Source organism: Oryzias latipes, chromosome 11 (assembly GCF_002234675.1).
Source record: "Oryzias latipes chromosome 11, ASM223467v1".
Classification (NCBI taxonomy): domain Eukaryota; kingdom Metazoa; phylum Chordata; class Actinopteri; order Beloniformes; family Adrianichthyidae; genus Oryzias; species Oryzias latipes.
Genome location: NC_019869.2, coordinates 27,402,254 through 27,474,342, shown reverse-complemented (window position 1 = coordinate 27,474,342; position 72,089 = coordinate 27,402,254). Strand labels below are relative to the sequence as shown.

Sequence of the window (72,089 nt, the reverse complement as noted above, 5' to 3'; positions counted from 1 at the left end):
GTGGCCTATAGTGACCAGAGACTATACCAAATATTTTAAAGCTTATCCTGACTGTAATAAGGTCCCCATTAGGCTGTGCCTCCACATCTCCCTGGATTTCCTTCATAGATTGCCGCCACCGTCATGGTCACACCATGATTGTCCTTCATCTGTGGTTCTTTAAGATGGCTCTCCTGAGACCCCTTAGTAAATTGCCATTAGTTAAAGAGACTGCAGAGTTGTTGGCTCAAAATGTTATGTTTTCCGGCTCCATAGCGTTCCTAATACATTATCTCAGGTCGGGGACCTCAGTTTACTGCCAATACTGGTCTGAATTCTGTAAACTGCTGGGGTTGAGGTGGACATCTGGGCTCCATTGCCACTCTAATGAACACGGAGAATGACTTAATCAGGACCTTGATTAAGTCATTCTGACCTTTTGTTGCATTAATGAGTCCTCCTCGTCCTCCAAGTTATATTTGACAGATTATTTCTAAAACACCTTTTCTTCTGCGGAAGAAGAAGGGGTGGTGTCAGTTCCCTCAACTGTGCATTGATGTGTGAGTCTGCAATGGGCTTGCCAGGTTCCTCTTTGCATGGTGGCCTCTTTGCCTTGCTTCCTCTGAGCGGTCCGATCCGGTCCAGTATTATGAGCGTTTCCATACTAAAATAAACCCATTAACCCTTGTTCTATCTTAGATGACCCCCCCTTACATTGACATGTTCTCCCTACCATGACAAAGGTGGATAAAGGTGGAAAGATTTCATGTAATCCATGGACACCAGTGAAGATCACAAATCATTGAAGAAAAAAGGTTCAGAGCACTGTCTAGTGGGTCTAGATGACCCAACTCCCAATGTTAAAGTGCCTACGATAGCACAAGGGTTAAACAGTACCGAACTGTACATCTTGAAGCTCCCATCGGCTGTAGGTTTATTGATGAATGGAACGGAACAGTTGAGGCAGTGCCGCTGTAGCCACCCATTGATTGGCAAAAAGTGATGACAACATTAGCATGCGCAAATATAGTGCTCATTTAAGCTAACATTTCCAACATTTGCAAATATTCTTAGTTGCCTGCAATCTTCTTTCAAACAACATTGAGGCATGGTTTGTCACTCCTGTGTCGAGTAGTTTGTCCCGTTCTCTTTCCTCATCCAAAACTTCAACAATCAGTCCTTATCCCCACTCCTTCCTCACTTACTCCTTTGGAATTTCATGTTTTATATCATAAATATAATGTTTTGTACTTCCAAATGTAAACTTTTATTGTCCATGGGAAAAATGGACGCCAGTGTTCTCTGCGGTAACCCACATTATCGCATGGGCATGTCACCTTAAATATAAAATAATGTTTTATTTTGAAAGTACAACGAAGTGTTTATTTTGAAACCTGGATCTGTTTGCGGTTCCCCAGATTTTTCATGTTTGAGTTTGCTAATAAAAGATGTAGATTTCCTGTCGTAAGCCCCCCTCTGTATTTTTGGGACCCACATCCACTGGATCCAGACATTGTTCATATAACCTGGGTTTGACAGCAGGGTATCGTCTTTTTTACCTGGGGGGTATTCCAACAAGTAGGTTATGCTGGTTACCATGGTAAGTTTGAGGCTAAGGAAGCAGATAACCTCAGCTTTCTGTTCCAAAAACAGAGTAATGTTTCAGGGTAGGTCAAGTTGCCATGGCAACTCATGCTCTGAACATAACCTGGTCTGGAGCAGGTTTAGTTGAAGGTTAGTTTGTTTTCAGAGAGGTGAAGCAGCATGGCGTGTCCATTTGAAGATGATTTAGTGGATGAAGAAGCTCAGATAATACTTTTTCCACCGTGAGAGGGTGATAAGACCACATATGGATGTTGGAAAAACAAACTTTTTACTTTGATCTAACTTAATTATTTGCTTCAGTTAAGATAAATCATTTTTTTGAGTTCAGTCAGCAGCATTTTCTGTTTTAGCCAAACATTTCTCGCCTGTCTAAAAATCTTTTTAAATGCTGAACAGGGTTCTTTCTTTTGGCTTTCCTATTCCTGTTACTCACTGCAATAATGGCGTCTAGCGCTAGTGTGACTCTGTGGGAGAAAAAGTAAAATGTTCTAAAGAAAAAACGTTTTTTTGTGTAATGAGGTTCTGTAAGGCTGCATTTACACTGCAGGTCTTGATGCCCAAATCCGATTTTCTAACTATATCCGATGTTTTTGACGACCCACTTACATCATCTTTTAAAAGCGACCTGTATCCGGTTTTTGCATTTACACTATACTATACTATACTGCTGAGACTATCAAACGTAGACGTTTTAAGAGCAGCATTTCCACCTTCCGCGGACCTGAGCACTGACCGCACAGATTAAAAAAATTATGTGCGAACAGGCCCTTAATAATAATCATAAAAGTAATAAAAGCACATTTAGAAGATGCGTGTTGGTCCAAACAGCAAACGTTTAGCATGGCGAAAAAGAAACAAGCAAAGCTTGTAAAAGCTGCTATTAGGCAGCAGTGGCTCATGATCTCTCCAACGGTCAGCGGTTTGATCCCCGCTCCCCCTAGTCACCCTCCCTACCTCCAGTTTGGCTCCACTGGTGTGTGAATGTGTATGAATGTCCCGGTGATGGTCAGAGGGGCTGTAGGCGCGAACTGGCAGCCACGCCTCTGGCGTATGAATGAGGAATGAATGAATAATGGACACATTGGAAGTGCTTTGAGCATCTGGAAAAGCAGATAAATCCAATCCATTATTATTATTTTTAGAACCCACCCTAAAACCACCCAAATTATGCTTACCTGCCCGAAGCCATTTTTACCTGCATATCTAGAACCAAAACCGCCCAATCTGGCAACACTGTTTGCTGGTAGGGCTAACAACGCAGTGACTGACGTCATCGCCCCGCCTCCCTCCTGGAAATGCTGACTGAAATTGAATCATGCTTCACTTTTTGCAGGGGGATGTGAAAACGAAAATCCAATCCCCTTTTTGTCACAGAATGAGTGGTGTTGAAGTAGAAAATGAAAAAGTAATTTGAAGGATAGATTTTTGATTTTATCTTTAAGTCATTTGATGCAGTTACATTGTGAAAATGAAAAAGCATTTCTGTTAATTATTTTAATCGTCAAATTATACATTTCTAAAGGAATTTTTCTACGCATTTACTAAAGAACTTTTTTTAAATGAAATGTCAAATATCATTTTCTTTATCATTTAATTAAGTGACAGAATAAGCAGTGTTGAAGAAGAAAATGAAAAAGCTGTTTGGCGGATTGATTTTTCATTTTATTTATGAGTCACGAATGCAGCTTCATTGTGAAAATGAAGTATTGACTTTTATTTTTATTTATGCTACAGAAACGCTTCCATACTTCCACCACCTACAGCATTATGGCTAAAACCGCACGCAAGAAGAAGGAACTGAGAACGCGTTTCCTTCCTTTTTTTGGGCAGAGCATCTTTAATGAATGATTGATGTGAAGGGAATCAGATCAGAAAGATGTAATTACGCTCTAACAAGCACATAGCAGTAGGAAAAATATACTAGAAAAATGCCATAAATGTATAAGGAGACCATATTTTATCTACAATTAGACTACTGAATGCTCAAAAAGAAGGTATTAAGATCATCTCTTCATCTCTGTGTGCATCCATACTCTGCTCCTCTGCTGCTCTATGGGTAGTTTGTCTTTTTTCAAGTATTTTCCATTCAAGCTTCCCTATACATCAGGAATGAACACTGCAGAGTTTCTCATCAAAATGTCAAAACAATAAGCTACTTCTTTGAGTGACATATATTTTGTGCAGAAATGTGCAGCAGCAGCACAAGGAGAAAAGTTCCTTTCTGAGCTTTGAGCACAGATGAGTGGAAGACAGTTAGTCCATGTTTGGTATCTGAGCACCTTTCACGGGACAAATGGAATGTCAATCAAGCGTCGGTACACAGATGTCTGTTCCCCGGTGGGGATGGAGATGCTTTCTGGTGGTGCAGCTCTGTTGTTCCAGCATTACTCTGGGTGCTCTGGGATTATTTTGTCCTTTTACCTCTTTGCATCCCCGAGCCCCATTACATACCCCTGACTATAAACGATTTCTCATCTTTTTTTGGCTCTCCATGTTTTCTTGCCAAGGCTTCATTTTTTTCTCCTCGTTCTCGTTTCCTTAACTCCTTCGTGTCTGACTTTCCCATTATATAAAAAAACCTGTTATTATTTATTCCACCAAAGTTGATGCTAAATTAAGAGGAGTCCTGAAAAAATTTGTTCTTCTGAATTAGCGAATACGGCATGAAAGGGTTAAACTGCAAGACTCTCTCTCTTCCTTTGTCTGAAACCATTCAGTTTCTAATTCAGTTCCCTCCCTTTACTTTCCTTGAAAGGTAATGTAGAAAAAAAGTGAAGACGGGAAACAAATGAATCCTTATCAAAATGTTCTTTTCCATTAAAAAGAATCTGTATGTAGTTGATTCTTTTCTACCAAGTTTTACTTTGGGAATGTATCTTTGAAAATGACTCCAACTCAATGAATGAATCAATTCCCTTTATTGTCACTGCAACAATTACAAGTAAAAGCATTTACTCAGTTTAGGAGAATGTCAAAATGCATGAGGGGCAAAAAAGCATCCATCTGCACTCTGCTCCAAATTAGTAAATTAAAAATCAAAAGAAAATATTAAATTCAGAAAGTTCATTTGAATAACTTTGAGATCAAACCGTATGAAACAGGTTGCAGCATAAGTGTGAGCCGTGGTCCCTGTGACCCTTGCAAGTTTCACGCCTCACTCGTAAGGTCATCATGAGTGAGGCGTGAAATTTGCAAGGGCCTGGGCATCAACGGAGTCTCACGTCCGGCTACCACCCTCAGTCCGATAGACAAGTGGAGCGCATGAATCAGGAGATCACTCGGTTCCGCCGAACCTACATCAAGAGGACTGGAGTCGGTTCCTGGTTTGGGCTAAATGTGCAGCTACTGGTTTCATATTTCAGAAACTGACAAAGACAAATGTGGTCTGATTTTATTGGTAGCCTGCACTGAAACTGGACAGTGAATCGAGCGATTTGAGATCTTTTTAAGACCAAGTAAACAAGAAAAAAATACATAGTCAGCCAAACCAGTTTCTGTTGGCTGAAGTACAGAGATTAAGATGTTGCTAACAGATACAAATTCCAAAGAAATGGGTCTTGTGTCTTTTGAATAGTAGAGAAAACACTGCACCAATACTTGCCTCTAAAAGCAAGACTAAGTAAACCAAAATAGTTAAGAGCTTGTTCCTCTGTAAGTGTTTAATTCTCTCAGGTTACAGGAGCCAGATTGGTCCAGAGGCTTGTCACCATGCAAAGCTGGTCCTGGTGCTGCTCCACTCAAATGTAAAGTGGGTCTAAACAAAACCCAAGACCAGGAACAGTTTGTCCTTGGATGGAACTTTACCATCAATAATGACGATGACATCAGACCTTAAGCTATGTAATAAGTGGGAGCCATCGCCATAGCCATCCACTGAAATTCCTTAAAGCTTCAATAACAGGTTCCAATCCAGAAAAACCACAGACAGAGTTTGAAACTTGAAACTTGCTAAATACCTTGTGTCTTGTCTTTATAAGAGTGTGTAGTTTAGTTTGCTTTTTTTCGCATGTTATTATTGTTGTTCTGCAGCGGAGTGTGAGTGTGTGAATGTGTGTGTGTATGGGTGAATGGGACTGAGACTGTTAAGTGCTTTGGACCTTCGAGTAAGGTAGAAAAGCGCTATAGAAGTATACGCCATTTACCATTAAGGTGAATAATTAATTTGTGTTGCTCTTTAAAAATTCATTTTTTCCTATTACTTTTAATTAGTCTTTTTTTTAAAACATCCTGGTGCTTTATTCAACAATTACATGTTCACAGAACTAAACAACAAACTTCAACTTTTCTGAAAAGTTGGCAAATAGCAGCACGAGCTCAATCCGTTTAGCAGAAAGCTAGCGATTATAACTTCGATCTGTGCAATGAAGTTTATTTAAAAAAAAACTTTTATTCCACCTCACAGTGGAGGAATGGCTGCCCATTACAATAAAAATAAAAAATAAAAAATGGGTAGAGCTAAAAAAGCTAGATTAACCCTTGTGCTATCTAGATGACCCCCCCCCCCCTTCCATTGACGTGTTCTCCCTACCATGACAAAGGTGGATAAAGGTGGAAAGATTTCATGTAATCCATGGACACCAGTTAAGATCACAAATCATTGAAGAAAAAAGGTTCAGAGCACTGTCTAGTGGGTCTAGATGACCCCACTCCCAGTGTTAAAGTGCCTAGGATAGCACAAGGGTTACATAGGAAGGTGCTGGGGGAGGATGCTGCGCCAAGCTAACAGCTAACAGATCCAGAGAATGGAAATGGTAAATGATAAAATAGAAAACATGTCAAACACGTTAAAGTTGATAATGATCTACACATTTCTCATTAAAAGGACATTGTTAGTAGAAAGAAATATTCTTTTAAAGTATTAATATGTAGATAAATGTGCCGAGTGACGTGTACTTTTAATGGTTTCTTTTATAGGGCAGTGCAGCAAAGGCAGGAAATAAATATTGATCAAAACCCTGAAATTCACATTTGGAAAGGGACAAGCACTGCTGACTGGCGTAGTGGTAGCTGAAAGCAAGGAAAATGTTCATGTCCACTCGGCATGTGTGGGCGAAACTTGACTATTATTATTTATTGTGTGAACATTTCAAATGCTCATCCTTAGTATAGCTTACTCACAGATGCCTATCATGTGTTCGGGATGGCATGAAAGTTTTTAACTCATTCAATATCTCGGGTTGCATGTGAGAGAAGTTTCTCCGCTCCTAAATCTGCGTAGTACACTCCACCAGGAGCACTTGGAGGCGTTTATGCTTCTGTCAGTTGAAGAAGAAATACGGATGTTGCTTGATAATGACGCAGTGATAGACCATGTTGCAGAAAATAGTGCACTACTTCAGCAGTTATTGATGGTGTAGTTGTGGTGTATTGGATTTGTAATGTTAAATAATTTTATTCCCCTGGAGCTATTTAGGTTCACATTTATGTTTTTGTTTTTTACGTGTTTGTTTCTGTTTACATATTTTTGTTTAAAAAATTGCATTTTATCAAAAACATTGCTATGTGTAAATACTTTGCATTTACAGGCTGTTTTATTTTCCACATCAAGCATGGGCCGGTCTAGGGAGGGACACTCCCGGTCCCAGCACGCCCCAGGTCACAGCTCACAGGTGACTTTGTTGTCAGTAAATCCTCCAACTACGCATGCCCAAGAAGGATCATGCAGTGCTTGAAGCACCGCCTCAGGCAGTCTATAGGATTTATAAAACTTTAGTTACATAAGTAACTTTCAGTTTGTACTTAGTTAATCTTTTCTTGGTGTCCAGCACCAGAACCTTCAGATTAGGCCGAATCTGAATTCTTGCCCTACTCCTCCAGCTTCTCCCTACCCCTACAAGCAGAGAGTTATAGAAAAATAGTGTCTTCAAACCCCGATGTTACTTCCACTCAATGACATCATGAGTTCTGGTGAGGTAGATGCCGGGTAGATGCCAGCGCTTAGACAATACATAACATCAGTTTTATAACTTTAAAGAGTCATGTAAAAACAAAAAGTCAGTATTTAGATTTAAATGTAAATTTCTGTTCTTCAGAGAACACCCACGTGAAGAAATGTGTTTCTCCTCCATGCCACAGTGCAACACAGATCACCCTAGCGGCGGAGGGATACTCAGCCCTAAGTCAAGTGTTTTGTAAGGCTATACCTTACAAAAGGACTCCACTAAAGCTCCAAATGTTCCTACATGTCAGGAGTCTGAGCTCTGTCTCCCCTTTGGTCACCAGCAGGAGCTGTCCCCGGATTATTAACGCATTAGCGTTTTGGGTCTTCGAAGAAGATAGAAAAGCGCTATATAAGTATACGCCATTTACCATTTACGCCATTTGCACTACATCTCCCAGCCGCCCCACAGTCCCTGGATGCAGACTCTCATCGTCAGTCACATGCAGACTTGCGCAGTGCACCGAGCCTCGCTCAGTGGGAATGATTGTTTGTGCCACTCTGCCTGCACACCCAGCATTATCTCCTGCTCTTCTCGTGTTTCAGATCCTGCTCCTTATCTGACTGAGTCTGCCTGCCGCCTCCGACCCACACCTGAACTACGACTATTCAAACCTGCTCCCTGACATTGTAATTCCCGTGTCCGACCTCTGACCTGCACAACCCTGCTTTAGCTCGGTTGACTTTTAGCTTTGCTTGACACCTGTCATCCTGTCTGTGCTAATGCTGCACATGGAACCAGCCGTCTGCCCGTTTGTGACACTACAACTGGAGCAATAGGGAGGAGCTGAAGGGATAGGGGAAGACTTTGGATTCCGCATTAGTTTCCATTTTCTTTTATTTAGTATAAAAATGAGATCACGATTATGTCTTACATGACATTAGATGTGAAAGTGACAGAATCCAAGTGAATTTCTTTTTAAAAATACTTCTGTTGATTTTCAGCTAAAACTTTGGGGTTCATCCTTTCAAGCTCATACTAAGAAAAAACACATTGTCTGCCTTCATCACAGTTCTGTGTCATCTCCTGCAATGATAATCCTAAATCTCTGCCCATCATCCTCCCAAAATAAAACTGTAACCTGTGTATTTACTAAACTGCAGTTTCCATTCTCTTACTCCTTCATGAAAGACTCACACTGGCTCCCAGTGGACTAGTGTTCTAACAGATTTTGGAACAATAACCTCAGTCTGGCCATCTCCAAGTTTCCTCCTCTTCTGTGTTCTCTCAGGTCCCCTTCTACCCTTTTTACATCTCTGCCCCATCAGACAGATAGCTATAAGTCATGTCAGGAGCTGGAGACCAGGCTTGGTAACTAAAACGTTTTATAAGCAAACGCAAACATGGCAAAGCCAAGGGCGCCACAAAAGAATGACAAACCAGATGACCCGACCACGAAGAACTGAAAACTAGACACAGAGGACAATTCACAGAAATAAAACAGCTTTGGATGATTAACATGAACCTGGAGTCACTGTGACAGGAGACAAAACACAGCGGTACTAATATCATTACTGAAAAACCTAAATCCACTGCAGAATCCACACAAGTCACTCACTCTGCTCCCAAACTTTGGTTTTCTCTTTCCCCTAACGCTCTAAGGCTTTTTCTCTTCAAGTCCTTCATTCCTTTTCTAAACATGCTTCTTCCTAGACCATGTCATGGAGATGCTGGAGCCCATTCAGGAAGGCAGAGTTCACCCTAGACACTTCTCCAGGCCATCACAGGACAACCAAGAGGCAAACAACCTCCCATACTCACATCCACACCGAATGGAAACATTTAAAGTCACCAATGAACATATGAAGCATGTTTTTGGACTGGGGAAGGAAACTCTTCACAGAGAGGACCCAGCTTGGATTCGAACCAGAGCCTTTTTACTGTCAACCCTCTCTTAAAGTCAGATCCTAATAATCACTTGTTCAAGTCTGATTTTACTTCCAATTGCCCCAATATATTATATTAGATTGTTATAAATTTATATCTCCTTGAGGGTCTGGAAAGGTGTTTTTTTCTTCCAATAAAATATCTTGCAGTTATTATTCTGTTGATTAACCTTTAAATTGAAAATTTGCTTTTTTATCCAGTTACACCCTGCAGAAATATAAAAGCAACACTTTTGTTTTTACTCCCACTATCTCCCACTATCTATCTATCTATCTATCTATCTATCTATCTATCTATCTATCTATCTATCTATCTAGATATCTATCTATCTATCTATCTATCTATCTATCTATCTATCTATCTATCTATCTATCTATCTATCTTCTTGCAGAGAACAGAACGCAGAGGTGTTGGAGGAGAAGTCTTTCCGCTTGGTCGGGACAGCTTAAGACTTTATTATTGAGAACATGACAAGTCATTCAGCTGCTGAAGGTGCTTACTCAAGGGAACACACGGAGTGCTTATTGTTTGATTAATTTCCTTGGAGCGGCCCGAAATCTCCCACTCATGAATGCGCGCGTGACAGCGAGATTTCTCCGAGGTGACACGTTATCTAAACTACAGGGCACAACGATTATGTTAATATCAGGTTGTAGTCATCAATCATCTCGCGTCAATGTGGTGTCAACGTCGTTGTCCCCCCCTCCCTCCACCCCTAACCACTCAGGGCTATGCGTAGGCGTGCGCGTGCGCATCCATGCAGCTGCTGGAGAAAGGTCCGCGTGTTTTTTTGCGCCTGGAGACTTAACGGGTAGAAGGAGCTGAGAAGAACATGGGAAGAAATTAATTAAGAGGCTTTCCTTGCCCTGATGTGAACACAGGAATGCGCGCGCACTGACGTCATAGATAGAGACGCACTTTAAAACCAAGATGTGAATCTCAGAGACGTTAGGATCACACACCTCCCACCACACAAGGCTGGTCGTGAAGAAGCTGATGCGATTTTCTGGATTAACGGAGAAAAAGCGACTTTTTTAGAGACATGAAATGCGCGCGTAAAAGTCCGCGCGCCCGCGGATAGAGCGAGTTTTAGAATTTCTTTTTAAAGGAAAACATTAGCGAAGTTCAGCGTCAGAAACGTGATTTGTTTTGATGCTGTTGGACATCACCTCTTGCCTCGTTGATCGTGTTGAACCATGGCTTACTCTCAGCTGGGATACCCCTACTCCGCTGCACCTCAAGTAGGGCGCACTGCTTCCGATCCTCCTGGCGAAGCATCTACAGTTTTTTAGGAACTCATTACAGTCCACTCAAATCACGAACATGTTTGTTTTTCTTCTCAGTTTCTGATGACCCCCGGCTCTCTGGCTGGAGCTCATCCATCCCAGCCGGCGCTGCGCTCTCAGGGCAGCCAGCTGGCTCCAGGGGCAGGTGTCTACGGCAGCCCTTACCAAAAGAGCCAGAATTACTACAACACCTGCTCCGGAGACGCCTCCACTGTGTATGCTAGAGTGAGTAATGCTGGAAGTAGGCGAGACGAATAAACATTTACATCAAGAGTTTAAAAAAACTTTCATTCTTCCTTTTTCCAGGGACCAATAGACCCCAAAGAAGCTGCACCTGTGGGCACAACCCAGACCCCTACTTACTATCCTTATGAATATATGTTTGGGCATCATCCTTGTGAAAGATATGGGTAAGTCCAAGTGCGGATTTGTCCCACTGAGATGGTGAACATTTTTGGTGTCAGTCATCATGTTCCACAGCTGATATCTTTTTGGGTTTGTTATTTTTCCAGCATTTGTTGACAGAAGTGTCTCCAACTAAACCTGACTCACCAATAGGGGTGTAATGATTCATTCTAACAACGATTTGATTCAGATCATAATATGTGGTTGTTGATCCAGTTCATATTTCTATTTGAACGATGTGATTAACTGAGCTAAAATAGATCCAGATCATCTTCAGCCAAAAGTGCAACCAGTCTGAATCAGAGAGAAATACCTTGAACTGAAGAGTGCAGGGGAAGTTTTCCATATTGCAAGATAATGAAGCGCAAATTAAATATGTTTATAGATAGTACATGTTTGCACACATTGGACTGGAATGATGGACTGATCATTTTTTACTGACATCACATGTGTATTGTCCGCTGTGATGCACTTTGTAGTTTTTGCGTTATAGTAAAATAATCCTACCAGTTCTCAATCCAAAATATGCTTTCCAAGATCAATAGCATCGAGTTATTTAATATTGAAATGACAAGTCTATCAGTTGATTCAATGAACAACTTTCCTCAGACAGCTTGATCTGGTTGGATCATAGCAATAGAAATCAATTCATCGAATAATTGATTCCTTTTTAGACCCCTACTCACCATGGCTTTAAACATTACAGGACAAAGTATCCAAACTTTTTTATTCTAACTCTCACGATCCTGCACAGGCATTCCTGTTTAGACAGTTCTTCTCGCCGTAAGAATGCCACTCGTGAGACCACCAGCACGCTGAAAGCTTGGTTGCAGGAGCACCAGAAAAACCCCTACCCAACCAAGGGGGAGAAGATCATGCTCGCCATCATCACCAGGATGACTCTGACGCAGGTGGATTTCTGTCTGTGGATCATCAGTTAAGCGAATGTGTGGTGCTTTTGTTGAAGGTCTTTTTCAACCCCCCTCCCCCCAGGTGTCCACATGGTTTGCAAACGCGCGCAGGAGGTTAAAAAAGGAAAACAAGGTGACTTGGTCGCCACGGGCATGTAAGAGCTCCGACGACCGAGGTTATGAAGACGACAGTGATGAAGCTGAGAGGCCATTGAAACGTGACGAAGATCTTCCTGGTGAGCAAGAAAAAGTGTCTGTCTGGACATCTGTAGCGCTTCCTTCTCTTCAGCCTGTAGAGACTGTTGTGTGAATCGTTTGCAGACCAGCCGTGCGCAGACCTGCAGAGCGATCTGGAGGACTTCGACCTGCTGGAGTCAGATGCTTCTGATGGAGACGCCAAGCTGCAGTTTCAGCCTGATGTTGACAAAAGGAACCCAAACACTAACCTCCCACACAAGCAACTCGTGCCCCTCAAAGAGAGACTGTCAGACTGCCCCGAGTTCTCCACAGTCAAACACAGAAGCAGCTCCTTCTATGTGAATGAAGAGCTGGAGAGCACAACCAGCAAGCCCAAAATCTGGTCCATAGCTCACACTGCCGGGTCTCTGGAGAGCAGCTCTCAGCCAGAATACTCGTCTTGTATGCTGCTGTCAAGTGGCTCCTCCTCGCCGGGTTTCCCATCGAATATGGCGCTCAGCAAGGCGGAAAGACAGCAGGAGTCAGCGGTTGCCACGCTGAGAGAGTGGGTGGATGGAGTTTTTCATGGGCCGCCCTTCCAGCAGCTGAAAGCTACAGACAGGTGGAAGGGCTTGAGTGACTCCATGACGGACAGAGGGACAGCAACACACACCTTCCAACTCTCTTAGTCCATCTCATCATGCAGCTCCTCATCAGTTGGACCTTTCAGCTGCAGGACCAGAAGGAAGAGTCCGTGTTTTTTAGTTCTACCAAATGAAAGTTAGCTGAAAGCCCCGGGTCTCCAGCCCTGCAGGCTTTTCAAAGCAGCTCATGCAGTTTGGGGGAAACTGGAATTTGACTGGGACTTTGGCACAGCTCTCTGCATTTGATGCTGATATCACTCACAACTTTTCTAACAGTGTCTTCTGGATTTATAGGATGTTTTAGAATGAAAACCTGTCACTAAACACTCCTGCAGTTGGAGTCTAAACACAAAACCACACTGTTGTACATTTGCACTACCGCCTGCACATGCACCGTGTCACAACAATAAAGAGTGTGTTCTGCAGCACGGCTGAGATGTTTGCTCCTCCAGAGGCAGAGATGGAACCTCTTTAGATGAGCAGGGCGACCCAGCAGCTGTGTGTGTGTGTGTGTTTGGGACAGGGGGGCTTTGTGTGTGTGTGTCTGAAAGGAGGAAAGTGGGTGGTATTCAGCCGTGACTAATGGAAACACACAGAGGAGGGTGCTGCTAAATTGTTAAATCGATGCCACTTCCACCCCGGCTCCGGATATAGCTGCAATCAGCGACGCGTCGCTTTTCATTAGGCCACTGTTGACTTTGTCGAGCTCGGACAAGAAATACTTTACAGCGAGCCGAATGCCTCGTCCAGGCTTTCCAGAAAACTGTTCCACCTTAACTACTCAGGCTTTTATTATTCAAACAGCTAACTAGAAAAAAAGTTTTACCAGAAAGCGGGGCTGATGTAAACGAGTTAAAAAAAGAAAATTAAACAATTTCCATCAACATCAGTTTACCAACAGTTTATCAAAGAAAACACAAATGCAGTAAACATTTTTACCAAGCATTTTAAAATATCCCCAAACCCTTTTTTTTCCCTCTTTTGACCTGCATTCTTCCTGTTTTTTGGTTAAGGAAGAGTGATAAAGTATTTATCAGAACAGAGGAGGGATCTGCCCAGGCTTTGTGTGGAATTAACAGTTTCAGATTAAATAATTCAGGATGAATTCATCTGAGAATTTCATTGTTTCTGCTCCATAAATAAGTAACATCTGAGATGATAAATAATGACACCTGACCTCCTCTTCCTGACGGTTTTTTTCTCTTGCTAGCTGGTTGACAGGATCTCATTGTGTGTGGGGGGTGGGGTGGGGTGGGGGCTGCTGTCGTTCGAATCCTGTTCACATTTTTCATTAACTCTGTCAAACATGAATGTTCTGGAATTTGTCCTCCTTCTTAATCATTAAAAGGCTAATTACCCACCAGCGCTGGAGCGGGGGACGGGAAAGGTGGACCACCTTGTGGGCGGGGTTTAGACCGTTGTTCAGAGGTTCTTGTCCTCTGCTGTCTGTCTGGCGTCTCTAAATGATGAAGACCTCAACCAGCAGACAGCTGGATCAGTCAGCTTTGGTCTGGGTTTGTGATGGAACGACAGATTTTTGCCTAAAGTCAACTGTTTAAAGTATTTGAGAAGATCATCACATCAGGAAAAAAGGAAAGCTTCAAATGTTTCACCCACAGAAAATGTATTTATCTTTCCTTTTTCTCTTTACTGCGTTAAAGGAAGAGGACAATAAACAACCCTCATGATCATTTTGTTGGACTTTCTGCTGATGAGATGAAGAACTTTTTCAGTGCTAAACACCTGTCAGAAAAAGAAATCATTTTTCATTCCTGTAAATGTTTTTAAAGGATTTGTGTTTTCTGCTTCGGCAGGGACAAACATGAGCTCAACAGCATTACTGGGAGTAAAAAATGAAAAGAGTGAATCCAGATGTTCCCCTGTGGTGGATGGAAAAGCTTGTTCCACAAAAGCAACTTCTGACCTGAGGGAATGTGGGAGAATCCAAGAAACTCGCCTTCCATCAATCCATGTAGTCTCTTAACCCTTGTGTTATCCTAGGCACTTTACCATTGGGAGTTGGGTCATCTAGACCCACTAGACAGTGCTCTGAACCTTTTTTCTTCAATGATTTGTGATCTTCACTGGTGTCCATGGATTACATGAAATCTTTCCACCTTTATCCACCTTTGTCATGGTAGAGAGAACATGTCATGTAAGGGGGGGGGGGTCATGGAATAATACAAGGGTTAAAACCATAGGAAGACCATGTGTGTTCTTCTCCCGGACCGATTTAATGTCACAATATTTTCATTGTCATATTTTTTAGCTTTCGGTTTCTGAAAAATTTATTTTTTTTTCAAATTAAAATGCTGCTATATTAAATTTTTTTAAGAACTACGAAAACAGTAGTAGACTGTTTTTTTCAGTTGTTGAATTCTAGAAGTTGTTTCTGAATTGTTAAAGTTGAACACAGGTTCAACTTTAACAAGTTCCAGTTTTTCCCCAACAGAATGCCATTACAACACTGAGAACTCAACCCAGACTCAGATCATCTTTCAGAGCAAAAAATTTTCATAGTTTGTTTTTACATAAATCTTAATTTATTGGCCGAATCCGTATTCCTACCGGACCTTTCCAGCTTCTCCCTGTCCCTCCAACTGTAGGGACATATGGAGGGATAGAGGTGTCTAAAATAGGTTTTTGAAGGGCAAACCCTCCTCACAGCGGAGGGCTCTGTGGCTGTGTCCCAATTCCACCCTAACAACTAAAAAATTATACAGTGTGGCACTATATTGTGCTCTGAATTTTAAAAGCAATTCGGACACTACGCTCACTACTTCTTAACCCTTGTGCTATCTTAGATGACCCCCCCTTACATGACATGTTCTCCCTACCATGACAAAGGTGGATAAAGGTGGAAAGATTTCATGTAATCCATGGACACCAGTGAAGATCACAAATCATTGAAGAAAAAAGGTTCAGAGCACTGTCTAGTGGGTCTAGATGACCCGACTCCCAATGTTAAAGTGCCTAAGATAGCACAAGGGTTACACGGCTAATATGACATTGTTAATTTCACAAAGTGAGCGTTCTACTACAACTATTTATGAATCCACTGCGGTCTGAAGATGAAAACGTTGAGGGTTTGGTTCAAACACAATGCATTGTGGTCTATATTTGCTAATCTAGTGAGCATAGATGCACACCGAGTTTTCACAGAAACTTTTTAAGGCACGTGATTTTGGAAGTGTAGATTCTGACAGCACTACACAAAAGGCAAACGCACAATATAGTGCACTATTTAGTGGAGGAATTTGGACACAGCCGTAATCCCTCCGCCGTGAGGGAAATGTGCCACACGTCTTCACATGGGTGTGTTCTGGAGCACAGAGGTTTACATTTAAATAGAAGTTATGACTTCTTGTTTTAGTTAGACTTTTTAAAGCTATAAAACTGATGATATGCACTTCCTGAGCGCTGACAGCTACTCACTCATGTGGATGACCGGCGACTATTGATGACGTCGTTGAGGGAGTGATTAAAAGACACATTCCTCCACTACTCACTGCCCTGGGAATTTCCCAGAAGTCTCTGCGAAAAACCAGTGTGCATCGATGCTCACTAGATTGGCAAATAGACCACAATGCATTGCATTTGAACATTTTTTGCAAAGAAAATGTATTTAAATGTATTTTTTAATAAATGATCAATGTTTTCATCTTCAGAACAGTGGACTCATAAAAAGTTGTTATATAACGCTCATGTCAACAAGATTTTCACTTTGAGAAATCAATGACGTCATATTCACCGTTTATATTCTGGTGACGCATCAAGACAGACAGATGTGGTAAACAGAATCTGGTAGTTTTTCAAAATAAAACTTCCTTTAGTACCAGAAAATAAACAAAACTGACATAATCAAAGTTAGTTTACGTATTTTGTTTTTGTCTATGGCCATACCAAGTGACTGGACCGGTACCGGTCAGTAGCCTGGGCTTTGGGGACCACTGCAACAGAGAACCTTTGGGATGTGGTGGAACGGGAGATCGGCATCATGGATGTGCAGCAGACAAATCTGCTGCAACTGTGTGATGCTGTCATGTCCATATGGACCAAACTCTGAGGAATGTTTCCACAACCTTGTTCAATCTATGCCACTAAGGATTTAGGCAGTTCTGAAGGCAAAATGATTCCAACCTGGTTCTAGCGAGGTGGAACTGATAAAGTGGCCGGTGAGTGTACTGTATGTCATAAGACTGGTTCTGTGTTTTCTTAAAAAGTGAACTGTTTGTTAAGTTAAAAGTCCCATTAGATTAGCTGTTACACACTTAGTTGTGTGAAAATTCTTCTCTGCATTTGACCCCTCCCCTGGGGGGTGGGGGCTGCAGACACAGCCGCTCTCAGGAACCATTTGAGGGATTAACCCCCCAATCCAAACCCCTTAATGCTGAGTGTCAAGCAGGGAGGCATTGTGTCCCATTTTCAGGCTTTGGTATGAGTCTGCCGCGGATTTAAACTCCCAACCTTCCAGTCTCAGGGTGGACACTCTACCACAAAGCCACTGAGCTGAGCATAATTTGTAAATGAACTGGCCTTTTTACTTTCCAGCAGGACCTTTGTGTTTTCCTGAAGCACAAAGTCCTGTTTAAACAACTTCAAAGTAGTTTCTCTGGAGCTTGTCTTACTGCTGCCCGCCTCTAGGTTGCGTTCAGACCCTCGCAGTCCGGAGTCTGCAGTGTCACACACACTTTGGTTTGTCCAGAGCTGTCAAAGCATGCTTACTCTGTGGTCCACATGCTGACACATGTGGCCAGAGGTGTCTCGCTCCCCGCTCTAACCCTCTGAGCTTCTGGCACAGGAACGAGTCATTATCTCCTCCATAAAGGTCAGAGGCTCTGTCACCAACCAAAGCAGAGCTGAGCGGAGCCGCCGTGAGCCGATGGCCAAAGGTCAATTTTCTGATTTGCTGCACGAAGTGAGACTGTGCTTTGGAGGACGGGCTGCTCCCACATCTGCCTCCTTCTGCTCACACCAGCTTCCAGACGAAGACGCTCAGATAATTGGAAGCAGGAAGCTCTGTAATGAACCTCAGCGTCTGTAATGTGACACCTTACAGGGAAAATATATTTTAATGGGGCAATTACAACCAAGAGGAGGGTGATTGTTTCGGAGAGACATCAGCTCAAAGACTGGCTGTAAAATACAATTTTCTTCTGATTAGACTCATTCTACCCATCAAGGGCAGCTCGTACCAGAAGTCCTCAATCACAACCTTAAAACAATGCACTTCTGTGACATTTGAAGAGCTGCAAAATACTGTAGCACTGTGCTGATGCGTTTAAGGCCCCTGAATAATTCAGAGCTGAAGTCAAAGCCCACAGAAGCACAGTTCATATGCTCAGTTTCATCTGCTAACTTTGCCCGTGGCGATGCCTCCAACTCAGCCAAGCGCCACCCCTGAACCAGACAAACTCACAAGACCGCAACTGGTCCTCCCTGACACCAACCCGGCTCATCTGAACCCAGCACCTCCCCCCCCCTTCAATCCTCTGCTGCGGTCAGACCCTGCATCAGGTGAACTACAGCATTAGCTGCACTTCCAGGAGTCACCATCGCCAATTATATCAGCCTGACCAGAGCCCTGCAGAGTGGAAAATGCTGCTCCACCAGGGACAGGACGGGACGGGGATGTCTGGAGCCGGAGGAACTGGGGCCACTGCGCAGACCAATTTGGCACGCAAAGGTCCATGGGGAACGGGCTTGATAAAATATGTGCATGTATATATATATATAAATATATATACATCATAGACTTTGATTATTTGTTTCATGTTATGGTTGTGAAGTTCTCAGAAATATTGATGGTATTTTGTTCTGACATATCCAATCCTATTCTAGATGACATACAACACAAATGCACTACTTTTGGTTTCAAACAAACAAAGTTACAATTCTATTTCACCTTTGACCTATTTTCCTTGAGCGACATCGTTTTAAAAGCCCTTTTTTGAGTTAATGCCAAAATATGTCAAAAAAAAGCTATCTGACCTGCTGTTTGTGAATTCAATAACATTTCAGATATATTAGAAATGTTTTGTATTACTTTGCATTAGAGTTCACATTACAGTTGGTCATGGCACAAGTATTAAGGAGACTTCATGTCATAACTGTTGACTCCTGGTTTAGATCATAGAAAATTGTCTGGTGCCATTTCAATAACAGTATTTCTGGAGATTTTTCCCTCTGAAAGCCTTCAGAACTAAAACAGTCTGCTGTCTCAGACTAGAATTCAATGACTGAGAGGCTGCAGGACAGTGCTGACCCCTGTCTGTCACAGACTGAAACTGCATCCACCAAAATTCGGGGAATTCATAACGGTTCATCCTTTTTTACCAAGACCTAAGAGATTTTTTTCGAGCTGATTTTAAAGAAATACAAAAGAACTCTTTGTTGGACAGAACGTATATAATTTATTAACCAATATGGCCATAAGTACAGAGGAGCGTAGACAGAGGCGATGAATCAATGCTTCTGCTTAAACTGTAGTCCACAGTATCCACATGTTCCCACTTTTGTGTCTTTATCCTGCAGAAACACAGAACTGACTTGCTTAGTGCACATTATTTTCTTTCACATCAGCAGAAGGAATAGAACACATCAATAGTTTAGTTAACATTTCATGCTTTCAGCATGTAAAGTATTTAGTCCACCACCAACTGTGCAAGTTCTCCCACTGAAACAGATGAGAGGCGTGTCATTTTCATCATTGGTATATCTGAACTATGAGAGACAAAATGAGAAAAAAGATCCAGAGAACATCAATGTATAAAGAATATATGTGTGAATTATGGTGGAAAATAAGTATTTGGTCAATAAAAGTTCAACTCAATCCTTTCTTCTACAGCCTTGTTGGCAATGACAGCTGTCAAAGGTTTTCTGGAAGTCTTCACAATGACAGAGGTTTACACTTAAAATCTGACCATACACGACTACATTCATTCTTTCCTCTACATGGATCAGTCGTCCTGGTCCCTTTGCTGAAAAACAGCCCCAAATCATGATGTTTCCACCTCCATGCTTTACAGTAGGTCTGGTGTTCTTTAGATCAGTGTTTTTCAACCTTTTCTGAGCCACGGCACACTGGACCATTTCCCACGGCACACTAGTGTGCCGCGGCACACTGGTTGAAAAACACTGCTTTAGCTGCAGCTCAGCTTTCTTTCTCCTCCAAACAGTAGAGTTCTTACCAAAAGTTCTATTGTGGTTTCATCTGACCATAGGACATTCTCCCAATCCTCTTCTGGATCATCCAAATGCTCTCTAGCAGACTGTAGACGGTTCTGCACATGTACTGGCTTTAGCAGGGGGACACGTCTGACCCTGCGGGGTTTGAGTCTTTGGTGGTGTAGTGTGTTACTGATGGTACTTTTGTCACTTTGGTCCCAGCTCTCTGCAGGTCATTCACTAGGACCCCCGTGGGGTTTTGGGATGTTTGTTCTTGTGATCATTTTGACCCCACAGGGTGAGATCTTGGGGGGAGCCCCAGATGGAGGGAGATTCTCAGTGGTCTTGAACGTCTTCCATTTCCTAATAATTGCTCCCACAGTTGATTGCCTGCTTTCCTGTTGCAGATTCAGTCTTCCATCCTGCTGCAGGTCAATAATTTGGTTTCTGGTGTCCTTAGACAGATCTTTGGTCTCCATAGTGGAGTTTGGAGTGGGACTGTTTGAGGTTGTGGACAGATCATTGATGATCCATGTAGAGGAAAGAATGAATGTAGTCGTGTATGGTCAGATTTTAAGTGTAAACCTCTGTCATTGTGAAACATAAAAACATAAAATAACATAAAATAACCAGTTCAAACAGGAGTCATGACTTCAGGGAACCAGTGGAGGACAGAGGATCCTCTACAGAAGAAGTTACAGGTCTGAGAGAGACAGAACTCTTACTTGTTTGTTGGTGACCAAAAATTTATTTTCCACCATAATTTACTAACAAATTCTTTAAAAAACAGACAATGTGACTTTCTGGACCCCCCCATTTTGTCTCTCATAGTTGAGGTTTACCTATTATGAGATTACAGGCCTCTCTTTTATCTTTTAAGACGGAGAACTTGCACAAATCGTGGCTGATTACATTATTTTTTGCCCCACAGTACAGAGCCTTATTCACCCCCTTGGATGTTTTACCCTTTTCTTGCCTTCATAAATCACTCATGGTCAATAAAATTAGTCTTTTTTTCACACAAAATTTAACTGGAAATAAGACTTATTGTCAAAGTGAAACCAGATTTCTACAAAGTCATGTTATTCATTCATCTTCTAATCCGTCTTTCGGGGTCATGGGGCTGCAAGAGAACTACGGCTTGGGAGGAGATTTATATTCCAGCAAGACAAGGATCCAAACCGTACTGCAAAAGCTACACAAGGAATTGGTCAAAGAGAACCAGGAAAACACTCAGACCGACATCCCATAACGAATTTGTGGCTGGACTTAAAAAGAGCCGTCCATGCCCGATGTCAACACAACCTGACAGAACTTTCACAGCTTTGCAAAGATAAATGGAGTAAAATTCCAGTGTGCAGATGTAAAAGACGGATCGAGACTTCTCCTCACAGACTCAATGCTGGGATTGCAGTGCATCTTCTAAATACTGGCTTGAATAATAATGCAATAATTATAATGCCTTATACATTTGTTTTATTGACATTCCTTTGTAGAAATCTGTTTTTAGGTTAAAATTAAAGGTGTTTTTCCGATAAATGTTTGAGTGAAAAGACACATTTTGTGTAGCCTTTTAGCTTCAGTAAAGCAAGAAAGGGTCAAACATCCGGGGGGGGGGGGGGGGGGGGGGGGGATACTTCTGCAAGGCCCTGTAGAGCTCCTCCATGCTGGCAGCTTCTCAAGGCTGCTTCATACCAGGTTGATGTAGACTTTGGGGTGTCCGAGAGCTCCTCCCCCTCCATCGCACGACACCACTCTGACTCCAACTTCTGCCACCGGCTCTTCTGCCACCAGCTTGATGGCAAAGTTCTTGTTCACCTTTGAAGAAACAATAACAGCTAAAGTCACATAAAGGATCATCATTATAATAGTAGAGCAAATAATATTAAAATAATGAGCCATGTCCTTCTTATTCCCCTTCACTGATAAAAGTTTTCGCTGTGAAAAAATGAGATGAAACTTCAAAAGCAGAATGGATCTTTCCCGAGTTTTAAAGTCTGCCCATTGAGTGTAAATGAGAACTGGACACAATACCCCCCCCCCCCCCCCCCCCCTCAACTCCCTCTCTAGAGGTAAAAAATGAACGTTTCAGAAGCTATGAGGTCCAGCAGAAAGCTGGGCTCAGGTGTGTTTTAGCGCTTCTTCTCACCTCCTTCTGTCTGCCAACGAACCTGGCTCTCCTGGGATCGTTTACGTCAAACACCTAAGGAGAAAACAAGGAGAAAGCTTAGCAAACAAACACTGGAACATTTGGAGCCAACAAACTGGAGACATCTTTTCACACATTTCATAAACATGTTTATGAACAGACAAGTGAAAAATGTATCTATTTATTTTGTAGATGACAGGTGATCTCTTGTTATCAATAGCTAACAGCTTTAGCTAACATTTTAACATCCGGCCGTTCTCCGCGGAAAATGTCCGGTTTGAAGCCCACCTGTCCGGTGTGAGTGATGGGTTCCCCGGCGCTGGAAACCTCCACACTGTAGCGGTGAACAGGTGTGAGCGTCGATCTCAACACCCTTGCGTTTTTACTGAAGGACAACAGTCTTCCCAACGCGGCCGCCATGTTTCCAGCAGTCACCCTCAGAGTCATTCCCTCCACAGAGGAAGGGGGAAGTTTACCCCCGAGTTTGCCTGTCAGGTTCACGGAAGCTCCAGCAAAACTATGGAGTAAAACCGAAGTTTTTGACTGTGAAATGAATTTCAGGCAAAATAAATAAATAGATAAAATCCCGTTTTTATACAACAATGACCGAATATTGACACAAAATGAAAATCACACAAAGTGGAAGGCAGAGATGAGGGAAAAAAATGTGACGTTGCTCTTTCACACCGGAAGCAGTTCCTCGCGCCTTTGCCGTCTTTTCTAAGCTTTCGGGGGTGTTGCTCCTCACTTAAAGCTGGCGGAGATTCCTTAAAGGTTTGTTTGACTCTGATATTCATTGTTTGATGTCTGACCATTTAATGGCGGAGTCTCCCGCTCACAGGTCAACTTGCTGTACGTAACCCTCTGTTTGGTTTCACGTGGAGACTCTCCGCCGGCATGTGGGATGCCCTGTGTCTAGTGTTTCGTTACTAAACAATCTGGTGGTTGTCGTCACAGATCATGGCCCCCCTCGTGCTGAAACACCTGGCTTCTGCCCTGGCTCGCCAAATGAGTGTTTTCAGGGGCTCCTCGCTAGCTGCTCTCAGATGCTTCAGCAGACCCCCGACTCTCCCCCCTCTGCTGCTGCCAGCATCCAGCTCCTGCGGCCCCCTGGCTCAGGTTGCCACCTCTCTGCTGGGGCGGTGTCAGCATCATCCTTGCATCCAGCCGACAGCAGGGATGAAAACCAAGTCCGCCCTGAAGCGACGCTGCAAAGACTGTTTCTTCGTTCGGAGGAGGGGGCACCTGTTTGTGTTCTGCAAGACCAACCCCAGACACAAGCAGAGGCAGGGATGAAGCTGCTGGCAGAATAAACAGCTGGAAAGGGAAAACGCGTGCTTGTCCTCTGTACCTTTGATTTGGTTTTTCCTGGAGAACCTTTAATCTTGAAGTGAGGTCCCCGGTTCAAATCCCAGCTGGGCCTTTTCGGTGTGTGGTTTAAATGTTCTCATGCATGTGTGGGTTTCCTCCAGTTTCCCTCGCACAGTCCAAAAACCTGCTTCACGGGTTCATTGGTCGATTCTAAACGGTATCTTTGGTGTGTGTGACGGACTGGCAAAGCGTTCGGCGCGATCCTCGCTTTCACCCAACAGCAGCCGGGTTTGGCTCCAGCAACCCTGTGACCCCAGGAGGCATTAAGCAGGTTTGGAAATGGGATGGATCTTCATGAAAAGTGCAGATAAAGTTGATTTCCTGTCATAACTATCCTCCTGGCCGCCAGCACTGCGACCTTGTCCTCTGTAGGGGACATTTCTTAACCCAAACATCTCACAACCACTGCATCCTAATGAATGGACTTCTGTCCACATTTGGAGTTTTTCAATGATGCCACATTTGATGGGGAAATAATGGTGGATTTAAAAGCCTTTCTCTGGTAGTCGGTAGACTGAGAACACTGTTGGCTCTGATTGCTGAAACCCAAATGGGTCAAAGTCGAGGCCTGGCCTGCATTCTCATTGATCTTTTATGCATATTATTGCTGACTGCATTTTGTGATTTTATGCTGTTCTTAATTTAATTTTTAATTTGCCTGATTTTAAACTTTCTTCTGTTTTTGTATTTTGAAGCACATTGTGTTGTCTTGTGAAGGTGTTGTAAAGGGCTACATATATAAAGCTTAGCGCTGCAAAGATTTTAACTACAGATCCCATAATGCAGCACTTCACCTACCCAACGAAATCAATAGTTGAGATGAATTAGTGCCTGGCCTGGATCGTCAGTGAGGCTCAACATATTTTAAAATTATTTTTATTCAGAACAAAGTTGACTCACAGTAAAAAAACTAAGAGTATTAAACATTAAACATCATCAATTGTTAAAAGTAAATGCGGGGGGGGGGTACATGAACAAAAATAAACTTATATGAAATTATAAAGCTGAGTAAAATAACTAGGTTTATTTGCTCTGGGAAATGAAATGTAAGGAAAACCTTTATATGGGCTCATAAATCAAAAGAATTGGGAGCTTTATTGCTAAATTTATAATACTTGGTTTGGAAAATCAGGAGATTTATTAAATAAAATTGAGATGAAAGTTTATTATCATAATTAATGAAACCAAATAAGATGTTTGTACATGTTAAAGTAAAATGCGTATACATTTGAGTTTTAATGACATTTGTTAATTTGTCCCAATTTTTCTCAATGTACTTACAATTCCCAAAAATATGCATCGTTTCCTCAAATTGAAGACAGAAAGAACAAGTTTTAGGAATGTCCTTTTTTAGCCTTTGCATAAACTGACTTGTTGGATAAAACCTATGAATGATCTGGAATAAAACCTCTTTCACTTTGTAGTTTATTAGATATTTGAGAAACAGTCTTGGGATGACTTTGTTTTGGTTTCTCAAAGTAGAGAAGCAGAGTTTTCCAACAGCAGTGTCCGTCACGTGAAGCTGCTGTTGGGGAGAAGGTGGAGTAGAAGTTCCTTTAAAAAGATAGGTGAGGCATGGACCAACAAGCAGCATCTGTTTATGAAATGAAGACAGCTTGATGGGCACTTTGTCGGGCTTGTAGGTGCAGAGCAGTAAAAAGTCAAGGCCACCAACCTGAGAGGAAACAGAATTGGGAAGGAAGTTCCACAGAGTTTGGATTTTTCAAAAACTTTCTCTTCCAATTAATTTTAAAATTCATATTTAAGGTACTAAAATCCAGGAAGTTCAGACCCCCACTAGTATAATCATTCATTAGAACCAATTTCCTGATGTGATGAGTTTGGTTTTTCCAGACAAAATCACATAGCAATTGATCAACACTTCTGCTTTGAAGTTGCTGACATGGAGAGACTGAGCGGCATTAATGACTCTGGAGAGCCCTTCAGCCTTGGAGAAGAGAATTTGACCTTTAATGGAAAGGTCACGAAAGAGCTGCAGGTTAAACCTCTTTTTCATTTTTATCAATCATTGGAAGAAAGTTAGTATTACCTCAATCATTTTCAGTTTGGGATATTATACCAAAATATGTGACTGATGTCTTTACAGGAATATGACAGAGTGAATCCGAATCACATGATTTCTTTGGGAGAAGTTGTCATTTTTTTTCCAAATGCATTGACAGACCGGAAGCTTTGCAGAAAGACTTTATTATCTCTATCAGGATTTAACATGGTCACAGAGAAGCTGAGCTACAGGAATAAATAGATGGAGATATAGGACATCCCTATCTAATTCCTCATTTTATAGCAAACCTATAGGTGATGAACCAGATTTAGGTTTAATAGAGCAGGTGGCTTTGTTGTAAAGAGTTTTATTGACTTTGCAGAAGTAGTCACCAAAACCAAATTTATGTAATCAACGATACAGGACGTTATGTTCTACTGTGTCACAGGCCTTAAAAAGTCCAGAAATAACATAAAGGAGTCAGCTGCAATTAAATATGAGTCATCAAGTATGTCCAAAACTTAAGGAGTATTATTTACTAGATGTCTGTTGGTTAAAAAACCTGATTGTGATTCATCTATGACTGAGTTAAGTACAGATTGAATTCTTTTTGCAAAAACTAAAGGTAAATGTTATAATCATTAAGAAGACAGATGAGTCTCAAATAAAGAGTACATTTTTGTGTGGTTTTGGGATAAGGGTAATAAGTCCTCGGGTCATGCTCCAGGGTCTCAGAAATACTTTCATTGTAAACTTACAATAGAAAGAGCGCCATCTGCTGGGAGAAAATATATAGAATTCAGAAGGGAATCCATCAGTTCCTGTGGATTTGTTTTGGTTTAATAATTTAGTTCATGCATTGTGTTTATTTGTCCTTGATGGTTCTCCATATTAAAGAAATATGAAGAGTTTTGCTCTTCCTGCTCGAGCCATTGTTTCTGGATAATAAAAGCTCCTTCCGCTTTTCTTTAAAGAATCTGATCCAAGTCTTCCTATTCGATCATTTCTAGTTTCTGCTCATCTGACAAGCTGTCCGGAGGTTTTGGCGGTAGTACCGAGATGCCTGTGTTTAGGTCATGTTCTTGTTGCTTTCTTAGTTTAGCTAAGTTGCAACCAAATGTTCTTAAAACCTGGCTGATTCGTATTTCAACAACTCCCAGTTAATGCAGAAATAATTTTCCAATTTAGCTTTATTAAAGAATTTTTATATTATTATTTTGAGCAATGATTTATTTAATTACAACATTTGCGCTTTGTTGGTGCTGCTGATCAGTTAGAGGGCCCACATATTAAATATCGCTTAGGGCCCCCAGAAGACCAAGGTTTTCAAGGATTTCCCATGTGTTTCAATGGAGCCAGAAATCCTGAAAATCCTGGAATATCTTGAAAAGTTCAAGGATTTGAAAGACCAAAACTCATGGCTGGAATAAGCTAAAAGAGAACATTTTAATAGTTAAATGGTTAAAATATCTTAAATATTGTCCATCCACCCAAATTCCTCCGCTTATCTGGGACCGGGTCGCGGGGGCAGCAGTCTAAGCAAAGAGTTCCCTCGCCCTGGCCACTTCCTCCCGCGAGAGGATCGACTTTGTAGCCTAATATTTATATATAATCCCCCGCCCATTCCTGGTTTAATATTCACGCCTCGCCCATTTGCGGGTGGCCGCAGATGACGTGACGTCACAAGCGTGAGGCGCAGAACAGCGCTCATTCCGCGAATTTTGAAAAACGATTTACTGTAAAGTATTGTTTATGCGTTTAAGATGCCATCCAAACGCCCTGCATCACCTCCAGCTTCTGGAAAGGAACCCAAACGGCAGGAAAAGGTTCTGACTCTGCAGAGGCTCTGGCTCTGGGAGTTTTAAAACAGCGTCAATTATTCGCGGATCTTCGTTATTTGCGGGGGGGGGGTGAGGAACGTACCGCAAATACGGGGGGATTACTGTACACACATATGTATATATATATATTAAAGCATATATTAAAGCAATTTTTTTTTACACTGCCATGTGTTTTATGCTAATGCAAATTGTAGGTGCAAATAATATTTTATAAAAAAGAAATACACACAGCAACTGCCTATGAAAACATTACTTTTGTAATTGTTAGTCTAAGCAAATTAGATTTTTTTGATGGCAATTTTGATTTTTTCCTTTATTTTCTTTTTTGTTGTTTTTGTTTAATGTAGCTAAAATATACTTTGTACTTCATCAAAAAAAGTGAAGAGTGGATAATCTATTATATTTATAAATGAGGATAATTGATTAATTTCAAGCATTGCAGTCAAAGCAATAAAGACTTCACAGAGATTTATCAAACTCATCACAGAAATGATTAAGTAACAAAAAGCATAATGACTTTTATGAAGTCCAAAGTATATTTTGATGTTCATTTGAGATTGTATTGTGATTTTTCTTGCAGTTACAAACCCTGAAGAAGTCCTCCACCGTTACTAAACTCTGCTGAAGGAATTTCGGCGGACAAAAAGCACGACCCCACCTGTCACCAGTGTAATATAGACACAAATACAATAGATTTGACTGCAACTATTGCAGAAATGACTTCACGTGAACATACCCAGCATTTACTACTGAAAGTACCGTGTAGTTGAGTAGAAATAGGGCTGACTTTCTTTTACAGTCCAGTTTCATCGTACTTAAGGGGTGGTTTCTGTGGTGAGTGCAGACCTAAAGGCCAAGGTACTTTATTTGTACTTACCTTGTTCCTACATGTGGTAGACCACAAAAGACACTGTTGCACAACATGTACATACCCAGTAAGTATATAATAAATACCCAGTATGTACAACATAAGTATGAACCAAATAGTACCACATAAATACACAGCAAGTACCATGTAAATACAGAGAAGACACAAAAAAGTACCCAGTAAGTCCCATTAAAAAGTACCATGTAAACTCACTGTAAGTACCCAATAAATTCCATAATAAGTACCATGTAAATACCCTGTAAGTACCCAGTAGTTACAATATAAGTACCATGTGAATACCATGTAAGTACACTGTAAGTACTGTACTGTAAAAGAAAGCGTTACCCAATTTTTAACACTATTTAACTGTTTAACACATTTAAGAGTTGTAGCCGCTTGCTTTTTGTTACTATTAACATTGAAAATGTATACATTTACTTTATTTATATTAAACTTTTTACTTTTATTTTATTTTTTATGACATACCTCACACAAAACGGTAAACGGAGCATCTGATTGCATTTCTAAAGGACAGAACTTTCTCCTAAAGCTAGCAGAGGAGAATGGGGTTAAGGGTTTGATTTTACAAACAAATAGGTTTGTAATGGATTGCGGCCGGAAGCAGAATGTATCAGGGGGTTGCCCAGTTAGCTGGGAAAAATGGGGAAGGGGTTTTGTATGTTATGTTGTTCATCTCTTTTTAGATATTGTTTGTGTTTGTTTTACCTCTCAGACCAGTCTATACATGTAGCAAATTTTATCTAAAATTGTTTAAGTGACACAAACTTTGAAATTATATGCACATCTTGGAACTGCAGGGGCTTGAACAAAACAAAAAAATTAAACAGGTTATGAATAAGATAAAAGATATTGGGTCTGACATTGTTTTCCTATGGATAACAGGATAATGTCAAAATAAGCAGAGGATGGCAGGAGTCTTTATATTCAGCGTCTCATATCTCAAGAGCATGTGGCGTCATCACTCTAATTCAGGGGTCGGGAACCTTTTTGGCCAAGAGAGCCATAAATGCCACATATTTTGAAATTTAATTTCGAAAGAGCCATACAATAATGTAGTGTCCCTTCCCCACACTGAGGCACGGAGACTTAACCTCTTTTAAAGTTCTTTATTCCGATTACTGCAGACCGCAACAAACGCCGTTCAATTAATTCAGCAACTCCTGAATCTCTCCCGCCGACACGAGAGCGCTTCTCCCAACTTTATATTCCCCTGCTCCCGCTGCAGCCCTCCCATTTCCCTTATTCGGCCCATAGCTGAACCCCATTGGTCCAAACTACCTAACAACAGGCTGAACGACAGAACTGAGGGCCAATCAGATCTCTGCTTGACGCGTTCAATGAACTCCAGAACTTTTAACGCGGCCCAACAGCCATCCAAGTCAGTCCGCGACAATTTGTTTAAAACTAAATATACAAATGAATGTGTGCATTTGATTTAATTTTAACATTTTTAAAGTAAAATAAGTCTGTGGATTCTTTTTAATAACATTGTTATTCTGTTGCTAATAAATGATGAGTATTTCTCGTGGTAGTTTTGCTGATGGTCTAGTCTGGTTGATACGTGGTGAGTTTCTGCTTCGTTCAGGCGTTGAGACTTTAAACGTCATCGTAGGTCTGAATGTTCTGTAGATGTGAGACAGACTGCTCACATGCAGACGGGGAGCCAAACACACACTCACACGCTGCAGTGAGTGATGGGAAGCGGGTTTTACGTTTTTACAATCCCTGCGCGATTCACCTGCTGCCTGTCCCCACAACCCCCCCCCACCCTCTGCTTTCTCCCTCACACATCCCGTCCCCGCATCTGCGCGCTCTTTCTCAGAGACGGGAGCGCGTAGTTTTAGGCACGTCAATTCACAGGTTTCCAGCTGGTACAAACTCTGTGAAATAATAGATAATAGTAACTGATAGCGCTGGCGCAGATTTCTCTCTCTAAGCACTGCTACTACTGCGCGCCTCTGACATCGCATCGCGCCCGAGAAGGACTGGTCTAATGAAAAAAAAAAACTATAATTAAAGATTTGTCTGCGAGCCACATGTGACCATCAAAAGAGCCATATATGGCTCGCGAGCCATAGGTTCCCGACCCCTGCTCTAATTCATAAATCTTTTCCTTTTCAAGTCTTAAATGTTATTAAAGATACATCTGGAAGATTTCTGATTCTTCAAGGTTCCATTCTAAAATAGACTATCAACCTGGTGAATGTCTATGGGCCTAACATTGATGATGGCAAATTTTTTACAAACCTTTTTTAACCATTTCTTCACTCCCAGGAAATAGTATCATAGGAGGCGACTGGAATTGTGTCTTGGATCCCTCTTTGGATAGATCATCTGGATCTGACCAAACTCACCAAAGAAGTAGGAACGATTTACAGAATTTCATGAAGGAATTAAAAATGGTAGATATCTGGCTGCACACAAGACCCAAAGATATTGAGTATTCTTGTTATTCTAAAACTTATTGCTCATACTCTGGCATAGATTACTTTTTTAATTTCAGCAGAGCTACTATCCAATATAAAACAATGTTTTTTTGACAGTATAACAATCTCGGACCATGCCCCATGTAACATTTAATCTTAAAATGGATCCACCCAGGTGGCGTCTGCATCTAAAATGGCTTAAGAATGAAAATTTTGTTGAATTTGTAGGGAATAAAATTGATAAATATTTTAATATAAACACTACTCAAACATCAGCCAGTGTAAGATGGGATGCATTTAAAGCTTTTTTAAGAGGGCATATAATTTCCTTTACTTCATCAAAATCCAGAGAATTGTCAGGTACCAGGGGTCAGGGCGGTTTAGATTTGTTTTCCTTTTTCACGTCCGGTTTTAATTTGACACTTCCGGTTACTTGTTCATGTTTGCTGTCTTTAATTCTGTGATTTTTTGCACCTGGTTCGCACCTGTCTTCACTTCACTGTAGGGTACATATTCTGTGTTTGGCTGGTACTTGTCACCGGATCGTTTTGGTTGCTTGCCTTCTTGATTATAGTCTTGTGATTAAATCCTTCTTACCTGCTTTCTGGCGCCCCGCGCTTGTGTCCACCTCTCGAGTCCCGACAAGAATTGCGCAAAAAAAGAATACAATTAGAACATAGAATAAGAACAACTGAGGAGAAAATTTACAAAAATAAAGATCAGCAAGCTGAAAAAGAATTAGAAATTTTGAGAGCTGAGTATAATAAGGAATCAACAGATCGTGCAGCCTCAGAAGTCCTGAGGTTAAATCTAACTTTCTATGATCAAGGAAACAAACCTGGAAAGATCTTAGCCTGGCAAATTAAACAATTGGAGGCCCAAAAAAACCACAACTTCAATAATTAACAATATTGGCACGACCATAGTGGACCCAATGGAAATTAGTACTGAATTTAAAAACTTCTTCTGCAATTTTTATGACTCTTTTGACCATGTAAATCATGAAGCTCAAAATGCATTGCTTGACAGACTGCCTATACTGGTTATCCCAGAGGATTTCAAACTGCAGTTAGAAGATAATATAACTGTAGAGGAAATGAAAAAGGCCATCGAAATTATGCGTTCTGGAATGAGGGCTGGACCTGACGGTTTTCAAATAGACTTTTATAAAAAATTTCAACATTAAATCCTAAAGACAATGTTAGACATGCTTCAAGAATCATTTCATAACGGAACCCTTCCTAAGTCTATGACCGGTGCCCTAATCATTCTACTACCTAAGCCAGGAAAGCCAAGTGATAAATGTGAAAACATGAGACCTATAAGTTTACTAAACTCTGACCTACAAATACTATGTAAAGGTTTGGCTATATATGCGTCTGCAGAATACTCTCCCTCATGTTGTTCATAGGGATCAGAATGGTTTCGTTTTAGGTCGCCAGGGCTTGCACAATGTTCGCAGAGTGTCAAATATCATCCATGGGCTGGAAGACACTGCGGATCACTTTGGATGCAGAGAAGGCCTTTGATAAGGTCCAATGGCCTTTTCTTTTCAGTGTTTTAGCAAGATTTGGCTTTGGTGAAACATTTTGCAAATGGACTCATCTATACCTGCTTGTCTGCAATTAATTGAAGAGTATGGTCGCATATTCGGCTACACCATAATTAAATAGCACTAACAGTTCAAAATAATTATGATTGTATTACTTAAGGTATAAATTACAGCATTAGCCCTTGTACTATCTTGATGACCCCACCCTTACATTGACGTGTTCTCCCTACCATGACAAAGGTGGATAAAGGTGGAAAGATTTTATGTAATCCATGGACACCAGTGAAGATCACAAATCATTGAAGAAAAAAGGTTCATTGGCACTGTCTAGTGGGTCTAGATGACCCAACTCCTCACGTTAAAGTGCCTAGGATAGCACAAGGGTTACTAAATGGATGCAGCTTTCTACATAACTGATAGGTCGAATTAATGTCTACAAAATGAACATTTTACCAAAACTACTGTATGTTTTCCAAAATATCCCCTTGCCACCTCCTGACGGTTGGTTTGAAACTCTAAACCAAATGATTCTGTGTTTTAAATGGAAAGATAAAATATATAAGATACGGCTATCGCTCCTTCATCTGCCTTACAGTGAAAGAGGACTAGAATGCCCAAATATAATGTGGTATTACTGGGCTGCACACATACTATTTTACAAAAAAAGATACCCCACAATGGATCCCATCTTTACCTCTTTATATATTTTCCGACTTGGAAGCTAACTTGAACAAGAAAACTAATAATCAAATGGTTAAAAACATAGTCAAGGTTTGGTAAAGTGTAAAACAAGTCATGACAGAACAAAATACGCTTTCACAGCTAAACCCCACCTACAAACTCAAAAGAAAAGGCAAATATGAAACTTGATGCATGGAGAAAAGACCTAGGAACAGACATATCAGTAGAATAATGGCGAGTAGCCTGCACAAAGGCACAAAAGCAAACAATAAACTCAAGATTGAGGCTTTTACAGTATAAGTGGTTGATGCGAGTTAACATTACGCCTGTTAAATTAAATAAATTCAGTGTCAACATTCCAGATACTTGCTCAAAATGCAATGAGGAAAAAGGAACACTTTTTCACTGTCTATAGGACTGTAGAATAATAAAGCAGTTCTGGTCTGTAATCAGAGAAGCTATCAAACAAATTATCTCAAAAGAAATAACACTGGAACCAGTCTTTTTTGGTTTGGGAATCTATCCCAAAAATAATAGATATTCTAGATCAGAAAAATCACTTATAGACATGTGTTTATTGCAGGCTAAAAGGTCAACAGCAATTAACTGGAAAAACTGCACAGGACCAACACTAAAACAATGGACTAAACTGATGTTAACTGTACTGCCGATGGAACGTAGAACATTTTTGTTAAAAGGGAAAAAAGAACTTGTTTGAAGCTGTTTGGAGTCCATTTATAGCATTTGTTGAAGGCATGGATCTGTCTGACATATAATGTTTGAAACTTCAGCCTGAACTAAACGACTCATTTTTCGAAGAAAAAAAAAGTCTCTTCAGAAAGTATATCAAGGTTTTGTGTTCAAGTGTTCAAACTCATATTGAATACCGAACACTGAGGGAGTCAGTGTACAGTGTCTGAAAAAAAAATTCTATATATATAATTTTACATTTTTATTTTTAAATTCTTGCTTGTTTTTGAGTGTGTGTTGTAATGCAAAAAAAGCAATAAACATACTATTTTATTATCAAAACATTTTCGGTAAATTTTATTTGATTAAATCTGGTAGTTTAACTTGAACATTGGAAGGCAATATTGTTTTTTATTAAATGTATTAAAGTAACTGGAATTACTCTGCAGGGTTCTTGAAATTCCTTGATTGAACAATCGATATCATATTTGCTGTTGAAGTCTCTTAATTTAAGAATTTCACCATTCGAATGAAGACTATCGCCTGCAAAATAATCTTGTGATCAAACCAATTCTGATTAAACATCTCTTCCTGTTTGTGGTAATTACTCTGTTGTTTCACAAGGGTGGCGGAGTGAGGCGTCGGCCACTTCCTCCAACTCCTCTGGGAGAAAGAAAAGTACTTGTTTGTGAAATTCTGAAATTGTTATAGGAAGTTGGAAGTTTCAAAGTCACATCGCAACAAAAAATCTAATCCACCGATTTTTTTAACCCTTGTGTTATTTTAGATGACCCCCCCTTCCATTGACGTGTTCTCCCTACCATGACAAAGGTGGATAAAGGTGGAAAGATTTCATGTAATCCATGGACACCAGTGAAGATCACAAATCATTGAAGAAAAAAGGTTCAGAGCACTGTCTAGTGGGTCTAGATGACCCAACTCCCAATGGTAAAGTGCCTAGGATAGCACAAGGGTTAAAGATGTTTTGGGGAATATGAAACCATAATGAGTCAGGATTAGCTAAAAACTCTTCTAAACATTTTATTCTAAAAGTTCCAACCATTGATTCAAAATCAATTGTCTTCATACCTCCCAAATTAATTCAATTCAATTCAATTTTATTTGTATAGCCCAAAATCACAACAACAGTCGTCTCGATGGGCTTCGAAGTAAAACATGAACTCAAAAGGATCATAAATACAAAGAGTTCAATAGGAAAATACTAAAATGAACGAACAAACTAACTAAGCTATACTGGCATCCCTGCCCTTAGACCCCCCTTCCTTAATTAGTTGAGATTTTCTGATGTAATGGGGCTTATTTCTCCAAATCTTCTTTCTCTTTCAGCTTTTCCCATCAGGGGTCGCCACAGCGAATCATCCTTTTCCACCTCACTCTATCATGAACATCTTCTACCCTAACATTAGCCAACTTCATGTCCTCTGTTAAGACATCCATGTATCTCCTCTTTGGCCGTCCTCTTGCCCTCCTGCCAGGCAGCTCCATCTCCAACATCCTTCTACCAATATATCCACTGTCCCTCCTCTGAACATGTCCAAACCATCTCAGTCTGGCTTCTCTGACTTTGTCGCTAACACAGGCAACATGAGCCGTCCCTCTGATGTACTCGTTCCTTATCCTGTCTAACCTGGTCACTCCTAAGGAGAACCTCAACATCTTCATCTCCGCTACCTCCATCTCAGCCTCTTGTCTCTGTCTCACTGCTACCGTCTCTAACCCATAGAGCAGAGCTGGTCTCACCACTGTCTTGTACACCTTTCCTTTGAATCTTGCTGACACTCTTCTGTCACACAACACTCCTGACACTTTCCTCCAACCGCTCCAACCTGCCTGCACTCGCCTCTTCACCTCTTTTCCACACTCCCCATCACACTGAACTGTTGACCCCAAGTACTTAAACTCCTGCACCTTCTTCACCTCAGCCCCCTGTAACCTAACGCTTCTACCTTGATCCCTCTCGTTCAGACACATGTATTCTGTCTTACTACGACTGACCTTCATGCCTCTTCTTTCCAGAGCAAACCTCCACCTCTCTAGCTGTTCCTCCACCTGCTCTCTACTCTCACTGCAAATTACGATGTCATCCGCAAACATCATTGTCCAGGGAGATTCCTGTCTTACCTCGTCTGTCAGCCTGTCCATCAGCATAGCAAACAAAAAGGGACTCAAAGCTGATCCTTGGTGTAGTCCCACCTCCACCTTGAACTCCTCTGTCTGACCTACAGCACATCTCACCACCGTCATACTTCTCTCATACATGTCCTGAACCACTCTGACAATTCTTCTCTGCCACTCCAGACGACCTCATACAGTACCACAGCTCCTCCCTCGGCACCCTGTCATACGCCTTCTCTAAATCTACGAACACACAATGGAGCTCCTTCTGACCATCTCTGTACTTTTCCATCAACATTCTCAAAGCAAAAATGGCATCAGTGGTGCTCTTATGGGGCATGAAACCATACTGCTGCTCACAAATCTCCACCTTCTTCCTAAGCCTGGCTTCCACTACTCTTTCCCACAGCTTCATTGTGTGGCTCATCAACTTTATTCCTCTATAGTTGCTGCAGTTCTGCATGTCACCCTTGTTCTTAAAGACTGGGACCAGAACACTTCTCCTCCATTCCTCAGGCATCTTCTCACTCTCTAAAATCCTATTGAACAACCTTGTTAGAAATTCCACTGCTGTCTCTCCTAAGCACTTCCATACCTCCACAGGTACGTCATCAGGACCAACGGCCTTTCCGCTCTTCATCCTTTTCAGAGCCTTCCTAACCTCATCCTTTCCAATCTCTGCTACTTCCTGCTCCACAACAACCACATCTTCCTCCCTTCTTTCCCTGTCATTTTCCACGTTCATCAGCTCCTCAAAATACTCCTTCCATCTTTTCTGTACACTCTCCTGGGTTGTTAGCACCTTTCCATCTCTGTCCTTAATCACCCTTATCTGTTGCACGTCCTTCCCATCTCTGTCTCTCTATCTGGCTAGCCTGTTCAAGTCATTTTCTCCTTCCTTTGTGTCTAACCTGTCATATAGCTCATCGTAAGCTTTCTGTTTGGCCTTTGCCACCTCTCTCTTCACTCTACGCTGCGCTTCCTTGTACTCCTGTCTACCTTCCTCAGTCCTTTCTACATCCCACTTCCTTTTAGCCTCTTCCTCTGGACGCATTCCTGTACTTCCTCATTCCACCACCAAGTCTCTTTACCGTCTTTCCTCTTTCCAGATGACACACCTAGCACCTGTTTCCCTGATAATCTCTGCTGTAGTTTCCCAGTCATCTGGAAGCTCATCCTGACCACCCAGGACCTGCATCAACTTCTGCCTAAATTCCTCACAAGTTTCTTCATTCTGTAGCTTCCACCACTTGGTCTTCTTTTCTGTTTTCCCTCTCTTCTTCTTCCTGACCTCCAGAGTCATCTTACACACCACCATGCGGTGCTGTCTGGCTACACTCTCTCCTACCACCACTTTGCAGTCAATAACCTCTCTCAAATGACCTTGTCTGCATAGGATGTAGTCCACCTGAGTACTCCTACCTCCACTTCTGTATGTCACTCTATGTTCCTCTCTCTTCTGGAAGTAAGTGTTGACTACAGCCATTTCCATCCTCTTTGCAAAGTCCACCACCATCTGTCCCTCCAGATTCCTTTCCTTCACACCAAACCTGCCCATCACCTCCTCATCACCTCTATTGCCTCACCAACATGTCCATTAAAGTCTGCTCCAATAACAACTCTCTCTCCTCTGGGGAAACTCTCTATGACCTCATCCAACTCACTCCAGAATCTCTCCTTCACTTCTAACTCACAGCCAACCTGTGGCGCATACCCACTGACTACATTCACCATCACCCCTTCAATTTCTAACTTTAAGCTCATCATCCTGTCTGAGACTCTTTTCACCTCTAGAACACTGTTCACAAACTCCCCCTTCAGAATCACACCTACCCCGTTTCTCTTCCTATCAACACCATGATAGAACAGTTTGTATCCTCCTCCAATACTACGTGCCTTGCTGCCCGTCCACCTTGTCTCCTGCACACACAGTACATCTACCTTCCTTCTCTCCATCATGTCTGCCAGCTCTCTGCCTTTCCCTGTCATTGTGCCAACGTTAAGAGTCCCTATTCTCAAACCTATGTTCCTGCCTTTTCCCTTCTCTCTCTGGCCACGGACCCTTCTGCCTCCCCTCTTTCTTCGACCAACAGTAGTCAAATTTCCACCGACACCCTGTAGGTTAACAGCATCGGTGGCGGTCGTTGTTAACCCGGGCCTCGACCGATCCGGTATGTCTAAAGTGTTGTGGATGATTCCACAACACTTATTTCTTATTTTGGGCTTATTTCTCCAAATAAATGTATAAATAATTTAGTTAAATATTTTGACATTCTTCAGGTTAATGAAGAGAGATTGGCACGGATATATTGATTTTGAAATTCCTTCTGATTAGGACAAGTTTCTTACAAAAATAGTTAAATCTCTGATCAACCAATGATTTAACGATTTCTGCATTTGATCATTTTTTCCATCATGTCAATTTCTTTTCTTTTCAGTCTCTAATTAATTTAATTCCTGAATAATTTACTTCATATTTTACTGGAATTAAGAATATTTCTTTTTCCAGACAAGAGTACAGGGGGAGTAGTTCACATTTTTATAAATTTAGTCCAAGGCCAGAAGCTTTGGAGAAAACGGAAAGAATTTGCACCATGTTTTTGTCTTTCCGAAAAATACTGTGTCATCTGCCAACTGGCTAAGGTGGAACTCAAAATCAAAAACTTTAATGCCTTAAAAATTAAGATTGTTAGGAATTAAGTATGCTAGGAGTTGAGTACATAGAATGAAAATTTTTGGTGATATTGGACATCCTTGCCTTATTCCACATGTTACATTTATTCTGGGTGTTATTACTGACATTTACAGTGATGTAACTGTAACTGTCAGTATAAAACATTTTTATAATTGAGCAAACAATTTTTCCAAATCCAAAATGTTCCAACATTTGAAATAAAAAGTTTTGTTTTACAGAATCAAATGCTTTAAAATAGTCAATAAAGAAAATGAGACTCTATTTCTAGCATAGATTGATAATCCAGTATATCCAGAATTAATCTATTATTATGTATTTTACTTTTCTTTTATAAAGGCAGATTGAAAACCATCCACTACTCTGTCTACAACCCTTTCAATCCTGTTTGCATAAACCAGTGCCAATAGTTTATAATCATTACACAGCAGTGTGATGGTGTAACGCTCAAAAAAACATAAACAAATTAATTTGAATTGTTACATTACCAAAGGAGGTTATTCACCATGTCAAACCAACAACAAAAGAAAACACAAGAAACACAAGAAAACACCACACATTTTAATCATATTTAACTGAAAACAGAATTTCACCTTTGAAAAATAAAAACCTTTCTTTTGGTCAGAAAAAAAAATACGAATAAAAAAAACAGAACACAATACAACTTATTATTCAACACCGTAACATTCCCTGTTTTCCCAAAATCCGAGTCCCTCAGTCAATAATATTTACTGTCCGCTGATGTCCACAAAAAATAGGATTCTGTTAAAAAAATAATCCATCAAAAATTAAATGAAGTCCCAATCTTCACATGGTACCATGACTTTCAAAAATATATTCCAAAAGAAAAACATTTAGGGTCGGTCTCACCTCTTCCGGCCGTTATATGACAATGGCGTCCTTAGGTGCGCTCCTCGCGCCCAGAACAACCTCTGGGAAATCCTGTCCTCGCTGAAACTGTTCTGTCAGGCCGAAGAAACCGAGCGATGTATCTCTCACTATCATTCCAAATTAGGCAGGTGATGAAAGAGATATAAACTGATGCTGCAGCAGACTTTCAGCGTCTGTCACTGGCCCGCCCTTTCTCCTCCTTTTTTCGCTCCTCTCATTCATCTCCATTCAAAACTTTTTTGGTCTCCTCCCATTACCATGTTACCCAATCACACGTACTTTCAATAATGACACCATGCACATTATTTTACAGCCAGTATATGTACAGTATTTCATTTTATTTTTCCACTTTGCTCTCCCCTCGAGCAATTGACTTTTTTTTGTACATTTCATTCATTCATTTCAATTTATTTCAATGTGGCGATGTCACAGATCCCCCCCCCCCCCACCAACATGCGCAGATTAATCAACCTCATAGATTATACAACTATCAACAACCGAGAAGCAACCATTTGTTTGACTGGATGCAGAAAAGGCATTTGATGGGGTCAACTGGAAATTTTTAATAGCCACCCTGAACAAATTTGGCTTAGGAAAATCGTTTATTAACTGGATTAAAATATTATATGCCTCTCCTAATCCTCGTGTCAGAACCAATGACCAAACATCTCCAAGCTTTAGTCCAAATTCACAGTCTTCCATCTGCCAAATCATCTCCCTAATTAATAGATTTTCCTCAGTTTCAGAATACTCCATAAACTGGTCTAAAAGCACAATTCTACCAATTAACATAAAGTACTTAGGTATAAATATTTCCTCTAGGCTTTCTGATCTATTCAAGCTAAACCACACCCAACTCCTTAAAACAACCGAGGCTGATCTCACTAGATGGAAAACTCTACCCATTTCTCTAATAGGGAGAGTTGCAACCATAAAAATGACGATTCTCCCAAAAATTAACTACCTGTTTTCAACGATTCCTTCCAAACCTCCAACTACTTGGTTCAAATCATTAGACTCATTCATTTCCCAATTCCTCTGGGAAGGTAAACCACCAAGGATCAGTTTAAACGCTATTCAAAAACCTACAGATAGAGGAGGACTAGGCCTTCCAGACTTCCAGGACTACTACTCTTTAAACAGATTGTTTTATGTACAAAAATGGCTGAATCCTGGTGTGCTAGATGAATCCTGGCTAGACATAGAACAAAATCTCTGTGATAACCAAGATATTTCTAATTTACCTTTCTTCATTTCTGAAATTAAACAACACAAATGCTTCAGAAGTTTAAACATCAGCTCATCCTTAACAGCCTGGTGGGATTTTCTTAAAAAAAACAACCTCACATTATTTCCATGTAAACTCACCCCCATCTGGAATAACCCTGACATTTTAATTAACAAAAACATGATTCATTTTGCTTCATGGAAGAACAAAGGAATCCAGCAGTTCCATCATATAATTCAGAATAGAACATTTATGTCCCTCTCAACGTTATCCTCAACCTATGGAATTAATATAAACAAATTTCTAGAATATCAGCAACTTAAATCAGCTATAAGCACTAAATACTGCCTGACCCAAATAGACCTAGACCCTCCCCTTACAGTAACACATTTCATGGACCTTAAAAATCCCAAACTCACCTCCAAAATTCACAAGTTGATATCTAACATAAATGAAACAATTTACTTACCCATGACAAAATGGGAGTCTGAGCTATCAATGAATTCTAGTGATCAATTTTGGCTACAGATCTGTTTGTATGCCTTTAATATGACCAAAAGTCCTAATCTGCAACTTATTCAATACAAGGTTCTCCACAGAACTCACTACACCGGCCAGAGGTTATTTAAAATGGGTCTCAATCAGTCTGCTGTATGCACACAGTGCACATGTAACAACATAGACGACTATTTGCATGCCCTGTGGGTCTGTCCACCTGTCCAATCATTCTGGCGCAAGGTCTGTGAGGATTTATCAATCTGGTTTGATCATAAGATTCCTGCTTGCCCCAAACTCTGCTTACTAGGTGACCTGCATAACATCAATATAGAACCTAACAAGGCTTATATGGTTCTCACCGCTGTATGTATCGCAAAGAAAACTATCCTCCTAAACTGGAAATCTAAAAATAATCTTAGCATCAACCACTATAGAAACCTCATGTCAGAGCATATTAGTTTAGAGATAATGTCCGCCACAAAAAACCTGTCGGCTTCAGACTCTCCCTGGCTCCAGCTGATTAGTCACATCACCTAGTAGGGGTGGGATGGTGATGGGTTGAGCCGGGTCCTGGCTGGTTGGGTAGGCCGGGGTGGGTTTGGGGTGGTGGGCTCTGCCGGGCCTACCGCTCTCCCTGGTTGGGCTCTGGTTGCTCGGGTGGGGTGGTGGTGGGAGCGCGCACTCTGCCGGCAAATTGGCGGGGATTCCTGGGCTGATGCCTTCTGGGTGCAGGGTGGGCAGTGCGGCTGACCAGGAACAGTGGCCGGGTGCCGTGCTGGGTGGCTGGTCGCCGTGGCGGGGGCTTGTGGGGTGGCCTGGGGCTCTGGGGCCTGGGGTCGTTTGCCCGCGGCCGGTGTTTCGCCCGTGGCCAGTAGTTGGCGCATGGCCTGGCCTCCCGGGGGTCGACGTTGCATTCACAGCAGGGGTTAAGGGGGGGGGGGGGGGGGGGGGGGTGGGTGTTAAGGGGGGTTAGCACTTGGGTGGGTTCATTTTATTTTATTACTATTATTTTATTTTATTTAAAAAAAATATTATTATTATCTTTTTCCCATTATGTTATTTATTTATTTATTTTTTTAAATTTTATTTTATATATTTTTTTTATTATTTTTTTAATCAGGGGGGAAGCCTGGGGGGGAGGGGCGGTGTGCTAGTCTTTAGGGAGGTCAGGGCATGAATGGTGGGGCTGGACCACCTGCCCCACCGTTTTGGCACCGGGCCCCTTCTTTGCTGGCTGTCTCTCGGCGCTGCGGGCCTCCATCTGCCGGTGGCTTGCCGCCTCCTGACTGCCTGGCTGCCCTGGGAGGGGGGGGCGCCTACCACGGCCGGCTGGGGCCGATCGCTCGGGGGAGCCTTCTTCTCCCGGTTGTGCCCATCCGCCTGCTCCTTCCCGGTCTCACCCAAAGAAATGTTGCACACAGTCACATAGGGCTCCGGGAACTGGATGGGTGGGGTAGGCTGGCGGGGCTCACTGGGGGTGTTTCTCTGTGGGGTCGCGTTGGCGCCCGCCCTCCATCCCGGTTTAACTTGCATATTAGACACTCTGATTCATCTAGGGCTTTGTGGGGAGAGTCTGGTGGAGGGGGTCACGGTGCAACATCCGTGCTTATCTTTCACTGGTCCCCCCACAATTTTAACTTCCACTTTAGACACACACACTGCATGTTAGCACACACCACACACAGAGGGACCCCGGAGTGGGGGGGCTCTGTGGCTTGGCAGCGGTGGGGCCTCCCACACTGGAGACCTCCTATTTTACCTACAGCACCCACACAGCACACCCACACCTCCATACATAGGTGGGGTCGGGGGGGGGGCGGCCGGTCTTCACCCGCCTGGTCCTCTCAGGGCGGCCGGGCTTGTGGGTATCCTGTCGGCTGCAGTAATTGGTCGGGCGTGCGGCGCTGGGGGGGTCGGTCGGCCGGGGGGTTACTGCGTGGCGGCGGGGGGTAACCAGAAGATTGTGAGTATGTGTGCTAGAGTGCATGGGTGGGACGGACATGGGGGCTGGCTCGCTGGGATCCTCTGGGGCTCTCCCTCCTCATCACAGAGGGGGGAGGGCACTAAGGGGGTTGGGAAGGGGGGCTTAGATAATATGGCGGGGGAGGAGGGTTGTAGAGGGTAGGGTTATGGGGGTGGCTGTGGGTGCGCGGCGCTCTCTGGGATGCTCGGGCCGGGTGCCGGGGATGGCTCACGGGGGCAGTGCGCCGGTCGGGTGGTCGGCGGCCCATGGGTTCTTGGGGCCCTGGCGTTGTCCCTGGCCCTTGTCTTGGTGTCCGGCGCCCGGTGGCCCCCATGGCTGCCGCATGGTACGGCCAAGCGCTCCTATCCTGTGGCCTGGGGGCCGGACGCTGGGTTCGCCTTTGGGCGTCGGAGGGGGGTCCTGTATGGGGGCATTCTCTGTGCCTGGCTGGTGGGGTGGGTGATCCCCACCTCCCCCCTTCCCGGGCTGCCTGGGTCCGGTGCCGGGGGGGTTCCTGGCCTGGGGGTCTCTCCTCCCCTCTCCTGGTCTGGCTGGGTAGGATCTGGTTCCCCTTATGAACACACGGTTCACTTCGGCAGCATGCATGTATCTCCACCCCCACGTGCACGTGCACACTGCCACACTGCTCCCTGTCTGCTTCATCCTTCCTCCTAACCCACAGTGTATTGATGGACAGATATTTTCCAGTCATCTTAGTGTCAGAATTTCACCGTTGGATGTAATATTTGTCTTTCCAGCAGATTTGGTGTAATTGTTACAGCTTAAAATAATAACTTATTCAAATCAGTACTTGTATCCCCCACTTTCTCACCTCTTCTCCTTTTACTCTCTTCCACCCCATTGACCTTTTACTCTCTTCCACACATTGACTGTGTCTACTTTCTGTTTCCTGTTGTTCCACTGCACTACATTTGTAATGGGTCCTACTTTTCTCACCACAGTAGCTGGTTCTGACCATTTAGGCGCAAGCTTAGATGACAAATTTTCTGATGCTTTAGACATGGGATCAGATCTTACACAGACCATGTCTCCCTGTAGAAGCTGTACACCTCTCCTGCGAGCATTATAATACCTAGCTTGTCTGGCCTGTTTTACCCCTATTCTATGTCGCACTTGTTCATTCATTTCTGTTTGTCTTTCAATTAGTTTGTAATGGGGTTGGTGTGGGAAAGGTGCAACGCCTATCAGACGTTCAAGAGGCACTTTCAGACATCTTCCCAACATCAATTCGGCTGGAGACCGGCCAGTGGTTTCATGTTGGGCTGCATAAAAGGCAAATCCAAACTCTCTGATCCACAAGTCCCTGTTCCTATCTTCAGAACCAACGTAAGACGTAATCATGGTTTTTATAGTTCGGTTAGACCTTTCATTGAGATTTGCTTGTGGGTGGTCACTAGTAGTGAACCGCTGGATCACTCCTCAGGTTTTACAAAGACTCGTCATCTCTTGGCTAGTGAATTGTGGGCCCCGATCTGACACAATCCCCCTAGGAACCCCATACTGTGTAAATATGTCATCTTTAAGAAGGGTTACAATGCGGTGTGCTTTGCTGTCTTTAAGTGGAAACATTTCCATCACGACCACCAAGTAAACATTCCCCTTCTTACTCCTAGGGAGAGGCCCTTGCACATCGATTCCTAATTTCTCCCATGCAGCTTCAACCACCGTAGCTTGCATTAAACCTGCAGGCTTCTAATTTTCGGCCTTGTGAGTTTGACAGGTATGACAGATCTTGACGTGGTTCCAGACATCTTTCCTGACTGATGGCAATGGCTACTTCAAGCACTCTCAGAAGAGTCTTTAATCTTCCAAGATGCCCCCCCAGGGGATCATCGTGGAAGTATTGCAAGAAGGTAGGGACTAAACTGGATGGCACAACCAACTGAAACTTATCTCCATTGTCTTTCTCCAGGGACCGTCAGTATAACAGTCCCTGCAATACTACAAAGCCTATTCTGTTAGCTTGTATGTTACAAGCGTTGGTGGTAACCTCCTGGAAGATTTAATTGAGGGCAGACTCTCGTTTTTGTGCCTCTCTGATTTCCGCCAAAGAGTATGGAAGATCTGCTGAGCATGCATGGGCCCTATAAGCGGCACAATTAGCTGTACAAGAAAGTGAAACCACAGCTCTTGAGAGGGCGTCTGGCACAACATTATGCACTCCCTTTCTGTACTGTACTTTAAACTGAAATTGTTGTAGCCGTAAAGTCCAATGCGTCAGTGCGGAGGAGGTCTTGGGGCAATTAAAAGCCCATGTTAGAGCAGCATGATCTGTAAAAACTGTGAATTCTGCTCCTTCTAAGTAATGCTGCCACTTTTCAACGGCCCACACTACAGAAAGACACTCCTTTTCAGATGTCGAATAATTGTATTATGCCCCTTTTAGCCCTTTAGAAGCATATGCTATTACTCTTTCTCCATAACCAGTCAATAACTTCTGAGCTAACACTGCTCCCAGACCTACGCCACTGGCATCAGTGTGCACCTCAAAAAGCAAAGAAGGGTCAGGTTGAACCAATATGGGAGCTTTGGCAAGAGCCTGCTTCAGCTGATTGAAACTCCTCTGGCATTCCTCAGTCCAATTCCAGTCTACACCTTTTCTTCTCAGATAGTTCAGGGGAGCTGCAAGGTCTGCAAACTGGGGAATACATTTGTGTTACCAGCCCACTAAACCCAGGAACCGCTGGAGAGACGGTACATTTGTTGGCTCTGGATAGGTCTAAACAGCCTTAGATTTATCAGGGTCGACCTGAACCCCAGCCCCAGAGACAATATGGCCCAGGAATTTTAACTCTCTATGGAAAAACGTACATTTCTTCAAGTTGAGCACCAGGTTGGCAGAGTGCAGTCTTCCCAAAATGGCCTGTAAATCCCTGAGATGTTTTTCGGCTAATGGGGAGAAAACTATTACATCATCAATATAAACACAACAAATTCTCCCCCTTAGCTCTCCCAGTACCTTCTCCATTAAGCGTTGGAAAGTGGCTTCTGCATTTTTTAATCCAAACGGCATACACTTAAATTGATATAGGCCCACTGGTGTGTTTACGGCGGATTTTGCTTCGCTGTCTTCAGCCATGGCTACCTGCCAATACCAAGATTTTAAATCTAGTGTTGCTGAAAAATTCAGCTCTGTGCATTAAATCCAGTAATTCATGGATCAGTGGTGTTGGATAAGCATCATCCCTCGTTTTAGCGTTCAAAAGACGATAGTCGACACAAAATCTTATGGACCCATCTGATTTAGGGACCAATACCACGGGTGCCCCCCAGGCTGACTGAGAAGGTTCAATGATGCTATCCTTAAGCATTTGATCAACATGATCTTATATGATTTTACACCTGAATGGTAAAACCCGATAAGCTTTACACCTCACTGGTACCTCATCTGTGGTGAAGATCCTCTTCAGCTGTGGTCCTCCCCAGTTTGCCTGAGCATACTTTAGGCCAACTCTGCAGTAGTTCTCGAACTTCTACCGGTTGATCTAAAAATGTAGGGAGTGTTATCTGACACCCGGGGTTTGGAACCGCAGATTGAAAGGCCATATAAAGATGAACAGGGGAACTGCTACTCTCCCGATGTTCACTGGCGTTGGAAATGAAATGGTGGAAGGTATAACCAGAAGGGTCTGTCCATTGGACAGTGGATGATAACCAAAAGTTAAACTGACTTTGGCACCCAGAGCAGTACAGAAGGCCTTCCTTCTGTACTGCTCTGGGTGGCCTTCGCGGTCACGCGATGCGTGAAGAGTGTCCCCAAGTATGTACCTTCTTCCCTGAGGGAAGAGGGTACATACAGAGTTCCATGGGGACAGGGAGCATGAATGGGTTCCTCACCCTCGATGTCCCATGTGACGTTCCCCACTATGCAGGTGGAAGGAACGATGGTGGATTGGGTCAATGGATTCAGAGTGGTTATATTTCCTGGAGAGAGCATCAGGTTTAACATTGCGACTGCCGGGACGGTATGTGATTACGAAGTCAAAACAATCAAAAAACAAACACCAACGGGCTTGGCGAGAGTTGAGGCGTTTAGCCGATCGTAGGTACGCCAGATTCTTGTGGTCAGTCCAGACGATGACAGGATGTTCAGCCCCCTCCAGCCAATGTCGCCACTCTTCTAAGGCAAGTTTAATTGCTAAGAGTTCTCGGTTGCCAACGTCATAGTTCTGTTCAGCAGATGAGAGCTTACGTCAAAAGTAAGCACAGGGTTTTAACTTTCCAGAAGAGGCTTCTCTTTGAGAGAGAACAGCGCCAACACCCGAATCGGAAGCGTCGACCTCCACAATAAATTGTCCATGAGTGTCTGGTTGAATGAGTGTGGGTGCAGAAACAAACAGTTCTTTGAGCTTCTTGAAGGCAGCGTCAGTGTAGCGACTTCAAAACCAAACAGTCGCTGAGAGGCTGATACTGGGTCTGGGTTATTGAATGATGCGCTCGAGCTAAAAAAAATGGACCATGCATAATGAAGTTTGTTTCCTGAACTTTTAATCGTGACAAAAAAAGGTTTATTAAAGGTAACATAAAATAAATATATTTAAAGCGTATAAAGTGGTCAACAAAAAATACGGCAACCCAGTTCACCCCCCCTTCCATCTTACACAGGTAAAGCACCGCAGGTGAGATAAAGTCAATTAAGGTCACCGCCCACAACCATGTGACCCACAAGCTGAACACCAATTTAACAGCCTATATTGAAAACATAAATGAAAGTTAAATTCATTCATCCTAACAAAAAACATAATTAATTCATGGCACCTACACACCAGCCCCTAATTATTAAATTAACATACATAATAATTACATACACTGAAATTACTAGGGGACATGAATCATTAAAAAACCTAGCATATAAAGTCCATAATTGATGTCCCATCTTCTTTTCTTCTCATAAGGATGACCTATCAGTCCTTATGTCACACTCAGGTCCATCAGTCAAGATTTTGCAGTGTGAAGCAGTTGTTCCTCATCCAGCTTCCTATTCTTGTAGTAGGCAGATCTTTGTTATTGGGCGATCCAGATAGCGGCTCTTGGTTTTAATCCGCACTTGACGCACAAATCCTCTTCTGTCTGGAAAAGTCTGTAAAACCCTTCCCATGATCCAGGAATTTCTAGGTGCTGTGCTGTCCATGATGATGACAATGTCTCCTGGCATTATATTCCGCTTCACTCCAGACACTCTACTACAGAAAGTAGTAGAGGTAGATATTCTCTTATCCATCTTTTCCAAAATAAATCCGACATGTATTGCACTTGCTTCCATCTGCGTCGAGCATATACATCAGCTTCCGGAAAGTTACCAGGTGGTAAGCATGGTATAGTTTTCATCAGCAGTAGGTGGTTTGGTGTTAGTGCTTCCAGGTCATTAGGATCTGTGGATGCTTTAGTTATTGGCCGGCTGTTGATTATTGATTCCACTTCACAAGGAACTGTGTGAAGTCCATCTTCATCTAAATTTTGATCCTTAAAGGTGGAGTTCAGGACCTTCCGTACAGATCTTATTAATCTCTCCCAGGAACCTCCATGATGTGAGCCAGCTGGTGGATTGAAACTCCATTTGATTCCCTTTTGCAGAAGCACGTTGTTAATCTGGGAATGATTCCATTGTTCTATAGCATTTTTCAGCTCATGTTCTGCTCCAACAAAATTTGTTCCGTTATCAGAGCAGATTTCCAGTACTTGACCTCGTCTTACTATGAAATGTCTGAGAGTATTTATAAAAGAGTCTGTGTCTAGTGAAGCTGCCACTTCAATATGTATTGCACGAATGGCCAAGCAGGTAATTATTACTCCATATCTCTTCACAACACTCCTCCTGCTCTTCACTTCAAACGGCCCAGAACAGTCAATCCCAGCTCAAGTAAATGGGGGTTCATCTGAAGTAACTCTTCCGATTGGTAAGTCTGCCATCCGTTGAGACACTGGCTGAGCATTCAGTCTATGACAGATGATACACTTTGACAAAATTCTTCTTATGGCTGTACTAGCACCAGTAATCCGGTACTTCTCTCTTAGTCTGGCAAGTATGTGGTTACGAGACCATGCCCCACTTCATGATGAACATGCCTTAGAAGAATATCTGAGATGTGGAAACCGTTTGCCAATATCATGGGATGTTTAGACTCTGCTGCCAAACATGACCTACTTAGTCGACCTCCTACTCTCAGAACACCATCTTTGAATAGTGGGCACAGTTTATAAAGGTGACTGCAACCTTTCACAGCTTTGCCACTTTGAAGCCTGGAGATTTCTTCTGGAAACATTTTCTTTTGGCAAAACTTGATGATTTCTAGCTCAGCCTTCTCAAGTTCTTCCACTGACAAACAACTTGAAACCGTCTTCTCTTTGAAAGCCTCTGTATCATTTTCTGATGAACATACATGCTGCAAATTCAGACTAGACTGTGTTGCATCCAGCTTTAACTCTCGCTTCTTCTTACAGCGCTGCAAAAAGCAATCTTTTCCATCTTAAAATCCAAGCCACTGACTTTCTCAATCCACCCCAAGATGAGAAATAATGTATCATGCGAGTTACAGCATCAACTTCTTCATTTTGTGCAGCATTCACTGCCACACGTTCTTTGACCTGAGGGTCATCTGCCTGAAGTTGATGCATGTCGTTGGGATTAACAGGCCAAGCACAGTTAGATTGGGTTAGAAATTGAGGACCAGACAACCATGTCATATTTTTGAGAAAAGCATTTACTTTCCTACCTCTGGAGGCAATGTCGGCTGGATTGTGTATGGTGTCTACATATCGCCATTGAGCAAATCGTGAAACCTTAAGAATTTCTGAGACTCGATTGGCAACCAAGACCTTGAATCGGGAGGTCTCATTCCTGATGTACTTAAGTACGGATTCACTGTCTGTCAAAAACACAGATTCTTGAAGATCCATGTGCAAAAGCATCAATGCGGCTTGCCATAGTAGCAGCAATGAGCTCCATTCAAGGAATTGTTACAGACTTCAGTGGAGCTACCCGAGCTTTACCCATGACAAAGGCTACATGTACTTGTGAGCGTGCATTGTGCAACAGCAGGTAAGTTACTACTCCATAGCCATGTTCACTTGCATCACAGAAATGGTGTAGCTGTACCAAGGTTGTTTCTTAAAATCCTGGGGGCTTCAAACATCTTATAATTTTAAAGTCGTTCAACTGACACAGTTCCTGCAACGGCCGTGGTGCAGCGGTAGGGCGGTCGACCCATGATCGTAAAATTGCAGGTTCGATTCCCGCCTTCTACGCCCATGTGTCCTTGGGCAAGACACTGAACCCCACCTTGGCTCTGGTGGGAGGTTCGCGCTAGTGTTTGGCAGCGGAGCCGCCATCAGTGTGTGAATGTGTGTGTGCATGGGTGAATGGGACTGTGACTGTAAAGCGCTTTGGGCCTTCAAAAGAAGGTAGAAGGCGCTTTATAAGTATACGCCATTTACCATTTAGTAATTTCTTGGCTAGCAGTACAACAGGGCTTAAGATTCCCAGAGGATCATAAATGGAGCTAAGAGTTGAGAGTACTCCTCTCCTGGTGAATGGTTTGTCCTTAATTGTGATTTTAAATCGGAAGCTATCTGACTGAATACACCATTCCACACCGAGCACTCTTTCCACAAGTTGCTGTTCTTGATTCAGATCCAACTCTTTCATGCTGCTGCCAAAGTTCCTCCAACTCCACAACCGACACTCTGTTGATTGATATCTCTGAGTGCTTACAGTTGGTTGCTCCATCAGTTTCTCTTCTCAGAGAACCATTCACTGTCCCTCCATCAATAAAGGCATCAAAACATCATGTGAGGAGACTTCCGGTGACGTCACGATGAGGGTAGCAGCTTATAAACAAAGCTCCGTCGGAAAAGTAAGAAAAAGTGACAATTTCAGATATTAGAATACCTATTAATCGCCTAACTTAAAGAAGCCCGAAATGAGCGTACTCCCGAAAACCCGATTAGCAAACAAACAAGGGGTTTCAAAAGAAAATGATGACCAAAAAAGAGCTACGGCATGCTCAGCTACTAGCATTAGCCACAATGCCGCTAGCATTGAGAACGAGAAGCTAGCTACCATGTCTCTGCTGGAAGAAATGAAAAAACTCCGGCAAGAAAACATTCAGGGTCACAATCACACAAAAGAGAGTCTGAATCGCCTGGAAAAGACATTGACGGACATAAAAGAACAGATTGCAGACCACCAGCAGAGGATCGGAGAGTTGGAGGGACGAGTGAACTCCACAGAGGACAGAGGGGCCAAACACCAGCGTGCTCCGGTATTTACTTCAACGTGAAAGGCAACACTCCGCCGAATGTGAAGAATTACAGAACCGGATGAGAAGGAATAACCTGCGTATTTATCAAATACCAGAGGGCAGTGAAGGTGGAAACATGGCGGTGTTTGTGAAAGACTTGTTGCCCAAAGTTTTGACGCTGCCGGCCGGCCTAGACATTAACATCGAGAGAGCACACCGCTCACTCCAGTCCAGACCAACGAGCTCAACTGCCCCCCCCCCCCCCCGCCCCGCTCAATTCTTGTAAGGTTTCTGGATGCAGCGGTGAAGGTTGTGGTTCTGCAACAAGCATGGAGGCAAGGAAAAGTTAAGTTTCAAGACAGAAGGATCTTTTTCGATCAGGACTACTTTCCGGAGCTACAGAAGAAGAGATCCAAGGTGCACACTGTTGTGAAGCAGCTGAAACAGAAGAACATACAGGCCAAGTGTTTGTATCCAGCACGGCTAAAAATCCAGTTGGACTCCGGAGAGAAAACCTTTGCCACTCTGATCAGCGCCTCGGACACCCCGGAGAAACTGGGGGTCTGGGTAATCGTTGGAGAACGGGAGCGCATAGAGGAGAAACTGGCAGAAGAATGGAGGATTAGCAGGAGGAGGAGTGAAAATGACACTGTTCATGGCAGATCTGAAAGCCATGGTCGAGGAGGAAGAGATCTGAATAAGATAAACAATCATCTAAAAAACATTTACGGGTAAGAGAATAATAAGCAGAATTGAAGATTGAAGGTAACTACCTTGTTGAGAACATTTTTAGTTGTCACGAATCACTGGAAAGACTTTTGAATGAAAAAAAACAAAAAACGATGGGAGAGTTTTGTTCTATTTTGTTTTACATGAGTGAGTTACACTCTCTAAGGCCTCTTTATTGCACAACAGGTGCTTTATGTCACAGGGAGTTTTAGTCACCGCTCCCTGTCCCAGTGTCAAGTTATTTTACCCCACTTGAAAGGGGGAAAGCATCCATGGAGTTTTGTGAGCAGGACTTCACACACTATCCAGACGTACTTTTCCGTTTTTTCTGTTTTATTCAATTTCTTGAGGTTTCCACAGTGATGGCAAGATGCTGGTTATAAATGTGTGGTGAAAAACCTAAACAAGACATAATATTTTCTCAATTTACCACAGTAAATACAACAATAAATATATAACATTAATCAACAGATAAATTCATGACTCCATAATTAGTTAGATTTACACAATTGATAGGTTAATGATAGGTTCATAATTTCGGGAATTCATTGAAAATATAACAATGCATATATTTCATAAATAGCAGTGCTTGAATAAATGACAATAAATGACAATAAACGGTAGACTAAACAAACATTTGCACTGACGCGACACCTGATGCGGAAGCGCGAAGCCGGCGCTTAACGCACAGCGGATCACAACAACTACGCCCCGTAAAATGATCAAATCTTACCGGCTGCCTCCGTGGGTTCGATGCCTTTAACTAGATTTTTAGATGAGTTTATTAAGATGGATCGCGACTTTGGCGATCGCTCTCGAGCTCTGCTTGATCTGGTGCTACACATGCACTTCATTCAAAATTGCTCCTGGTGCGCACAGCTGGACCTTGATTAATACCGCGCCCACTACAGACTTAAACTTTCCTTTTCCTCTCTTTAATTTTTTTACTACTTTAAAATTACTTTTCTCTCAAATTTAACAGAATGTGCCTTTATGCATTTTTACTTTAGATTTTCATTTGATTTTTTTTCTTGTGTTTTTTTTTCTCTCTGTTTTTATTTACTTTTAATATAAAATCACTTGAAGCATCAGCTTCCTCAAGTTTGACCTAACACCTCCCACTCGATATTCTTGAGGAAGCACCAAGAATGTCGTTTACTTAGAGGTCAAATCTTTCAACAAATTAAACTTACTTTTGTTCTTCTATAGGAAGCAAAACAACTAGACGCCGAACATCCCTATGCAAAACGATCGCTCTCTCCCTGCTTTCCTTAGAGCCTGAAAAACCTTCAACCCTCTTCCTAACCCCCGTTCGTGCCTCAGGTGGACAATAACTCGGAGTGACTTTAATGGTAACATCACGAACTACACCTTTGCTATCCGGTTTCGCACCAACGACTCTTCCAAGTCTAAATTGACCCCTTAAAGCATTTTGATCACTTAACCACACAATGTCCCCGATTGCTACATTTCTTTGTGTGGTATGCCACTTGCTCCGAACGAATAGGTGAGGCCCAGCAAGCTGGCTCCATCTTCTCCAGAATTTGTCCACTTCAGCTTGAATGGCTTTGAGTCTTTCGTAAGGATAGCAGTCGAAGTCAAAGGCTTTAGGATCTCCTTCTTGGGATGCTCGTCCAAGCAGGAGGGTGTTAGGTGAAATGTAGTAGACACAGTCTTCTCGGCTTTGTGTCCCGGCGTCAATTGGTCTCTCATTTGCAAGGTTAGCAGTCAAGGATAGGGTCGTCTGGAATTCACTAAAAGTCAATGCTGATTCCTTTCCTATAGTTTGGAGAGCTCTCTTTACTATGCGCACAGCGGCTTCAGCAGCTCCATTCCTGTGTGGAGAATCGGCGGGATGAATTTTCCATGTCCACTCTGTCCCATTTCTGGCAGAGAGATCTTCCAAGCTTGCCTTATTTTGCTGGTCGAGGAACTTATACATTTCTTCCAACACAGATTTAGCCCCAATAAAGTTAGTCCCAGGGTCTGACCAGATTTTCCGCGGATGCCCCCTGATTGCAGTAAACCTCTGGTAAGCCACTAAGAATCCTTCTGTTGAAAGATCGTTTGCAACTTCTGTGTGGATAGCCCTGCTGGCCATGCAACAGAAAAGGACACCCCAGACTTTCTTTGTCACCCTTCTTTTGACGTCATCCCTTACATGACAAGGGGCGGCCGTGGTGCAGCGGTAGGGCGGTCGACCCATGATCATAAGATTGCAGGTTCGATTCCCGCCTTGCACGCCCATGTGTCGAAGTGTCCTTGGGCAAGACACTGAACCCCACCTTGCCTCTGGTGGGAGGTTGGCGCCAGTGTTTGGCAGCGGAGCCGCCATCAGTGTGTGAATGTGTGTGTGAATGTGTGTGTGCATGGGTGAATGGGACTGTGACTGTAAAGCGCTTTGGGCCTTCGTAAGAATGTAGAAACGTTTGGCACGTTTGGCAACTCGTCGACCTTTCACCACCCAGGTTTTGGTCCTCATCTTGAGCAAAGTAGCGGCGATACGTCATGATTTTTGTTGTTAGCTTCACGTGCCACCAAAGTAGATGCCCAGGCTTCATATGGCAAAATTGGGACATCAACCATATCTTCCCTGTAGGTCTGTATGCGACCACCACAAACAACTAATCCAGAATCTTTGTCTGTGTAGGTGACTAGTCGGTTTAGTGTTGTGGCAGGAAGGTTCATGTCAGCTTGTGCTGCCAGGAAGATGTCTCTGAGTGCATCCTCTCTTTCATTCACAGATATTACTCCACCTAATGGGACTGCCTCCCACTGTGGTTTCTCCATGGCTTTGCTTTTTCCACCAAATCTCTTTGCCGCTCTCCACATCCATGCGATGACTTTGATTAGTTTGGATAAACAGCTAAATCGTTTAACATCCACTAATAATTGGACTGCCGATCCTGAGGGTGGTCTTCTTTGGTTAATGACCTGACGTGGATCATCATTGATTTCAAGTTTCTTTGCTTTGTTTCTTGTTAGTACTGCCGTGAACACTTTCTTCTGCAATTTGATGACACTTTCTTTCGCAACGATCACCAATTCTTCAGCTGATTTCACGGGCCACTCCTCTTCAGGCAAACTCAAGAATTTTGGGCCGTTTTGCCACTCCGAGCTTTCATTTAGGTTTTCAGCGTCCGTGCCTCTCGTTACGACGTCAGCAACATTCAAGGAACCATGGATCCAGCGCCAGTCCTCTTTTCTTGTACTGTTCTGAATTTCTCCAATCCGATTTGCAAAGAACGTTTGAAAGCCATAACTGTCTCTTTGTATTGCACCAAGTATGGTTTGGCTGTCAAGTAGATGGTACCATTTCTTGACTTTGATCTGACTGTGGTCCTCAAAGTGCTTTTTTAGACGGGATGCAAACACTGCACCACACATCTCAGATTTCACTGGGTCTCCATTTTGATCCACAGGAGTTAGTCTTGCTTTAGACTCCACTATTCTCGTCACAGGTCCTTGCTCCGTTTCCCATCTCAAGTACATCACTGCACCATAAGCATACTCACTCCCATCACAAAACGTGATAGCCAAAGGATCACCTTTGAAATGTGCTGGAGTCAGTGATCTGGGGAATCTGATCAGAGCAAGTTGAACAAGTCGAAGACCTTCAGAGAGTGGCGTTTCCCACGTTTCTTCGATTGAGAACTTCTTCACTTTGGCTTCTTGAAAAGCTTTTCGTACAAGAATAGCCCCTTTCTGCTTGACTGGAGTTCCTAACCCAACTGGATCGTATAATCCTGATACTTGACTTAGCAGTTCTCGCCTTGTCAGTGGGTTTGGAGTTGAATCTCTAATCTGATCTTGCAGAAGATTTTGACCAAGTCGCATTTTCCTTTTCTTCCTGGAGAAGTTGATAGCGGTCATGATGCGAAGTGTATCTCCTTCAACTTCATATCCAAGGCCCAGAGCTTTATTTTCATTGTGTTTAATTTTGGTTTGGCAAAACCATGGGTCCAGGTCTCGATCCCCATTGTTCTTGACTCTCCTTTTGTCCCTTTTTTTGTCTAGAAAAGACCCAGGGCTTGAGCTCAAAATCCCCCACTTTTCAGGATCTGCTCCACATTATCTGTTAAAGTCCTTAGTTGCTCAAAATTGTTGTGGGAGACGAGTATGTCATCCACATAAGCTTTTTGTTGGATCACGTTCCTTTCCTCTTCAAAATGTGAGAAAGCAGGTAGGTTGGCAGTTTCACGCATCGCGAGCTGTGCAATGCACCCTGCTGGTCTATCGCCCATGTTTACTCTGGTAATTGCGTAATCTTCTATATCTTGCATTTCAGAGTCCCGCCAGAGAAACCTGTGCAAGTGCATTTCCTGTTCCTCCAACCATACGGAATTGTACATCTTTTTTATGTCTCCCAAGCAGCATGAACTTCACACCTAAACCTGAGAAGGATGGCGCGAATTGGGTTGAGGACATCAGGGCCCTTGATTAGCAGATCGTTTAGGCTGATCCCTTTGAATCTTTGGCTGCTATTCCACACAAGTCTGACTGGAGTTGATGCCGAGTGTGGGTTTGGTGCTATGAGATGGCTAACGTACCACACTGGACCAGTCCAGTTTTTGATCAGTTCATCAGTCAACTTGAGTGCGGCTTTGCGTTCAATCATGTCATGAACTTGGGCGATGTAAGCCATTTTCCACTCTGATTCTCTGGCCAACTGTCTTTCCGTTCTAAGAAATGTGGCTTTGACCGCTTCTCGGTTGTTTGGAAGTAGCGACGGATTTTCCACCCAAGGGTACTTGGCATGCCAGTGTGGTCTATTGCTGTGACTGTCACCTTTGACATAGGTAAGGCCTTCTCTCACTATTTGCAGCTCTCTCTCTTCTGCGAGTGTCATTTCCTTCCCACCAGGTTGACAATTTCCACATCGACATCCTCCACATTTGGGAACACATGCAGCACCGATGCTGTCCCACCTCCACCATTCGAGGAAGTCACGAGTGGTAATTGCTGTACTCGAGCTTTGCGGCACCATTTTCATGTGGGTATACTGCAGCGTTTGATTGGATTTGCTATTGATCACTTCCGTATAGTTTACAGCAGCAGTCCTCATAGATCTTGCGAAATGTGTTCTTGATTTATGAGCAGAGAGTGTCAATTCTTCAAAAAGCTTTGGAAGGGTTCCCCCCACTGTTTTTCCGAGAGGTCCATCCCATAGTACGAGATCTCCAACAGATTTGATTTTTTGAGGTACAAGTTGTCCTTCCCTGTGAGATATGAGCAGCTGTATATCCTTTGGTCTTTCAAGCTCAGCGAGTTGTACCTCTGGAAAAAACTTTTGCAGCTGTCCTGCCTAGACATGCTTTTGAATGTCTGCAACGTTGTCAAGTCCATAACAAACCAGCTGATGTGCTCTTAAGGTGCCGCTTGGAGTTTGTACTCTGATTTTAAGGAGGTATCTTTTTGTCTCCACACAAACTTTCATCCCTCCAACACCATGAACGACAAGCATTATTTCCTCACTTCTGAGCTTTAATTTCTTTGCCATTCTATGCGTGATATAATTCATGTCGGAAGCCAGGTCAATCAATGCTCCAATTTTTTGCCCAGCGTTTGCTGTGACTGTCAGCAGCATCATGATTACTGGAAACTCTTGCAGTCCATTTTTGATTTGAAACTTGATTCTTTTCTGGAATTAAGCGCTCTTGTGACTGAATTTGAAAATACATCTCGACATCGTTCGGCTAGCTCCGGTGAAAGATTGCTGAAGAACTCCTCTTGTTCCTGAGTGTATTTTCTCTGACTTTTTTCTTTTTCCGCTTTGCTCCTCTTCTGGTTGGATTCAGTCCTTCTGAGAGGAACATTTGGACAAAGGCAAAAATGATGTGCAGGCGTTTTGTTGAATTTGCAATCTTGACCTTTACACAAGTAGGCGGGGTTGCAGAAGGAGTCATCATCGTGGACCTCCAAGCACTTTCTGCATGCTCCCAATTTTTTAACTGCTGCCTTTTTTGCTTCTACTTTCAGACGTCGAAATTGCTGGCAGAAGTAGAGTTTTCTCTTGTGTTTGCTGTCGCCACAAACTACACACACCGCTTGGTCATATTTAGTGTCTCTTGTTCTTGTGTGCTTGATTTCAGTCTCAGTTTTTCTCCTAAGTGGCTCATCATCCCACAGTTGATCTAGTTGCTCATATATAACTTCTTGATTTTTGAGGAAGCTCAAAAGGCGGTCAAAACGATTGTCTGGTGTCACAGCATTTCTCCTGTCCGCCACGTGCATCAACCATTCTCGCTTGATTACTGTAGGAAGTTTGCTTTCGATGGATTTTATTACGAGTGGATTTTTTATTGCACCTGTTTCTTCAAGGTCTGCTAGGTCAAGGAGTGCTTTTTCCACCACTCGAATCAATTCAATGATTTTTCTCGGTTGATGATTCTTTACAGGTGTCATTCCTTGCAGTTCTTCCACTATTTCGACTGCAATGGCGGAATCGAAATATTTCTTCAGCTGTGTTATAGGTGTTTAGACGGAGGTTTCTTTGTATTCTTTCGTCGAGGCTATCCAACAGCTGGTATTTCTTCACTTCACTTGAGCCAGTTGGTTCACCCTGTTTCTGAAGGGCTTCTCATTCCTTTTTCCACCTGTGGAAGTCACGTTGATTTCCTCCAAATTTAGGGAGGGCCATGGGTTTCAACTTGATGACAGGTGCTGGAATATTCATGGGGTAAACAACCCTTTGCTCTTCAGACTCTCTGATCTTTATTTTTATGAATTCTGCTTTTCTGGAAATTAACTTTGGAATCATCATGTCAAGCGTTTTGAGACGACTTTGGAACTCCTCATAGCCGTATGATGGGACTCATCGTTTCCACTGGTTGTACGTGTCCTTTGTAGATTTTGCTACATCATGTAGGTGGGTGAGTATGAAGTCATATGCCTCCTGGTTGCCATCTGGGCGTATTGCAGCAGCACGTTCACACTCAGCTTCAGCTATTTGGAAAGCTGTGTTTAACTCAGCATGTACATAATCGTTCCAGAGAGTATCTTGAAGGAGAGCTCTGGTTTCTTTCAGCTTTAACTCACATTCTTTTGCAGTTCTTGTTTTGTCTGCCTTTTGCTGTTCTGTTAACACATCACCTTCTGTGTCCAGCTTTGCCTCCAACTCTGCAATGAGTCCCATCTCCACTTCATCATTTGCATTCATGACTCTCTCTGCTTCTATGTTAAGTTTATTGAAACTGTCCTTTAATTCCTCTTCAGGCATGTCTTTATAATTTCTTTGTATAGTGTTGACGAGACGTGAGAATGTTCTTTTTGCCATTGTCCTCTCAGCCTTCAGTTGCTCCACAAACTTTATAGACTCGGCCATTTTAACCTCTTATTTTCCTCTGTGGTTTCTTTTTCTTCTGACAACCAGTTTGCCACTGACGATTTAGTTTTTTCACTGACAGTCGGCTTTTACTGTAAGTCAGTTTTCCTTTTCAGACGGTTTTTCACTGTCAAGTTATTTTACCCCACTTGAAAGGGGGAAAGCATCCACGGAGTTTTGTGAGCAGGACTTCACACACTATCCAGACGTACTTTTCCGTTTTTTCTGTTTTATTCAATTTCTTGAGGTTTCCACAGTGATGGCAAGATGCTGGTTATAAATGTGTGGTGAAAAACCTAAACAAGACATAATATTTTCTCAATTTACCACAGTAAATACAACAATAAATATATAACATTAATCAACAGATAAATTCATGACTCCATAATTAGTTAGATTTACACAATTGATAGGTTAATGATAGGTTCATAATTTCGGGAATTCATTGAAAATACAACAATGCATATATTTCATAAATAGCAGTGCTTGAATAAATGACAATAAATGGAATAAATGACAATAAACGGTAGACTAAACAAACATTTGCACTGACGCAACACCTGATGCGGAAGCGCGCAGCCGGCGCTTAACGCACAGCGGATCACAACAACTACGCCCCGTAATATGATCAAATCTTACCGGCTGCCTCCGTGGGTTCGATGCCTTTAACTAGATTTTTAGATGAGTTTATTAAGATGGATCACAAGTTTGGCGATCGCTCTCGAGCTTTGCTTGATCTGGCGCTACACATGCACTTCATTCAAAATTGCTCCTGGTGCGCACAGCTGGACCTTGATTAATACCGCGCCCACTACAGACTTAAACTTTCCTTTTCCTCTCTTTAATTTTTTTACTACTTTAAAATTAATTTTCTCTCAAATTTAACAGAATGTACCTTTATGCATTTTTACTTTAGATTTTCATTTGATTTTTTTTCTTCTTGTGTTTTTTTCTCTCTCTGTTTTTATTTACTTTTAATATAAAATCACTTGAAGCATCAGCTTCCTCAAGTTTGACCTAACACCCAGTGTTATCGGGGGTCAGACGCTAATACAGTTCGGGTTCAATGTCTGACCGAAAAAAAATGGAAGTTCTGGTTTTTGTTCAATGTTTTCTTTTTGTTGTTGTTTTTGTTGTTCTCCCTGACTTACATTGTTTACCTAAATACATTCCACAAAAAAGAAAAAAGGAAAATTTTGTTTTATTTAAGTTCAAGACATATTGATGCCAAGAAGAGACAGCAATACATAAAACAACAGTTAAAAAATGGGAGTGTGGAACTTAGTTACTTATAATGTAAAAGGTATTAACAACCCTATTAAGAGGAAAAAAATTCTGGGGCAATTTAAGAAGTTGCACTGCGCTGTAGCGTTACTCCAAGAAACGCATCTTTCAGAAACAGAACACCTGAAGCTAAAAAGAGAATGGGTGGACCAAGTTTACTACAGTTTTTGTAGAAACCATAGAAAACGAGGGGTGGCCATCTTGTTTAACAGAACTGTGTATTTTAACTGGGAAAAAATATTTCGAGACAAAGAGGGGCGGTATATTATGGTGGTGGGAACTATTGAAGGACTTAAACTGAGCATTCTAAATGTTTATGCTCCTAATGAAGACTGCCCATTTTTCTTCAAAAAACTTGCACATCTGGTAGCTGATAAGGGGGAAGGCATTGTGATTATAGGTGGAGATCTAAATTGTGTTCTCAATAACAAACTAGATAAATTACCCATGTCTTCCGAGCCGCCAAATAGAATGTCTAAAAGTGTGTTAAATCTGATAAAAGAACTCGGGTTGGTTGACAGTTGGCGCCATCTCCACCCAAATCATAAAGATTTCACTTTTATGTCACAAGTACATGGAAGTTATTCACGACTAAATCCCTTTCTCATAACCAAAACGGACATCCATAAAGTTAAAAGCTGTGTGATAGAACCTATTACAATCTCAGATCACAGCCCAGTAGTGATGACAGTGGATTTGGGGCAGGAACCAGGTTTCAGATACTGGAGAATAAATGTTTCATTGTTGGCAGACATTTCAGTTAGAGAGGAAATACGGTCAGCTATAGCAGAATACTTTCACTTTAATGACAATGGAATGGTCTCTCCGTCAGTTCTATGGGATGCAGCAAAAGCTACGATACGTGTAAGATTAATCTCCATAGCATCCAAATTAAAGAGAGAGAGGCTTCAGAAACAAGTACAAATCGAAAATGAAATAAAAAAATTGGAGTTTGAACACAAGCAACAGAGAAAACAAGTTACTCTTGACAAACTTAAAGAAAATAAAACGAAACTTGACGAGATATTAACATATAAGGCAGAAGGTAGCCTTAGATTTATGAATCAAAAATACTACGAATTTGGAAATAAAGCCAGTCGATTATTATCATTTCAGTTAAAAAAAACACAGGCAAGCCGCATAGTTCCGAAGTTTAAACAATCTAATACCAACATTGTAACTAACCCTAGAACTATATCAGAGACATTTGCAAAATATTATAAACAACTATATAAAAATCAAGTCTTAGAAGGAAAACAAGAGAAAATCAAGGAGTTTTTTGACAAAGTATCAATGACAAAATTAACACCAGAAGAGGCCTCCAGAATGATAGAACCTATTGGAGAAGAAGAAGTTAGAGCAACAATAGGCAAATTAAAACAGAACAAGTCACCTGGAACGGATGGGTTTGCAGGAGAATTCTATAAAGTTTATGTTAATGAGCTGACTCCCATATTATGTAAACTCTTTAACTACGTTTTAGATTCTGCAAACCCTCCAGAGTCATGGTCTGAAGCAATTATCACGGTTTTACATAAGGAGGGAAAAGATCCACTACAGTGTTCGAGTTATCGCCCGATTAGCCTCTTGTGTGTGGATTATAAAATATTAACATCCATCCTAGCCACCCGGATCCAAAAGTACATTAAGAAACTTATAAATCCAGACCAGACGGGATTTATTTTGGGGCGTCAAGGAACTAACAATGTAAGGAGAGCTCTAAATTTACAATCACTAATGGCCAAAAGTTCCCAACCATCCATGCTTCTCAGCTTAGATGCAGAGGAAGCTTTCGATCAGGTGGAGTGGAAATACCTGGAACACACACTAATGGAAATGGGTTTTGGTGAGAAGTTGGTAAATTGGTTCAGATTACTGTACAAAAATCCTAGATCAAAAGTCAGAGTGAACGGGCATTGCTCTGATTTTTTTAACATAGAGAGAGGAGTCCGACAGGGTGACTCACTGTCACCCATTTTGTTTGCTCTAAGTATTGAGCCTTTGGCACAGGCAATTCGCCAGGATGACCAGATTGAGGGAATTGAAGACGGGGGAGGGATGAATCATAAAATATCCCTTTTTGCGGATGATATATTACTGTTTTTGAAAAATCCTCAAACAACAATTCCAAGACTTATGTAATGTTTAAATAATTATGGTAATATTTCAGGATATAAGATCAACCAAAATAAATCAGAAGCAATGATGACATCTGGATTGTGGCCCACCCAACTTGACGAGGAGGTAACTTTCCATTGGTCAAAACAGGGTTTCAGATATTTGGGAGTTATTTTAACACCCCAACCCACACAACTCTACGACGCTAATTATAAAAACCTGTTAAAACAAATAAAGAATGACCTGATCCGCTGGGAAATTTTACCTCTATCCCTACTGGGTAGAGTAGAAGCAGCGAGGATGAATGTGCTTCCTCGTCTTTTGTTTTTGTTTCAATCTCTTCCGGTAAACATTCCGGTGTCAACTTTCAACGTGTTAAACAAAATGATTACTCAATTTATATGGCAGCGAAAAAGACCCAGAATTAGATTAAAAACATTATTCTTGCCAAAAAATAAGGGAGGTTTGGCTCTACCAAACCTAAAATTTTACTATTGGGCAGCTCAGTTGACGGCAATCGTGGCCTGGATTAGAGAGGATGAGGAAGTAAAATGGTTTAAAGTGGAACAAGGTGAAACTAAAGGGGTGCGGCTGTCTACTCTTCCATTTACTGATTTAAAATCTGTCAACAAAATCAAAATTGGAAACAATTGGATCAAGCATACTTTAGAGATATGGACGGTAGTAAAAAAAATGCTACTTGACACAGGGTCAATTTCCAGAGCAATGCCTATTGTCGGTAATATAGACTTTCCGCCTTCAATGTGGGATCCCACCTTTAAGACATGGGCCACTAAAGGCCTTATAACTCTTAACCAGTTGTTCGATGGAACAGAACTTAAGTCCTTTTCAATTCAATTCAATTCAATTTTATTTGTATAGCCCAAAATCACAACAACAGTCGTCTCGATGGGCTTCGAAGTAAAACATGAAATCAAAAGGATCACGAATACAAAGAGTTCAATAGAAAAATACTAAAATGAACTAACAAACTGACTAAGCTATACTGGCATCCCTGCCCTTAGACCCCCCTTCACGGTAAGGAAAAACTCCCAAAAAAAACGGATTCCGGAAAAAACGAAGAAACCTCAGGGGTGCCCACATGAAGGAGGGATCCTCCCCCAGGACGGACAGGTGATTTACCAGAAATCTTAGAGAAGAATTAACTTATCTAAATCTACAACTACATATATAAAAGTCCAGCAGACGAGCTTCATCCAGCCGTGGTTGTGGGGACAGACAACGGCGCGAGTCGAGCCGGAGACAGGAACCACAGCCAGGTGTAGGAGCAGGAGCAGAGGCGAGGTACTCGGTCAGGTACAGAGCAGAGACGAGCCAGAGATGAGCCAGAGGCAGGATCCAAAGCCAGGTGTAGGAGCAGGAGCAGAGGCGAGGTAAACGGTCAGGAACTGGAGCACGGATGAGCCAACTGGAGTCTGGAAGCACTCCCACTCCCCAGGAGGGGAGAGGAAAAGAGGGACAATACATGAATCACTGCACCAAACAGAGGCATGGAGAACTAAATGATAAATTATGATCAAGAATAGAGGAGAGGAAGGGTAGAAGTAAAAAAGGAAAGAGGACAGAACCCCAGTGCACCATAGTTACCCCAGCTTCAACTTCTAGCAGCCTTTTAAAACAAATAGTTATTATTAAGTTTAATTTAAACAAATTAACATTAAGTTAAATAATCTCTGAATACTAACTAGTCTGACAATAAGCCTGTCCAAAGAGGAATGTTTTCAGTCTAGCTTTGAATGTGGAAACTGAGTCGGCCTCTCTTCCATGAGCTGGGAGTTTATTCCATAAGACAGGGGCTTGGTGGCTAAACGCTCTACCTCCAACTGTACTTTTACTAATTCTAGGAACCACAAGCAGTCCTGCATTTTGCGAGCGAAGTGTTCTTATTGGTTGATAAGGGACTATGAGGTCCTTAATATAGGACGGGGCCATTCCATGTAAGGCCTTATAGGTTAACAGGAGGATCTTGAACTTGATTCTGGAATCAACTGGGATCCAGTGAAGTGAAACTAACACAGGAGTGATGTGATCTCTTCTGCTAGTTCCAGCTAACAATCTAGCTGCTGCGTTCTGAACAAGCTGGAGACTTCTTAAGGAACTCTTAGGACACGCTGCTAACAAGGAGTTACAGTAATCCAGCCTCGACGTAGCAAATGCATGGATGAGTTTTTCAGCATCACTTTTAGAAAGTATATTTCTGATCTTAGCAATATTCCGCAGGTGAAAAAAGGCAGTTCTGCACGCCTGAGATATGTGAGCCTTAAATGATAAATCCTGGTCAAGTAAAACCCCAAGGTTTCTAACTGTGGAATTGGGGGCTATACTTATGCCATCCAGGGAGACTATCTGAGCAGACAGAGTATCTCTGAGGTTTTTAGGACCAAGTATAATGACCTCAGTTTTTTCTGGGTTCAAGAGGAGGTCATTAATTGTCATCCAGGTCTTGATGTCACTGATGCAGGCGTTCAGTTTCTCTATCTGGTCATTCTGGTCAGGCTTCATGGATAAATACAACTGCGTATCGTCGCCAAAACAATGAAAATTAATTCTGTGTTTCCTGATTATGTTTCCTAGGGGTAGCATATCCAGAGACTGCTCTGAACCTGAGCGGCGCCATTCTCTTTCCAACTTACGGGTTTCTTGTTTAAGAGAACAAGTTTCAGCGTTAAACCACGGTGCTACTCGGTTTTGTCTGACGAACTTAGGTTTCAAGGGGGCAACAACATGGAGTGTACTCCTGAGGGCTTGTAAGGCATCATTAACAAAGTGGTCATTTATACTAGGACTGATGCTATGGGAGCTGGACTCAGAGTATTTTCTCAGAATATCACTAAGTACTGGCTGAACTGTGTGTTTAAACTCAGACACAGAACGGTCAGTTAAGGTTCTTCTAAGCTGTTTCTTATTCACTGGGGTAGTAGAATGTTCTAATGTAAACTGGAAGGTAATCATAAAGTGATCAGAAATGATGGGGTTAAGAGGAAGGACACTCAGCTGGCTGATCTCTATACCATGGGTTAGAACAAGATCCAGGGTGTGCTTATGACAGTGAGTGGGTTCATTCACACTTTGGGTGAAACCAACATCATCTAATAAAGCTGCAAAAGCCTTTCCTAGGCAGTCACTGGGGTCATCAACATGAATATTAAAATCCCCTAATATTATAATTTGATCAGAATCTAAGACAATAGTCGATAGGAAGTCGGAAAACTCATTTAAAAATTCTGAATATGGGCCGGGGGGGCGATAAATAATTATGAGTAAAACAGGTTTTCGAGTTTTCCTGTTTGGGTGATTTATAGACAATATGATGCTTTCAAATGAATTATAACTTTTGAATTATAATTTTTCACAGCTTCAAAGACAATTTGGTCTTCTGCCGAATGATTTTTATACATATCTACAAATCAGGCATTACATCATGAAGCACAAAGAGCGAGACAGAATCAATAAAACCCCAAACTGCATAGAACAATATTTTACTACAATCGCAGAAAAAAACTTTCCGACGCATAAACATATTTCCATTTTGTATAAGAGACTCTCAACTGCCACCGGACAGCATACATATAATATCAAAGAAAAATGGGAATTGGAATCTAACTGCATGAACAATGGGATAAACTGTGTGAGGACAGCCATGTAGGAATTAATAGCCAACTATGGAAAGAGTTTGACTGGAAAATCAAAATGCGTTTTTTTCACACACCCCTGTTGATTTCTAATTTTGCCAAGGGCTCATCCAGAGCCTTATGTTGGAGGCAATGTGGAAAAGTTGGTGATCATACACATATTTTCTTTGATTGCCCAGCTATCTGTGAATTTTGGAAAGATATTAAGAGGGAGATTGAAACTATTGTAAATCATGACATTCCTTTAAGTATTCTGTCGTATCTGCTTGGTGTATATCCAAAAGACCTTGATGCTGATCAAAAATATATAATGCGCATTTTATTACTGGTCGCAAATAAAACCATAACAGGTAATTGGAAAAATGTAACATCACCTTCTGTAACTGAATGGAAACAAAGAATCAAACACGTTTATTTGATGGAAAAAATGACAGCATTGCTACAACTAAAATCAGATATCTTTGAACATCGATGGCACGCAGTTAAAATCTATTTGGGGTTGTGACTGTTCCTTGTACCTTTGATTGTGGTTGTATGAATATATGTTTAACTGAACTGCTTGTCCCATCTTGCATCAATGTTTTTTTAATTGTAATTTTTATGTTTTACCTGCTTTACACTATACTGAATGTGGACTTAAGGTCAAACTTGTTTCAGGGAGTTGTTATGTTTGTTTTGTGTTGTGATGATAAAACAAAAATAAAGACATCAAAAAAGGCAAAAAAAAGACATCATGTGAGGCAATAGCAGTTAAACAAAATTGATTAAAATTCTTGAAACATGATTGGACATGTGAAACATTGTCTTCTTAAGTGATTTCATTTTATTAACTGCTATTTTTCGTTCATGTTGACGCTTTTCGATTTTACTTGCCAACGCCTTGGCCGTTGGTTTAATCAGTCTTTTGTCACGCTCCATTTTAATCAGACCTTCAGTCATTAATTTCATTCAATGTTTGTTCAATTCAAAACATGCAACATCAGCGGGATTATGGCACATTTCATTCTTTAGCCACCTTTGGATATTGTCTTCACGGAGGCAAAATAAACTTTATCCAAATAATATCCATATTTGGAACAAAAACAGCAGAGTGGCAACTTCACCAATAGAGCGCATTCACGCACCACAGCATTATGTTCCTCAGCAAAGTCACTCATCAGAATGTTTTGCGCAGAACTAAAGCTCCTTCAGCCACGAGCCAGACGATCGCTTCCAATCTTCAAACTTTTGAACTGCAATCCTTCCACTGGCCCAGCTTCCATGCGCACATCCACAGGTGGTCTTACCTGGCTGTAGTTTGCTTTGATGGCAGCTCCTCCTTAACTGTTTGACAGCTAGCGCCTACCTCTGTACTTTCTCCAATGTCCGTGTACCTGAATCCTCCTTTGTTACTCCAAATCTCAGCTCCGTTGCTCAATCACACAATATGTTTATTAGTGTTTATAAGCTTTTTTGTTGACAAAATGTAGCGACTTCAAAACCAAACAGTCGCTAAGAGGCTGATACTGGGTCTGGGTTATTGAATGACGCGCTCGAGCTAAAAAAAAAAAAAAAAAAAAAAAAAAAATGGACCATGCATAATGAAGTTCGTTTGCTGAACTTTTAATCATGACCAAAAAAGGGGTAATTAAAGGTAACATAAAATAAATATATTTAAAGCGTATAAAGTGGTCAACAAAAAATACGGCAACCCAGCTCACCCCCCCTTCCATATTACACAGGTAAAGCACCGCCTGCGAGATAAAGTCAATTAAGGTCACCGCCCGCAACCGTGTGACCCACAAGCTGATCACCAATTCAACGGCCTGTATTGAAAACATAAATGAAAGTTAAATTCATTCATCCTAACAAAAAAACAAAATTAATTCATGGCACCTACAGTCAGCGTTGGAGTTCCAAACATAGGGTTTGGTGATGGAGGTGAGTTGGGTGAGGGGAGCATCCATGGTACTGTAGTTACCAATGAGTCGCCGATAAAAATTGGCAAAACCCAGAAATTGTTGTACTTTTCTCCAGGAGGTAGGTTAGAATATTTATTTTTCTTGGAGGTTGATTCGATGACGAGGATTTCCGGCCGTGGACAGCAGGTGAGTAGTCTGATGTGTAACAGGGATCTTGGCTGGAAGTCGTGGCGTGGCTGGAGGGTTTCTGTGATGGCTGAGTAGAAGGGCTGGCGTGAACAGAAGACGTGGTGAGCTTGAGAAGAACCATAGGTCCGGAGGCAATCCCAGGTTAACACTTGTGGAAGTTTCTTCCTGAAAATGAGGTGTAGTAAAAATAATTACTTGAAGAGTAATTTCACAAGACGAGACCATGAGAGACCAGACAAGCACCATGGAGGAGCAACGAACTGGTGACGAATACTGGCTGTGGATCTCCTTATGAAGGCTGCAGGTAGATGAGTTGAGTGGAAACAGCTGGGAGTCCTCAGGAGCAGAGCAGAGAGGGGAGGGGGAGGAGAGCTGCCAGAGGCACCATGACAGATTTACTTATATTTTTCAATGCAATTTCAATTTCTGGAATAGTTATATCCTTTTAAACCATTTTTTCCATCATCTTTTATCTTTTGGATGTGTTCTTTAATTTGGGTAAAAAATATGTCGCAATTTTCTTTACAAAAATTTGAGCTATATAAAGTTGACTAAAATGAAAATATTTTAGATTTTATTTCCTCTTGGTCTTCAATTAACATTCCATTTTTGTTTATTTTTTTTCCCGTTTGTCTATATATTTTTTTGAATCCATAAGAGTATGTTGTGTTTTTTTCTCCCTCTTCAATCCACTTAGCTCTGGATCGTACAGCTTTTTCCGTATAAATCTCATCAAGTTGTTTTTGTGTTTAATATGTTTATTTATTTTACATATATATCACACCAACTGGAACAACAACTAAAGAAATTAAAAAAATAAATAAAAAAACAATAAATAAATAAAACAAAAATAAGAAAGAACAAACAAACCCCATACCCGCTGACAAATATACTTGCATGAAAAAAAAGGAGCATAAAGAAAAGTTAACCGTACATACAGAAGGCACAACAAAATCAATCACCTGTGCATAAAACCAAAGTTAATCCTGAATCTTTGTAGACTGCTGATTAACAAAGTCCAGGAAAGGCTTCCATGTCTAAAGAAATTTTCTTTCTGAGCCTCTCACAGTATAACGAATTTTTTTCTAATTTGAGATGATACAGCACTTCCCTAATCCAATGTGTCACTGTGGGTGGGGCAACATCCTTCCACTTTAGGAGAATTAGGCGTCGAGACAGAAGGGTGGAAAAAACAATTGGTTCCTGACCTCTAGCAGGCGATTTTAGGGTTTTATCCCTGACTCCAAAAAGGAATGTTAGTGGATTTAAAGGAACTTTAGATCCCAATACAGCAGTCAATGCTTCACCAACTTTGCCCCAGAAAACTTGTATTTTGGGACAAGACCAAAACATATGAATAAGATCAGCCTCCCCAGTTTTACATTTATCACATGTAGGGGCAATGTTGGGGTATATTCTAGCCAATTTGGATTTATGAAGGTGAATCCTATGAACCACTTTAAACTGAATAAGATTATGCTTGGCGCACATTGAGGAGGAGTAAATCTTTCTCAAAACATCTTCCCACTCTGATTCACTGATGTTGATTCAAAGAGCAGTCTCCCAACCCTTTTTGATGATCGACATTGAAGTTGTATCCAGACTTGAAATCAGACCTATCATCGCTGAAATGGCTTTTTTGAGGGGATCGGAAGTAATGATCTCATCCATTGCATTATTTGGGGGTTTGTCTGGAAACCCTGGGATGGAAACTGAAACAAAGTGACGAATCTGCAAGTATCTGAAAAAATGAGAAGTTGGAAGTTTGTACTTATCAGATATCTGCTGAAAAGATGCAAACCTATTTTCATAGAATAAATCATCGAGAGTTTTCAGCCCTTGTTGTTGCCACCTGAGAAATGTAGAATCTTGGGCCGAGGATGGGAAGAAAACATTAGGTGCGATTGGGACTAGTAAGCTCATTCTTAACAGATCAAAGTGTTTCCTAAATTGTAAGCAGATTTTAACTGAATGATGGACTATTAGATTGCTAAACGACATGTTTTTGCTTAAAGGAAGAGATGCCCCAATTACCTGTAGCAGAGAAATAGGGCTAGAAGAAAGTCTTTCCATCTCCACCCATGTTGGCCCAGCACCATCTGAATATTTCCCCCAGAAGGAAATGCAACACAAATTGGCAGCCCAGTAATAGTAGCGAAAATTGGGAAGACCTAGACCACCTTCCTGTTTTGGTTTCATCAAATGTTCTTTACGTAAACGTGCCTTTTTACCATTACAAATGAATGACGAAATTATTGAATGAAGCTTTTTAAAACAGGCATTCGAAATTAATACTGGTAGTCACTGAAACAAGTATAGAAATTTGGGCAATATTGACATTTTAACCACATTTACACGACCAATTAATGAGAGGTAGAGGGGTGACCACTTAGAGAAATCCTGCTGCACGTTTGTTTGCAATTTAACAAAGTTTTCTTTAAAGAGATCACCAAAGTCTCTCATCACTCTAATTCCAAGATATGAAAACCCCTCTTTGGCAATCTTGAAGGGCAGATTGATGCTTCCTAAAATGAATTCTGAAGTGTTCAATGGCAACAGTTCACTTTTGTGTTGGTTGAGTTTGTATCCTGAGATTTTACCAAATTCTGTCAGGAGGTCTAAGATATTTGGGATTGTCGTTTCAGCCTTGGATAAGAACAGCAGGAGATCGTCGGCATAAAGAGCTAGCTTATGTTCTTTGCCCCACCTTTCTATACCATAGATGGAAGAATGGCTTCTTATAGCGATAGCTAATGGTTCGATGGCTAATAAGAGAAGGGGGCTTAGAGGACATCCTTGACGGGTACCACGATGTAGTCTAAACGGTTTGGAATATGTGTCATTTGTAAGGAGCATGGCTGAGGGACAAGAGTATGACATTTTAATCCAGGATAAAAAGGGTCCACCAAGTCCAAATCTTCTCAGAGTTTCAAACAAATAAATCCATTCCACTCTATCAAAAGCTTTCTCTGCATCCATGGAGAGAAGGCATTCGGTTTCGTTAATACTGGCGGTATACATAATGTTAAATAAACGACGTATATTAAAAAAGGATCGCCGACCTTTTACAAAACCAGTCTGGTCACAAGATATAATGGTAGGCAGCACTTTTTCTAAACGACATGCAAGAACTTTGGCTAAGATTTTATAATCGCAGTTCAGAAGCGAGATGGGCCTAGAAGAACCACAGTCTAAGGGATTTTTGTCTTTTTTTGGGAGTAATGTGATGCATGCTTGATTTAGACTACTTGGAAGAACACCATTGTAAAAAGAGTCTGTATATACGTTGGCTAACATTGGAGCCAGTTATCAAGTTGTTTTTGGAGCAAGTTGAACTCGGCCAGATCAGCCTTGCTGCATAAAATATTCATCTTTCTCACAATTTCCTTTTGCTTTAATTTTCTATTTTTTCCTAAATTTTTACCAATTTCACTTGCTATTCCTTTGCTTTCAAATTAAATCCACTCCCACTTCTTTGTCATTTCCATATCCTTGACTTTCAAACAGAGATTTGATCACCTTAGTAAATAAATCATTTAGTAAAAGTTTACTGTTAAAATTCCACGTGTTGTGAGATGGGTGTGTATTTGTGCACAGTTTAAGGGAAAGGCTATAAGT

General features: G+C 41.9%; 3 protein-coding genes across 3 annotated transcripts; 2 read left to right on the top strand and 1 right to left on the bottom strand.

Annotated features, from left to right (window-relative positions):
• The first annotated feature begins 9,783 nt into the window (after positions 1-9,783).
• On the top strand, positions 9,784-14,033 carry LOC101157469 (iroquois-class homeodomain protein irx-4-like). The gene is made up of 6 exons (XM_004074435.4): positions 9,784-10,651; positions 10,754-10,921; positions 11,003-11,106; positions 11,856-12,012; positions 12,095-12,248; positions 12,334-14,033. Exons 1-6 carry the CDS (start codon positions 10,607-10,609, stop codon positions 12,876-12,878), a joined length of 1,173 nt encoding a protein of 390 aa, XP_004074483.1. The 5' UTR covers positions 9,784-10,606; the 3' UTR covers positions 12,879-14,033.
• A 5,189-nt stretch (positions 14,034-19,222) lies between these two features.
• On the bottom strand, positions 19,223-22,618 carry ndufs6 (NADH:ubiquinone oxidoreductase subunit S6). Its single transcript, XM_023960287.1, has 4 exons — positions 22,438-22,618; positions 22,150-22,203; positions 21,696-21,818; positions 19,223-19,361 (listed from the first exon to the last, which is right to left on the bottom strand). The coding sequence occupies exons 1-4, from the start codon at positions 22,594-22,596 to the stop codon at positions 19,299-19,301; spliced, it is 399 nt and encodes a 132-aa protein (XP_023816055.1). The 5' UTR covers positions 22,597-22,618; the 3' UTR covers positions 19,223-19,298.
• Positions 22,619-23,109: 491 nt separating this feature from the next.
• Positions 23,110-23,445, top strand: mrpl36 (mitochondrial ribosomal protein L36). Its single transcript, XM_023960239.1, has one exon. The coding sequence runs from the start codon at positions 23,110-23,112 to the stop codon at positions 23,443-23,445; it is 336 nt and encodes a 111-aa protein (XP_023816007.1).
• Positions 23,446-72,089: the final 48,644 nt, after the last annotated feature.

Bases quoted from the DNA above. Each gene is read 5' to 3' on its own strand.
- mrpl36 (XM_023960239.1), top strand. From the start codon at position 23,110: ATGGCCCCCCTCGTGCTGAAACACCTGGCTTCTGCCCTGGCTCGCCAA.
- ndufs6 (XM_023960287.1), bottom strand. From the start codon at position 22,596: ATGACTCTGAGGGTGACTGCTGGAAACATGGCGGCCGCGTTGGGAAGA. The intron at 22,204-22,437 runs GTGGGCTTCAAA...TTTTCTCCTTAG, and splicing joins CCATCACTCACACCGGACAG to GTGTTTGACGTAAACGATCC. The intron at 21,819-22,149 runs GTGAGAAGAAGC...GTTTCTTCAAAG, and splicing joins TCGTTGGCAGACAGAAGGAG to GTGAACAAGAACTTTGCCAT.
- LOC101157469 (XM_004074435.4), top strand. From the start codon at position 10,607: ATGGCTTACTCTCAGCTGGGATACCCCTACTCCGCTGCACCTCAA. The intron at 12,013-12,094 runs GTGGATTTCTGT...CCCTCCCCCCAG, and splicing joins CCAGGATGACTCTGACGCAG to GTGTCCACATGGTTTGCAAA. The intron at 12,249-12,333 runs GTGAGCAAGAAA...AATCGTTTGCAG, and splicing joins ACGTGACGAAGATCTTCCTG to ACCAGCCGTGCGCAGACCTG.